This window comes from Coregonus lavaretus, assembly GCF_964263955.1.
Source record: "Coregonus lavaretus genome assembly, chromosome: 17".
Classification (NCBI taxonomy): domain Eukaryota; kingdom Metazoa; phylum Chordata; class Actinopteri; order Salmoniformes; family Salmonidae; genus Coregonus; species Coregonus lavaretus.
The window spans coordinates 42,644,717-42,716,805 of record NC_140004.1 but is presented as its reverse complement, the minus strand read 5'-3'; the positions used below and the strand labels follow the sequence as shown (position 1 = coordinate 42,716,805).

Genomic DNA, 72,089 nt, shown 5'->3' with positions numbered 1-72,089 from the left:
CCATAATAATATTGTCTTGAATTGCTTGCAGGGTTGATAATTTATTATATATATTGTCAAAGAAGTGTGGATCATCATTATTTGGTCCGTAAATGTTAATGAGCCATATCTGTTTATTGTCCAATAACATATTTAAAATAATCCATCTACCTTGTGTATCTATTTGGACAATTTGCACATTCGGATCGAAATTACTATTAATTAATATCATCACCCCTTTTGAATTTCTTTGCCCATGGGAGAAGTATATTTCACCCCTCCCCATTCCTTTTTCCACGCAACTTCATCTAGAATTGTTGAATGCCAAGGCAGCAGCTACTCTTCCTGGGGTCCAGCAGAAATGAAGGCAGTAATATACATTATAATACACATTTTAAACATTAAAATACATTTTATAACAGATTTCCCTCAGGCCACTACTCTACTACAACAAACAGGTGTATGTGTGTGTATAGTGTGTATGTTATGTGTGTTTGTATGTGTGTTTGTACCTGTGTGTGTGACTTTTCACAGTCCTCGCTGTTCCAGAAGGTGTATTTGTATCTGTTTTTTAAATCAGATTTTACTGCTTGTGTGAGCTACTTGATGTGGAATAGAGTTCCATGTAGCCATGGCTCTATGTAGTACTGTGCGCCTCCCATAGTCTGTTCTGGACTTGGGGACTGTGAAGAGACCTCTGGCGGCATGTCTTGTGGGGTATGCATGGGTGTCCGAGCTGTGTGCTAGTAGTTTAAACAGACAGCTTGGTGCATTCAACATGTCAATACTTCTTACAAAAACAAGTAGTGATGAAGTCAATCTCTCCTCTACTTTGAGCCATGAGAGATTGACATGCATATTTTAATGTTAGCTCTACCTGTACATTTAAGGGCCAGCCGTGATGCCCTGTTCGGTCCAGTTGTAATTTTCCCAAGTCCCTCTTTGTGGCACCTGACCACACGACTGGGCAGTAGTCCAGGTGCGACAAAACTAGGGCCTGTAGGACCTGCCTTGTTGATATTGTTGTTAAGAAGGCAGAGCAGCTCTTTATTATGGACAGGCCTCTCCCCATCTTAGCTACTGTTGCATCAATATGTTTTGACCATAACAGTTTACAATCCAGGGTTACTCTAAGCAGTTTAGTCTCCTCAACTTGCTCAATTTCCACATTATTCATTTCAACGGGGGCGCAACTTTGGTTTTAGAAGTGGGGGGGGGGGGGGGGTCATAAAGCTCATTTCCTGCATTTCTACACAATCCAATATGTTGTGTCTATTTAGAACAACAGAAAGTAAGCAAAAATGCCCACAGTTATCAAGCTAGTTAAGAGATCATTATTAAATATGTTGAAGTGATTGACAAGACTGAACTAGATCAATGGTAATTCATAATCAATATTGTGTTGCACCTTTAACCAATAGTCTAACAAATGAAAAACGGTAAAAAAAAAAAATACAAAATACTTTTGAATGTCGTTATTAAGACATCCTCTATATCAAATTTCAGCCAGCCCGCCCAGCCAGCCCGACCCCCACCAGTCTAGTACATAACTCAACTCTCTCCGAACACAATTTCCTTCCCACCTTCCCAAGGGAAAGTAAAAAAATAAACCAAAAACACATATACCTCAAATATACATGAACACACAGAAACAGCAAATCCTCCATATACACTGAACAAAAATATAAATGCAACATGTAAAGTGTTGGTCCCATGTTTCATGAACTGAAATAAAAGATCCCAGAAATATTCCATATGCACAAAAAGCTTATTTATCTCTAATTTTGTGCACAGATTTGTTTACATCCCTGTTAGTGTGCATTTGATCATTTGTCAAGATAATCCATCCACCTTGCAGGTGTGGCATATCAAGAAGCTGACTAAACAGAATGATCATTACACAGGTGCACATTGTGCTGGGGTCAATAAAAGGCCACTCTAAAATGTGTAGTTTTGTCACACAACAAAATGCCACAGATGTCTCAAGTTTTGAGGGAGCTTGCAATTGTCATGATGACTGCAGGAATGTCCACCAGAGCTGTCGCCAGATACAGTGGGGAGAACAAGTATTTGATACACTGCCTATTTTGCAGGTTTTCCTACTTACAAAGCATGTAGAGGTCTGTAATTTTTTATCATAGGTACACTTCAACTGTGAGAGACGGAATCTAAAACAAAAATCCAGAAAATCACATTGTATGATTTTTAAGTAATTCATTTGCATTTTATTGCATGACATAAGTATTTGATACATCAGAAAAGCAGAACTTAATATTTGGTACAGAAACGTTTGTTTGCAATTACAGAGATCATACGTTTCCTGTAGGTCTTGACCAGGTTTGCACACACTGCAGCAGGGATTTTGGCCCACTCCTCCATACAGACCTTCTCCAGATCCTTCAGGTTTCGGGGCTGTCGCTGGGCAATACGGACTTTCAGCTCCCTCCAAAGATTTTCTATTGGGTTCAGGTCTGGAGACTGGCTAGGCCACTCCAGGACCTTGAGATGCTTCTTACGGAGCCACTCCTTAGTTGCCCTGGCTGTGTGTTTCGGGTCGTTGTAATGCTGGAAGACCCAGCCACGACCCATCTTCAATGCTCTTACTGAGGGAAGGAGGTTGTTGGCCAAGATCTCGCGATACATGGCCCCATCCATCCTCCCCTCAATACGGTGCAGTTGTCCTGTCCCCTTTGCAGAAAAGCATCCCCAAAGAATGATGTTTCCACCTCCATGCTTCACGGTTGGGATGGTGTTCTTGGAGTTGTACTCATCCTTCTTCTTCCTCCAAACACGGCGAGTGGAGTTTAGACCAAAAAGCTATATTTTTGTCTCATCAGACCACATGACCTTCTCCCATTCCTCCTATGGATCATCCAGATGGTCATTGGCAAACTTCAGACGGGCCTGGACATGCGCTGGCTTGAGCAGGGGGACCTTGCATGTGCTGCAGGATTTTAATCCATGACGGCGTAGTGTGTTACTAATGGTTTTCTTTGAGACTGTGGTCCCAGCTCTTTTCAGGTCATTGACCAGGTCCTGCCGTGTAGTTCTGGGCTGATCCCTCACCTTCCTCATGATCATTGATGCCCCACGAGGTAAGATCTTGCATGGAGCCCCAGACCGAGGGTGATTGACCGTCATCTTGAACTTCTTCCATTTTCTAATAATTGCGCCAACAGTTGTTGCCTTCTCATCAAGCTGCTTGCCTATTGTCCTGTAGCCCATCCCAGCCTTGTGCAGGTCTACAATTTTATCCCTGATGTCCTTACACAGCTCTCTGGTCTTGGCCATTGTGGATAGGTTGGAGTCTGTTTGATTGAATGTGTGGACAGGTGTCTTTTATACAGGTAACAAGTTCAAACAGGTGCAGTTAATACAGGTAATGAGTGGAGAACAGGAGGGCTTCTTAAAGAAAAATGAACAGGTCTGTGAGAGCCGGAATTCTTACTGGTTGGTAGGTGATCAAATACTTATGTCATGCAATAAAATGCAAATTAATTACTTAAAAATCATACAATGTGACTTTCTAGATTTTTAGATTCCGTCTCTCACAGTTGAAGTGTACCTATGATAAAAATTACAGACCTCTACATGCTTTGTAAGTAGGAAAACTTGCAAAATCGGCAGTGTATCAAATACTTGTTCTCCCCACTGTAATTCAATTTTTGTCTAACAATGTCGTTTTAGAGAATTTGGCAGTATGTCCAACCGGTTTCACAATCGCAGACCACGTGTGACCTCGCCAGCCCAGGACCTCCACATCCAGCTTCTTCACCTGCGGGATCGTCTGAGGGGGTAGGGGGTGCTGAGGAGTATTTCTGTCTGTGGATAAAAACTCATTCTGATTGGCTGGGCCTTGGTCCCCATGGCTGTTCCCCTGCCCAGTCATGTGAAATCCATTGATTAGGGCCTAATTTATTTATTTCAATTGACTTATTTCCTTTTATGAACTGTAACCCAAATTGTTGCATGATCGTTGCATGTTGTGTTTATATTTTTGTTCAGTATAATTCACATCATAGGCCTAATAGTACTGTATAACTATTTTTACTTGCACACAATATAGCTGGATCAGCTCGTCCTGTCCCTATGGCTCTACCGCCTTGCAGTGCCCCAACCCAACACACCCCACTCAGCTTTAGGATCTTAGTGAAACATTCATTATTGGTTTCCGGTGTGTTAGGCCAAGGCCAGAGAGACAACCCACAGGACGGCAGACCCCCAGGGCCAGGACTGAGCAGCCCAGCAGACCCCCAGGGCCAGGACTGAGCTGCCCAGCAGCTAGGGATTGCCTAAATAGGTATCTCCCCTGACGTGGGCATGTTTTCAATACATACTCCTTTCGTCGTACAGTATTCCACATAAGGCATCCAGACCTTATGAAAGTTGCCCAGTTTACCCTTAATCTTGTAATAAATCAAATCTAGTGATACAAGGCCAAGGCTTTCGACTCTGTCAACCACCGCATTCTTATTGGCAGACTAAATAGCCTTGGTTTCTCAAATGACTGCCTCTCCTGGTTCACCAACTACTTCTCAGATAGAGTTCAATGTGTCAAATCGGAGGGCCTGTTGTCTGGACCTATGGCAGTCTCTATGGGGGTGCCACAGGGTTCAATTCTTGGGCCGACTCTTTTCTCTGTGTATATCAATGACGTTGCTCTTGCTGCTGGTGACTCTCAGATCCACCTCTACGCAGACGACACCATTTTGTATACATCTGGCCCTTCATTGGACACTGTGTTAACAAACCTCCAAACGAGCTTCAATTCCATACAACACTCCTTCAGTAGCCTCCAACTGCTCTTAAACACTAGTAAAACTAAATGCATGCTCTTCAACCGAACGCTGCTTGCACCCGCCCACCCGACTAGAATCACTACACTCGACGGGTCTGACCTAGAGTATGTGGACAACTACAAATTATCTAGGTGTCTGGTTAGACTGTAAACTCTCCTTCCAGACTCACATTAAGAATCTCCAATCCAAAGTTAAATCTAGAATCGGTTTCCTATTTCGCAACAAAGCCTCCTTCACTCATGCTGCCCCATATAATACCCACCACTGTGACCTGTACGCTCTTGTTGGCTGGTCCTCACTACATATTCGTCGCCAAACCCACTGGCTCCAGGCCATCTATAAATCACTGCTAGGCAAATCCCCGCCTTATCTTAGCTCATTGGTCACCATAGCAACACCCACCCGTAGTCTGCGCTCCAGCGGGTATATCTCACTGGTCATCCCCAAAGCCAACACCTCCTTTGGCCGCAATTCCTTCCAGTTCTCTGCTGCCAATGACTGGAACAAATTGCAAAAATCTTTGAAGCTGGAGACACTTATCTCCCTCACTAACTTTAAGCATCAGTTGTCAGAGCACCTTACCGATCACTGCACCTGTACACAGCCCATCTGAAATTAGCCCGCCCAACTACCTCATCCCTATATTGTTATTTATTTTGCTCATTTGTACCCCAGTATCTCTATTTGCACATCATCTCTTGCACATCTATCATTCCAGTGTCAATACTAATTGTAATTATTTTGCACTATAGCCTATTTTATTGCCTTACCTCCATAACTTGCTAAATTTACACACACTGTATATATATGTATTTCTGTTGTATTTTTTTTTTTGACTTTGTTTCGTTTTTACCCCATATGTAACTCTGTTGTTGTTTTTATCGCACTGCTTTGCTTTATCTTGGCCAGGTCGCAGTTGTAAATGAGAACTTGTTCTCAACTGGTTTACCTGGTTAAATAAAGGTTAAATAAAAAAATAAAAAATACATAACTTGACATTTCTGCCATCCATTGTGACATTGTGGTAGGATAACGAACCTGCTTGGTTACAGTTTCTTCTGATAATAGACTCCAGTATAAACATTTCCAAGCAAACAAAAACAGGGATAAGAGAAAATCTGTAGACGTGCTGAGATAAAATAACATACTCTTTGCCAGAATTCAGCCAGCCTTCACAAGACCATAACATATGCAAATATGTCCCCTTTTGTGTTTTACACCTCCAGCAGAGGAATGACACTTCTTAGTGCATGTAATTCAGTTTCACTGGCATATAGTACGTTTTATGGATGGTCTAAAACTGCAGTAATTAATGTCTGAGATTATATGAACATGACTGGGTATTCAAACATACAGGTATCTGTATTGTTGTGGAATTTTTAGTACTGAGAGAGACTTAGACAACTATTCAAGCAATCATCTTTATTTAACATCGATTAATTATTGCAATAATGAAACCAGTCAACCCACCACTCTTGATTGTTGGGCCGAGTAGCCTAACCTTTACAGAAATGCAGAGTTCTTTATATAGCTGACACTAAGAATGCTTAGTCATGGCTGGTTCCACCCCTCCCATGCAGATTGGGGGCACCATAAGCCACTTTGGGTTAATCTCCTGGCCATCTGCCTCTTAGTTTCCCAGATGCCAGGAATACTGAGGCCTTTGTTCCGCTCCTCCAGGCTCTCTTTATCTGGATAAACATACACAACATCTGCTTCTCATCAGCTTCGGCACACCTGGTCCTGATCATCACCCCTTCATAAGCTCTGACCTGACATCCATTCCCTGCCGGATCGTTAGCCATGAACAGTATGAACAGTTCCTCCAAACACGGCGAGTGGAGTTTAGACCAAAAAGCTATATTTTTGTCTCATCAGACCACATGACCTTCTCCCATTCCTCCTATGGATCATCCAGATGGTCATTGGCAAACTTCAGACGGGCCTGGACATGCGCTGGCTTGAGCAGGGGGACCTTGCATGTGCTGCAGGATTTTAATCCATGACGGCGTAGTGTGTTACTAATGGTTTTCTTTGAGACTGTGGTCCCAGCTCTTTTCAGGTCATTGACCAGGTCCTGCCGTGTAGTTCTGGGCTGATCCCTCACCTTCCTCATGATCATTGATGCCCCACGAGGTAAGATCTTGCATGGAGCCCCAGACCGAGGGTGATTGACCGTCATCTTGAACTTCTTCCATTTTCTAATAATTGCGCCAACAGTTGTTGCCTTCTCATCAAGCTGCTTGCCTATTGTCCTGTAGCCCATCCCAGCCTTGTGCAGGTCTACAATTTTATCCCTGATGTCCTTACACAGCTCTCTGGTCTTGGCCATTGTGGATAGGTTGGAGTCTGTTTGATTGAATGTGTGGACAGGTGTCTTTTATACAGGTAACAAGTTCAAACAGGTGCAGTTAATACAGGTAATGAGTGGAGAACAGGAGGGCTTCTTAAAGAAAAATGAACAGGTCTGTGAGAGCCGGAATTCTTACTGGTTGGTAGGTGATCAAATACTTATGTCATGCAATAAAATGCAAATTAATTACTTAAAAATCATACAATGTGACTTTCTAGATTTTTAGATTCCGTCTCTCACAGTTGAAGTGTACCTATGATAAAAATTACAGACCTCTACATGCTTTGTAAGTAGGAAAACTTGCAAAATCGGCAGTGTATCAAATACTTGTTCTCCCCACTGTAATTCAATTTTTGTCTAACAATGTCGTTTTAGAGAATTTGGCAGTATGTCCAACCGGTTTCACAATCGCAGACCACGTGTGACCTCGCCAGCCCAGGACCTCCACATCCAGCTTCTTCACCTGCGGGATCGTCTGAGGGGGTAGGGGGTGCTGAGGAGTATTTCTGTCTGTGGATAAAAACTCATTCTGATTGGCTGGGCCTTGGTCCCCATGGCTGTTCCCCTGCCCAGTCATGTGAAATCCATTGATTAGGGCCTAATTTATTTATTTCAATTGACTTATTTCCTTTTATGAACTGTAACCCAAATTGTTGCATGATCGTTGCATGTTGTGTTTATATTTTTGTTCAGTATAATTCACATCATAGGCCTAATAGTACTGTATAACTATTTTTACTTGCACACAATATAGCTGGATCAGCTCGTCCTGTCCCTATGGCTCTACCGCCTTGCAGTGCCCCAACCCAACACACCCCACTCAGCTTTAGGATCTTAGTGAAACATTCATTATTGGTTTCCGGTGTGTTAGGCCAAGGCCAGAGAGACAACCCACAGGACGGCAGACCCCCAGGGCCAGGACTGAGCAGCCCAGCAGACCCCCAGGGCCAGGACTGAGCTGCCCAGCAGCTAGGGATTGCCTAAATAGGTATCTCCCCTGACGTGGGCATGTTTTCAATACATACTCCTTTCGTCGTACAGTATTCCACATAAGGCATCCAGACCTTATGAAAGTTGCCCAGTTTACCCTTAATCTTGTAATAAATCAAATCTAGTGATACAAGGCCAAGGCTTTCGACTCTGTCAACCACCGCATTCTTATTGGCAGACTAAATAGCCTTGGTTTCTCAAATGACTGCCTCTCCTGGTTCACCAACTACTTCTCAGATAGAGTTCAATGTGTCAAATCGGAGGGCCTGTTGTCTGGACCTATGGCAGTCTCTATGGGGGTGCCACAGGGTTCAATTCTTGGGCCGACTCTTTTCTCTGTGTATATCAATGACGTTGCTCTTGCTGCTGGTGACTCTCAGATCCACCTCTACGCAGACGACACCATTTTGTATACATCTGGCCCTTCATTGGACACTGTGTTAACAAACCTCCAAACGAGCTTCAATTCCATACAACACTCCTTCAGTAGCCTCCAACTGCTCTTAAACACTAGTAAAACTAAATGCATGCTCTTCAACCGAACGCTGCTTGCACCCGCCCACCCGACTAGAATCACTACACTCGACGGGTCTGACCTAGAGTATGTGGACAACTACAAATTATCTAGGTGTCTGGTTAGACTGTAAACTCTCCTTCCAGACTCACATTAAGAATCTCCAATCCAAAGTTAAATCTAGAATCGGTTTCCTATTTCGCAACAAAGCCTCCTTCACTCATGCTGCCCCATATAATACCCACCACTGTGACCTGTACGCTCTTGTTGGCTGGTCCTCACTACATATTCGTCGCCAAACCCACTGGCTCCAGGCCATCTATAAATCACTGCTAGGCAAATCCCCGCCTTATCTTAGCTCATTGGTCACCATAGCAACACCCACCCGTAGTCTGCGCTCCAGCGGGTATATCTCACTGGTCATCCCCAAAGCCAACACCTCCTTTGGCCGCAATTCCTTCCAGTTCTCTGCTGCCAATGACTGGAACAAATTGCAAAAATCTTTGAAGCTGGAGACACTTATCTCCCTCACTAACTTTAAGCATCAGTTGTCAGAGCACCTTACCGATCACTGCACCTGTACACAGCCCATCTGAAATTAGCCCGCCCAACTACCTCATCCCTATATTGTTATTTATTTTGCTCATTTGTACCCCAGTATCTCTATTTGCACATCATCTCTTGCACATCTATCATTCCAGTGTCAATACTAATTGTAATTATTTTGCACTATAGCCTATTTTATTGCCTTACCTCCATAACTTGCTAAATTTACACACACTGTATATATATGTATTTCTGTTGTATTTTTTTTTTTGACTTTGTTTCGTTTTTACCCCATATGTAACTCTGTTGTTGTTTTTATCGCACTGCTTTGCTTTATCTTGGCCAGGTCGCAGTTGTAAATGAGAACTTGTTCTCAACTGGTTTACCTGGTTAAATAAAGGTTAAATAAAAAAATAAAAAATACATAACTTGACATTTCTGCCATCCATTGTGACATTGTGGTAGGATAACGAACCTGCTTGGTTACAGTTTCTTCTGATAATAGACTCCAGTATAAACATTTCCAAGCAAACAAAAACAGGGATAAGAGAAAATCTGTAGACGTGCTGAGATAAAATAACATACTCTTTGCCAGAATTCAGCCAGCCTTCACAAGACCATAACATATGCAAATATGTCCCCTTTTGTGTTTTACACCTCCAGCAGAGGAATGACACTTCTTAGTGCATGTAATTCAGTTTCACTGGCATATAGTACGTTTTATGGATGGTCTAAAACTGCAGTAATTAATGTCTGAGATTATATGAACATGACTGGGTATTCAAACATACAGGTATCTGTATTGTTGTGGAATTTTTAGTACTGAGAGAGACTTAGACAACTATTCAAGCAATCATCTTTATTTAACATCGATTAATTATTGCAATAATGAAACCAGTCAACCCACCACTCTTGATTGTTGGGCCGAGTAGCCTAACCTTTACAGAAATGCAGAGTTCTTTATATAGCTGACACTAAGAATGCTTAGTCATGGCTGGTTCCACCCCTCCCATGCAGATTGGGGGCACCATAAGCCACTTTGGGTTAATCTCCTGGCCATCTGCCTCTTAGTTTCCCAGATGCCAGGAATACTGAGGCCTTTGTTCCGCTCCTCCAGGCTCTCTTTATCTGGATAAACATACACAACATCTTGTCTATGGAATGCAGGCTGTAAATCAATTGCCACCTCAAGCTATCTCTAGTGACCATACTCCCAGATTAGCTGCATGAAGTTAGAGTGGAGACCATGAAATACACCATTAGTAGAACAGAAATGTCTTAGTAGTTTGTTAAGTAAGTAATTGTTAAATATCCAACAAATCAGGTAAATACATACTTTTTCTGTCACAGTATCCATTCATCATCATCAATAGTGTCTCCCAGCTCTTCCTCACATTTTTGTTTTACATGTTTTGTGTCATCGGGAAAATAGTTTCAATCTTTGAAGCATCTGGCTTGTCCAGTGTTTGCTGCACAGAGAGAATAAAGTGTTGTATCTGCAATAATTCCCCTCAGCGTCATCACAGACTGGTATTCCCTGGCTGCATGACCCTGCTGAGACCCCTGTCACCATCTGATCCTGCTAAGATGAGGCATAACAAAGAATTACCTTGGTGTACATTTATACATTATATTATCCAAGAATAATCAATGGTTCAATAATTGAAATGACCATTATTCCAAGATCCCAGAATGTAGATTTAAACTTAAAACTGCTATCCTGTAGCTACTGTAGGTCTACCCATCAACTAAAGATGGAACTTTGTATCATTCAATGATATTGTTAATATAGTGCACAAGTCACCTGAGCTCCGTAGACTGGTTTTCCCTGGCTGTCTGACCCTGCTGGGACACCTGTGAAGGAGAGGAGTGGAGGGAGAGAGTGAAGATGAGGGAGAGGACAGTGGAAGGAGAGGAACCTGAGGAGGGAGAGGAGGAAGCAGAGGGAGAGGATGAAGCAGAGGAAGAGGGAGGGGAAGAGGGAGAGCACACCCGAGAGGGGAGCCTAGTCCCACCATTCACCCTTGTACCACACAGCCTGGGCCTAAAGTTACAGTGGCAGGGGTTTGGTATTGTTTTTATAAGTGGTAAGAACTTATATATGTTCAAGAGCTTGTAATGGATTACAACAAGACAATTGGCAGGGTTGACCATCTACCCCAACTGAGGAGCTATGACAATGTTGGACACACAGGCAAATAATGTCACGGTTCTCTAAGACCGAACCCAGAAGCAGACCAGGACAAGGTGAGTTGAACGAATGTGAGTGTTTATTTACAGATTCAAAAGATGCAGAATAATCCAGGAGACGGAGCGGGTGGCGGAGATGAGTAGGTGGTGGTGAAGTGGCAGATTAACTGATGGCACGGCAGGGGTTGGGTGAAGGTTCCGGGAGAATGACTGTAGACAGAAAAAAATGGAGGTAAGTACAAGGCAGGTCAACAAGGTGCAAAAAACAACAAAACTAACGCTAGTACTCAGAGGCTGGTACGCTGGCAAAACATACTGTTCATGGCTAACGATCCGGCAGGGAATGGATGTCAGGTCAGAGCTTATGAAGGGGTGATGATCAGGACCAGGTGTGCCGAAGCTGATGAGAAGCAGATGTTGTGTATGTTTATCCAGATAAAGAGAGCCTGGAGGAGCGGAACAAAGGCCTCAGTATTCCTGGCATCTGGGAAACTAAGAGGCAGATGGCCAGGAGATTAACCCAAAGTGGCTTATGGTGCCCCCAATCTGCATGGGAGGGGTGGAACCAGCCATGACTAAGCATTCTTAGTGTCAGCTATATAAAGAACTCTGCATTTCTGTAAAGGTTAGGCTACTCGGCCCAACAATCAAGAGTGGTGGGTTGACTGGTTTCATTATTGCAATAATTAATCGATGTTAAATAAAGATGATTGCTTGAATAGTTGTCTAAGTCTCTCTCAGTACTAAAAATTCCACAAACCAATGCTGGCATTAAGATTGCTCTGAATGAGTTGTACAAGGCCATTAATCAACAGGAAAACGCTCATCCAGATGCAGCGCTCCTAGTGGCCGGGGACTTTAATGCAGGGAAACTTAAATCCGTTCTACCTAATTTCTACCAGCATGTTAAATGTGCAACCAGAGGGAAAAAAACTCTAGACCACCTTTACTCCACACACAGAGACGCATACAAAGCTCTCCCTCGCCCTCCATTTGGCAAATCTGACCATAACTCTATCCTCCTGATTCCTGCTTATAAGCAAAAACTGAAGCAGGAAGCACCAGTGATTCGGTTAATAAAAAAGTGGTCAGATGACGCAGATGCTAAGCTACAGGACTGTTTTGCTAGCACAGACTGGAACATGTTCCGGGATTCTTCAGACAGCATTGAGGAGTACACCACATCAGTCACTGGCTTCATCAATAAGTGCATCGATGATGTCGTCCCCACAGTGACCGTACGTACATACCCCAACCAGAAGCCATGGATTACAGGAAACATCCGCACTGAGCTAAATGGTAGAGCTGCCGCTTTCAAGGAACGGGACTCTAACCCGGACGCTTATAAGAAATCCCGCTATGACCTCCGACGAACCATCAAACAGGCAAAGAGTCAATACAGGTCTCAGATTGAATCATACTACACTGGCTCTGACGCTCGTCGGATGTGGCAGGGCTTGAAAACTATTACAGACTACAAAGGGAAGCACAGCCGCGAGCTGCCCAGTGACACAAGCCTACCAGACGAGCTAAACCACTTCTATGCTCGCTTCGAGGCAAGCAACACTGAAGCATGCATGAGAGCACCAGCTGTTCCGGATGACTATGTGATCACGCTCTCCGTAGCCGATGTGAGTAAGACTTTTAAGCAGTTCAACATTCACAAGGCCGCAGGGCCAGACGGATTACCAGGACGTGTACTCCGAGCATGTGCTGACCAACTGGCAAGTGTCTTCACTGACATTTTCAACATGTCCCTGACTGAGTCTGTAATACCAACATGTTTCAAGCAGACCACCATAGTCCCCGTGCCCAAGAACTCTAAGATAACCTGCCTAAATGACTACCGACCCGTAGCACTGACGTCTGTAGCCATGAAGTGCTTTGAAAGACTGGTCATGGCTCACATCAACAGCATAATCCCAGAAACCCTAGACCCACTCCAATTTGCATACCGCCCCAACAGATCCACAGATGATGCAATCTCTATTTCACTCCACACTGCCCTTTCCCACCTGGACAAGAGGAACACCTACGTGAGAATGCTATTCATTGACTACAGCTCAGCATTCAACACCATAGTGCCCTCTAAGCTCATCACTAAGCTAAGGATCCTGGGACTAAACACCTCCCTCTGCAACTGGATCCTGGACTTCCTGACGGGCCGCCCCCAGGTGGTAAGGGTAGGTAACAACACATCTGCCACACTGATCCTCAACACGGGGGTCCCTCAGGGGTGCGTGCTCAGTCCCCTCCTGTACTCTCTGTTCACCCATGACTGCATGGCCAGGCACGACTCCAACACCATCATTAAGTTTGCCGACGACACAACAGTGGTAGGCCTGATCACCGACAATGATGAGACAGCCTATAGGGAGGAGGTCAGAGATCTGGCCGTGTGGTGCCAGGACAACAACCTCTCCCTCAACGTGACCAAGACAAAGGAGATGATTGTGGACTACAGGAAAAAAAAGAGGACTGAGCACGCCCCCATTCTCATCGACGGGGCTGTAATGGAACAGGTTGAGAGCTTCAAGTTCCTTGGTGTCCACATCACCAACGAACTATCATGGTCCAAACACACCAAGACAGTCGTGAAGAGGGCACGACAAAGCCTATTCCCCCTCAGGAGACTAAAAAGATTTGGCATGGGTCCTCAGATCCTCAAAAAATTCTACAGCTGCACCATCGAGAGCATCCTGACTGGTTGCATCACCGCCTGGTATGGCAACTGCTTGGCCTCTGACCGCAAGGCACTACAGAGGGTAGTGCGTACGGCCCAGTACATCACTGGGGCAAAGCTCCCTGCCATCCAGGACCTCTATACCAGGCGGTGTCAGAGGAAGGCCCTCAAAATTGTCAAAGACTCCAGCCACCCTAGTCATAGACTGTTCTCTCTGCTACCGCACGGCAAGCGGTACCGGAGTGCCAAGTCTAGGTCCAAAAGACTTCTCAACAGCTTCTACCCCCAAGCCATAAGACTCCTGAACAGCTAATCATGGCTACCCGGACTATTTGCACTGCCCCCCCACCCCATCCTTTTTACGCTGCTGCTACTCTGTTAAGTATTTATGCATAGTCACTTTATCTCTACCCACATGTACATATTACCTCAACTACCTCAACTAGCCGGTGCCCCCGCACATTGACTCTGCAACGGTACCCCCCTGTATATATAGCCTCCCTACTGTCACTTTATTTTACTGTATATATAGCCTCCCTACTGTCACTTTATTTTACTTCTGCTCTTTTTTTCTCAACACTTTTTTTGTTGTTGTTTTATTCTGACTTTTTTTTGTTTAAAATAAATGCACTGTTGGTTAAGGGCTGTAAGTAAGCATTTCACTGTAATGTCTGCACCTGTTGTATTCGGCGCATGTGACCAATAAAATTTGATTTGATTTGATTTGATAATCGAGAGATCACCCGCCTAGCAACATCGCCCGGCAACCGGACAGGGTGCGTTCAGGCACCTTCGGGAAACAGGAGATTCAGAGCAGAAAAACGGCAACAAAGGCAGGAACAGACTCAGGACGCAGGGTTCATGACAAATAATTGAGAAAGTATGTGTTTTTTGGGGGATGCTCAACATTGCCATCATAAATGTGTACATTGTGTGGGGGACCCTGCAAAAGGCCCCTTCCCAGAAACCGCAGGCGCTGGTCCCTGAAGGCATTCAAAATGCAGCTTTTGCATTCACTTTGTAATAGGGCTACAGTGGAAGGAAGAGGGGAGCCAAGAGTGTGGCACCAGGGCCTGTGGACCAAGTTGTAACTTATTTGAAAGCAGGTGAAGTTTGAAGGGCACAAGAGAGGGTGTGTGGTGTGCATCCGGAGTGGACGCAGGGCAAAGAGTGGGAGATGTGTAGAAACCTCCTTTGGGTGCTCTACGTGTTCTGTGCCACTTTGAAGGATGGGGCCGTGCTTCCAGAAGTTCCATGACATGTTGTAGGCTGAATGCAAACACTAAAGTGACAGTGTGAAATATGTCCTAGACATCTTTGATTGTCTCTGAACAGCGTTGTGTTTTGTCTCTTCTCTCTTTATCTGTCTCTAATACTTGTTGCATTCACTGAATTGTTGTCAAAGTAAGCTACTATTTCTACATTTTTTTGCCCTGGTCTGTACTAAATCTTATTGAGAGAGGTTACCTAGATTTTGAATAGTTGTTAGCCTTTTTACATTGTTACTGAAGTATGAATCGTTGTCAATCAAATAGCCTACTTTCTGTGGGTTTTTACATACTTTCTGAATATTGTCCTCTGGTCACATTTTGGATCATTGTTTTATTTATATGTAAATAATATTTATGAGTATAATATATTATACTTGGTACATTTTGAGTAATTTATTCAAATTCACTTCAATTTAAATAGCTAAGGTTTTTGTTGTTGTGTTGAGTGTTAATCGTTTTTTGATAAGGGGTGTCATTACACAATGAAAGACAAAATGAGTGTTGTTCCTATTGACATGAATGTGGTGTCATATTAAAGAAGAGGTTGTGCTCTTTAAAACGAAGTTAACTTGTAATTGTCAGTTGTTCTTAGTTTTTGACCTATGATTGTTTGTTTGAAATGTGTGAGAAAACTTGCTTTATCTTGAAAATCCTCAGTATTCTACAGCAGCATTCTAGAATTCTATTGGGGTCTACAGGGTTAACTTATTTCAAGTATGAATAGGGCCCCATGAGCAAAGCATGGAGCCAAGGCTAGTCCTTCCAGAATCAATGTCCAAGTTGAAGAGGTGAGGATAAAAAAGTAAAGACTTAGTGTAAGTTCTCACAAACTAACATACAGTGCTTTTTAAAAAGTATTCACACCCTTTGACTTTTTCCACATTTTGTTGTGTTACAGCCTGAATTGAAATTGGATTAAATGGAGATGTTGTGTCACTTGTGTACACACAATACCCCATAATGTCAAAGTGGCATTAGATTTTTAGATTTTTTTCAAACAAATTAATTAAAAATGGAAAGCTGAAATGCCTTGAGTCAGTAAGTATTCAACCCCTTTGTTATGGAAAGCCTAAATAAGTTCAGGAGTCACATAATACGTTGCATGGACTCACTCTGTGTGCAATAATAGTGTTTAACATGAATTTTATGACTACCTCATCTCTGTACCCCACACTTACAATTATCTGTAAGGTCCCTCAGTCGAGCAGTGAATTTCAAACCACAAAGACCAGGGAGATTTTCCAATGCCTCACAAAGAAGGGCACCTATTGGAAGATGGGGGAAAAAAGCAGACATTGAATATCCCTTTGAGCATGGTGAAGTTATTAATTACACTTTGGATGGTGTATCAATAAACCCAGTCACTGCATAGATAAAGGTTTCCTTCCTAACTCAGTTGCTGGAGAGGAAGGAAATCGCTCAGGGATTGTAAGGTGCCTTGTAAAGATCCGACGGCGAGCGAGTAAACTGCCTCTTCCATCAATCCTATTAGCCAATGTTAAATCATTTGAAAATAAATTAGATGACCTACGATTACGGTTATCCTACCAACGGGACATAAAAAACTGTAATATCTTATGTTTCACAGAGTCGTGGCTGAACAACGACATGGACAACATACAGCTGATGGGATATACGCTACATCGGCAGGATAGAACGGCTGACTCCGGTAAGACAAGGGGTGGCGGTCTGTGTATATTTGTAAACAACAGCTGGTGCACAAAATCATATACTAAGGAAGTCTCGAGGTTTTGCTCGCCTGAGGTAGAGTATCTTATGATAAGCTGTAGACCACACTATTTACCAAGAGAGTTTTCATCTATATTTTTCATAGCTGTCTATTTACCACCACAAACCAATGCTGGCATTAAGATTGCACTCAACGAGCTGTATAAGGCCATAAGTAAACAGGAAAACGCTCATCCAGAGGCAGGGCTCCTGGTGGCCGGGGACTTTAATGCAGGGAAACTTAAATCCGTTCTACCTCATTTCTACCAGCATGTTAAATGTGCAACCAGAGGAAAAAAAACTCTAGGTCACCTTTAATCCACACACAGAGACGCATACAAAGCTCTCCCTCGCCCTCCATTTGGCAAATCTGACCATAACTCTATCCTCCTGATTCCTGCTTATAAGCAAAAACTAAAGCAGGAAGCACCAGTGACTCGATTAATAAAAAAGTGGTCAGATGACGCAGATGCTAAGCTAACGGACTGTTTTGCTAGCACAGACTGGAACATGTTCCGGGATTCTTCAGATAGCATTGAGGAGTACACCACATCAGTCACTGGCTTCATCAATAAGTGCATCGATGACGTCGTCCCCACAGTGACCGTACGTACATACCCCAACCAGAAGCCATGGATTACAGGCAACATCCGCACTGAGCTAAAGGGTAGAGCTGCTGCTTTCAAGGAGCGGGACTCAAACCCGGACGCTTATAAGAAATCCAGCTATGGCCTCCGACGAACCATCAAACAGGCAAAGAGTCAATACAGGACTAAGATTGAATCGTACTACACCGGCTCTGACGCACGTCGGATGTGGCAGGGCTTGAAAACTATTAAAGACTACAAAGGGAAGCACAGCCGCGAGCTGCCCAGTGACACAAGCCTACCAGATGAGCTAAACCACTTCTATGCTCGCTTCGAGGCAAGCAACACTGAAGCATGCATGAGAGCACCAGCTGTTCTGGATGACTATGTGATCATGCTCTCAGTAGCCGATGTGAGTAAGACTTTTAAGCAGGTCAACATTCACAAGGCCGCAGGGCCAGACGGATTACCAGGAAGTGTACTCTGAGCATGTGCTGACCAACTGGCAAGTGTCTTCACTGACATTTTCAACATGTCCCTGACTGAGTCTGTAATACCAACATGTTTCAAGCAGACCACCATAGTCCCCGTGCCCAAGGACACTAAGATAACATGCCTAAATGACTACCGACCCGTAGCAGTGACGTCTGTAGCCATGAAGTGCTTTGAAAGGCTGGTCATGGCTCACATCAACACCATTAACCCAGAAACCCTAGACCCACTCCAATTTACATACCGTCCCAACAGATCCACAGATGATGCAATCTCTATTGCACTCCACACTGCCCTTTCCCACCTGGACAAGAGGAACACCTACGTGAGAATGCTATTCATTGACAACAGCTCAGCGTTCAACACCATAGTGCCCTCAAAGCTCATCACTAAGCTAAGGATCCTGGGACTTCCTGACTCTGCAACTGGATCCTGGACTTCCTGACGGGCCGCCCCCCGGGTGGTAAGGGTAGGTAACAACACATCTGCCACGCTGATCCTCAACACGGGGCCCCCTCAGGGGTGCGTGCTCAGTCCCCTCCTGTACTCCCTGTTCACGCATGGCCAGGCATGACTCCAACACCATCATTAAGTTTGTAGACGACACAACAGTGGTAGGCCTGATCACCGACAACGATGAGACAACCTTTAGGGAGGAGGTCAAAGACCTGGCCGTGTGGTGCCAGGAGAACAACCTCTCCCTCAACGTGACCAAGACAAAGGAGATGATTGTGGACTACAAGAAAAAAAAGAGTACTGAGCACGCCCCCATTCTCATCGACGGGGCTGTAGTGGAACAGGTTGAGAGCTTCAAGTTCCTTGGTGTCCACATCACCAACAAACTATCATGGTCCAAACACACCAAGACAGTCGTGAGGAGGGCATGACAAAGCCTATTCCCCCTCAGGAGACTGAAAATATTTGGCATGGGTCCTCAGATCCTCAAAAAGTTATACAGCTGCACCATCGAGAGCATCCTGACTGGTTGCATCACCGCCTGGTATGGCAACTGCTCGGCCTCCGATCGCAAGGCACTACATAGGGTAGTGCGTACCGCCCAGTACATCACTGGGGCCAAACTTCCTGCCATCCAGGACCTCTATACCAGGCGGTGTCAGAGGAAGGCCCTAAAAATGTTCAAAGACTCCAGCCACCCTAGTCATAGACTGTTCTCTCTGCTACCGCACGGCAAGTGGTACCGGAGCTCCAAGTCTAGGTCCAAAAGGCTTCTCAACAGCTTCTACCCCCAAGCCATAAGACTCCTGAACAGCTAATCATGGCTACCCAGACTATTTGCACTGCCCGCCCACCCCCACCCCATCTTTTTACGCTGCTGCTACTCTGTTAATTATTTATGCATAGTCACTTTAACTCTACCCACATGTACATATTACCTCAACTACCTCAACTACCTCAACTAGCCGGTGCCCCCGCACATTGACTCTGCACCGGTACCCCCCTGTATATAGCCTCCCTACTGTTATTTTATTTTACTTCTGCTCTTTTTTCTTGTTGTTTTATTTTACGTTTTTATTAAAAAATAAATGCATTGTTGGTTAAGGGCTGTAAGTAAGCATTTCACGGTAATGTCTACACCTGTTGTATTCGGCGCATGTGGCAAATAAAATTTGATTTGATTTGATGAGGACAATGGTGACTTTAAAGCAGTTACAGAGTTTAAAGCCTGTGATATGATGTTTTCATAGTGTTGTGTGGAACAGGTTAGAGTTAGTAGATAAGAGGCTTGGTGCCACAGAGTGAACATTCCAGTATGTCAAAGGAGATTATTGATATTGATGGTAGCATGATTGATGGACAGGATATACTGACTTGGGGTAAAGGGTAATATCATCAAAGAAAGGAGTGCCAATTGATGGTTAACAGATGTGGGTGAAGAAAGGTGTAACAGAGTGTATATAAGCTGAGAGAATGTCTTTGTTCTGGAGTTCGGAATAGCAAGAGGCAGAGCCCTGTCCTTCTGTTATAATGAACCGGGGTACCTATTAAATATTAAATTAACTCCCCAGCTAAGTGTTAATTATCTCCTTGCATCATGAATTACTTGATACCCTAGAAACTCATCATAACAGGCTGTGATAGGAGAAAATTGAGGATGGATCCATAACCTTGTTGTTACTCCACATACTAACCTAAATAACAGAGTGAAAAAAAGGAAGCCCGTACAGAATAAAATACAAAACATGCATCCGGTTTGCAATAAAGCACTAAAATAAAACTGCAAAACATGTGGCAAAGAAATTAACTTTATGTGCTGAATACAAAGCGTTATGTTTGTGGCAAATCCAACACAACACATCAAGTACAACTCTTCATATTTTCAAGCATGGTGGTGACTGCATCATGTTATGTGATTGTCATCGGCAAGGACTAGGGAGTTTTTTAGGATAAAAAGAAACGGAATGGAGCTAAGCACAGGCAAAATCCTAGAGGAAATCCTGGTTCAGTCTGATTTCCAACAAACACTGGGAGACAAATTCACCTTTCAGCAGGAAATAACCTAAAACACAAGGCCAAATATACAATGGAGTTGCTTACCAAGACAACAGTGAATGTTCCTGAGTGGCCTAGTTACAGTTTTGACTTAAATCGGCGTGAAAATCTATAGCAAGACTTGAAAATGGCTGTCTAGCAATGATCAACAACCAACATGACAGAGCTTGAAGAATTTAAAAAAATAATAATGTGCAAATATTGTACAACCCAGGTGTGCAAAGCTATTAGAGACTTACCCAGAAACCCTCAGAGCTGTAATCGTTGACGAAGGTGATTCTAACATGTATTGACTCAGGGGTGTGAATACTTATGTCAATGAGATATTTATGTATTTCATTTTCAATAAATTTGCTAACATTTCTAAAAACATGTTTTCACTTTGTCATTTTGGGGTATTGTGTGTAGATAGGTGTGAGAAATTAATCAATTTAATCAATTTTGAATTCAAGCTGTAACACAACAAAATGTGGAATAAGTCAAGGGTTATGAATTCTTTCTTAAGGCACTGTATGTACTGTACATTCCAAGGTTAAATATAGAGTTGATACATTTAGGACACACTGAATACACCATTTTCCAAATTCAGTTTTAGCCATGAATGTCATCCCAGAATACTGATGAATCATATGGGTGTGTTGCTACCATTTGTGTGTTGCTACTGTTTGACTCTAACGCAAGACAGGGCAAAACAAGACTCCAGGGGTTCTCTTTAAATACTGTAGGTCTAATTTGATTTCCTCATCCTGTCCGCCATGCCAAACTTGGACTTCAGTATGTGGTCCGTAACGTTTTACCAGGGCTGGCAACTGTTGAAGATACTGTAGCTTGGAGTGAGATTTCCTATCGTGAATGTCAATGGCTCCATCCCTACCGGGGGTACCCCCAACCCCGTCCAAAAATATTTTTTCAAGCTAATTTCCTGCAATTCTACACTGAACAAAAGTATAAACTCAACATGCAACATTTAAAAAGATTTTACTGAGTTACAGTTCATATAAGGAAATCAGTGAATTGAAATAAATTCATTAGGCCCTAATCTATGGATTTCACATGACTGGGAATACAGATATACACTGTACATCTGTTGGTCACAGATACCTTTTAAAAAAGGTAGGGGCGTGGATAGGGCCTCATCTGGAAGTGGCTGGTAGGGCCTCATCTGGAAGTGGCTGGATAGGGCCTCATCTGGAAGTGGCTGGATAGGGCCTCATCTGGAAGTGGCTGGATAGGGCCTCATCTGGAAGTGGCTGGAGAGGGCCTCATCTGGAAGTGGCTGGATAGGGCTGGATTTGGAGTGGCACTGTAGGGGGTAAGATTCAGATGGAGAGAGAGAGAGAGATCGAGGGATAGCGAGAGAGAGAGAAAGAGAGGGAGAGAGGGAGAGGAGAGGAGGGGTGTGACAGTCCATCTGATTCCTGAGCCAAGGGAGGTTTTATACGAACCAGAACACGGCTGAGACCAGAGCAAGGCTGAGGCTGAGACCAGAGCACGGCTGAGGCTGAGACCAGAGCAAGGCTGAGGCTGAGTCCAGAGCAATGCTGAGTCCAGAGCACAGCTGAGGCTGAGACCATGGCAAGGCAGAGACCAGAGCGAGGCTGAGGCTGAAATCAGAGAAAGGCTGAGACCAGAGCAAGGCTGAGCCTGAGACCAAAGCACAGGTGCAAATCTAGTGCCAGGAATCATTACATGTCATTACTTTTAACACAGGCTTCACAGCACAGATCGGATATAGACGGGTTAGCGAAGTGTTTGCTTGTGTGTGTGAGTGAGTGAGTGAGTGAGTGAGTGAGTGAGTGAGTGAGTGAGTGAGTGAGTGAGTGAGTGAGTGAGTGAGTGAGTGAGTGAGTGAGTGAGTGAGTGAGTGAGTGAGTGAGTGAGTGAGTGAGTGAGTGAGTGAGAGGGACATGGACAAGAGAAGCAGGTGGAATGGGGGTGGACTTACGAGGAATGAGAGGGGAATAATAAACCGTGTTCCCATCCCATTGTTGGCTTTTCCCCATACTGATTTAGTTGAAAGAGGTCTGTGGCTCCATGGCGGTGTGCGGACAGCACCCTAATAGCCGTCACATTTAATCTTTATAGATGGACGTAAAACAGCCCAGTGTCAAATTAATCCCAGAAAAGGAGAGCAAAGCTGCACTAAAGGTCAGGAGCTCTCGCGTCTCTCCTGAGAGACTTCAGTGACAGAGACCGTGTTCAACGCATTTCAAATACTGACACTGACTGTCACACAGAATGCCGGAGCATATTGTTACAGCACAGTGCTCACAGTTTGCAGGTGAAGAGGTGTCACTTTATTGATAACGTAAATGTCAATTAAAGCTAATTTTGAACATACTGTAGCCACAGTGTGTAAGTTATGGGTGTCCAGTGTAGTATACAGTAGTATAGTAACCTATAGGCCCACAGCCTTCTCCTACAAGGCTGATAATGGCCATGATGTCAGGGTGAGTTGTCCGACTCATGTTTATAGTAATTGAATCTCCCTGACTGTTGTCAGGTCTACATTAACTGAGGTGTGAGGTAAAGCATCAAGGAGCTGTGGAGTTGGAAGACATATGTTTATGTGAAGAACTCCTGCATATGAACGTACTGTATCGATAGGCTAGCACAGTGTTCAACGTAATTGAATGTATTTCAATGTCCGCATACACTTTTAATTGCTCAGGTTCAGCTTCAGCATCATTGTATGTGAATCATACATATTTGTTATATGCAATAGAGCAAAGTCCAGTGACTATTGAACACTGATTTAGCGACAGACAGATCTTTTAGTCGGCTAAAAGAGACCTCTGCTCTCGAGGGAAATTGACAGTCAGTCTCTGATCCTCTCCTGACCTCAAAACCCAAACAACAAGCCTCTCAAACCCTCTTCAGCTCCTCAGCAGTTTTACACACAGTAATTTTCCAAGGGGATTTTCAGCTTTCATCTTTCTCTGGGGCTTCTGAGTGTGTGGCTAAACGCAGGCAGACCTGGGTTCAAATACTATTAGAAATCTTTCAAATGCTTTGAACATTTGTTTCAGTCTGCTTAGAGTACAAGTTGGGCGGGGTTTTTGTAACTTTTGTATTGGTTCAGGCTAGCTCAAACAAGCACAGAAATTATTGAAATTATTTAAAATAGTGTTTGAACCCAGGTCTGAAGCGCAGGCAGGCTAGTGGCTTGCTAATAGCACAGAAAAGCATGTTTTCTCTAGCCCAGCTCAGTGTTGTTCTGTGCTGCAGGTTTTCTCCCCTCTGATGTTGACGATTCAGTGTTCAGTTTGGTTTATTTCTACAGGATCTGTTGATAATTGTCCTTGTAGATTATGAATTGCATTAATGGCTCTGTCTGAATGTAACTTCTTAATGTGCCAGGCCAGCAATTTACCAGGTTTTTCACCTTGATCATAGAAGGACTGTTTCAGCCTTGTTAAGGTGTGTGCAGCCTTTGAGATGGGAAGTTCTTCATACTGAGCTTTAAGAGCAAATCATTCCTTGTTTACTTCTACTCTGTTATCCAAAAAAGCTTCCCTCTCCAATTCTCGGATTTTTCTGTCCATCTCTCTCATTTTCAGATTTTATTGATTTGATTTGAAACTGGTAAAACGTATTATTTGCCCCCTAATATATGCTTTTAAACCTCCCATCCGGTACTCGCTGACGTTTGGTCATTGTTCAATGTAAAATAAACATCTATATGCACTCCAACGTAATGTAAGAAGTCTGGGGCCTGTAACCATCTGGGATGCAAATGCCATCTAGAGGATCCTTTTACTAGTTTTGTATCCCTATAGAATAATGACACAGGAGAATGGTCACTCAGAACAATACTATCATATCCACTTCCTGCTACATTGGGAAGCAATGAGCAAGAAACTAAAAAGTAGTCTATACGAGAATATGATTTAAATGTCGACAAGTAACATGAATACTCCCCTTTACTCCGGTTCTGAGTCCTCCAAGGTTCACATAGATTTAAGTCCTTAATGAAATGCTGTAATTTCTTTCTACTCTGTGAGTGGGAAGTGTCTAAACCAGAGGAGCGATCTAGATGAGGATCAAGAGTGCAATTAAAATCCCCTGCCATTAGGACTTTACCAGGAAGGGAGGCTATCAATAGAAATACATTCTCAAAGAATTTGGGATTATCATCATTAGGACCATAAACATTAACCAAATGTATACGCTCATTGAAAAGAGTTCCCTGTATCAAAATGTATCTGCCAGTTATAATATTATCCACTTGAAACGGAAGAGATTAGTGAATTAAAACCATAACACCACGTGAATGAGAGGAGAAACAGGATGCTATTACTTGCCCTTGCCATCTCCTGCATACTTTAAGTAGCTCATCCTTCAACAAGTGAGTTTCTTGTAGGAACACATAGATGAATGAAGTTGTTTAAGCCTAGTAATAACCTGTTTTGAGCTTGGATAGTTTACAAACTCCACGGACATTCCACTAAGTAAATTTCAGTTTTACATTTGAAGTCATTTAACCAAAGATGTAAACATGGAATAAGCTATAGCATAAAGGCATATCTAAATATGTTTAGTAAACACAAGGACCGCATGAATATTTTGTAGTGATGAAAATATGTAAAGATTTGTTGGAACAAACAAACATAAATCTATCCTAACAGTAAAACACTGAACCCCATTCCCTTGTCTCCCTAACCGAGACACCCAACCCTTCCTCTCCCACCTCCCCCTAATCGTAAAGTGTAGCCTGGTTGACAACTGATCCATTAAAGGGAGCAGTCTAATTTTAGCGACGCTAAACAAAACAAAGTGTCTCCTGCCTTCTCTCGGCCATTACTCCTCACGAACAAAACAAAAGGCATATCTTGCAAGATGTTATGTGAAATATCACAACAAAAGGCATATATAGCAAGATATGTGAAATATCACGTAGTATTCATTTGAAAAGTAGCAAAGAATAGCTCCACCTAAAACAGTAACGCTAATTAGTGAAGCCTGACTAACGTTAATGTTACAGTATGGACAGTCCAAAATAGTTGTAGATGATCCACAATACAGGGTCTGCTGCTAGTAGCTACCAAGTAACAAAATGGCCCATACATATAGCGTTAACGTAGTATACCATGGTAAGTTTATAAACCAAAACAAATATCAAAGATCAGAAAGGAACAGGCTACTGTGGGAGAAAAATTACGTATTTACCTGATTTGTTCAATATGAGTAGTTAACAATTAATATGCTTAACAATAGTAGAGACATGTCAACTACCAATGCTGTGCTTTTCATAAGGATGGTTCCCTCTAGCTCCATGCAGCTGGTCTGGGCATGTAGTCAAGGACATGGGATAGAGATCAACTTGAGGAACAGATAGACCTGTATTGTTTCAATTTCTATTTGCTTCTGAGTAACCTGGTCACATGGTCAAGACAAAGAGCCTCAGAGTGACCACAGTTTTTCAGTTCATTCTGTCTTTTACTATCTTCCAAGGGCGCGGCTGTGTGGAGAAATTAGTAGTAACGGAGCTAACGTTATCACTTGTTTGTGCGCTATGACCCGATACACATAGCCACAAGAAGAAAACAAGGTAGCTCCTGATCTGCCGGGGAAGGGTAGAACCAGCCATGACTAAGCTTTTTAAGGTCCACTATATAAGACGTCAGCATTTCCTGTTCGTTGGGCTCTCAACTAATCACCTATGGGTGGGTCGTTGACCAGCTCCATTATTGCAATAATTAATCGATATCAAATAAAGATTGATTGTTTGAAGTCTCTCTCAATTGATTAGAATTTCCATGACACTACGTGAGAAAAATAGATACCATTGAATATGTGCTACGTTACCCAAAGGCCCTTTGCACATGATGTTGATGTCAGGCTTGCACGTGAGTGTCAATCATTTTAGTCCAAGGATATGATCGAAACTTAAGTCTTCATATAAAGTAGTCCCGATGCTTCTCGGTGGTGCAGGATGAATGAATAAGGTCCCGCTGTGTTAAGGCTGGTTCACTGGCTAAGTAAGTGAGGCAACGTTAGCCATTTCCAGTTCGTTGACATGGAGCTAAACATCTTCACCGGCATTTTACAGTGGTTTACGTAATCCAATGGAAGAGAATGATCAACATAACAAAAATGAACGTAAACATGACGTCCAACGTTCAATGGACAGCTATCTCGCCTGTCATATAGAAGAAACTGAGCTAACTGGTGAGCACATACCGACTACAAGTAATATAAGGACATTTTGAGTGGGCTAGCTCGCCATGTTATTCACTTACCTGTTATGCTAGCTACAGTAGCAGCTAATAAATTAGCTAATGTTAGTTAGCTTGCCAACAGTCACATAATCCAAGGTGGTTTAATTCTCCATAGTCCAGTGGTGGTAAACTTCACAGTGGCAACATGACTAGGAAGAAGATTCACGTTGTATGCCACGGATGAACGCCTCGGCTTGAGAGGGAGATTCAAACTCGTGTGACCTTCCATTGTAAGTCAGACATAGTTTAGCTGGGAAGGCTATTCCATAGGCAATTTTGAGGGACCTGAGCTGACGTTTGACCTTGTCGTAGCCTTTTCTTTTTCGGTGCAGGTCCGTGGATTGGTCAGAGAAGAAGATGATCTCTTGGTCCCCGTACATCACCTTGCCCTTAGCCTTGGCTTTCCGCATCACTCTGTCTTTGTCTTGAAAGTTGAGAAACTTCATGAGAAGGACTCGAGGAGAGGGGTGGTTTCTCGGGCCTGTAGGAGCCGGAAGCCGATGGGCTCTTTCAATGCGCAGGGGGTCCGGAAAGTTGTCCAGCCCCAATGTCTCGGGAAGCCATCTCTTGAGAATTGCAACTGCGTCACCATTTTCCACTTTTTGGGGTAGAGTTACCAGCCTCGAAATTAGATCTCCTGTGGTGGTTCTCGAGCAAGCTTAGTTTTGAAGTAAAGTCGGCCACCTGTTTTTCCAACTTTTAGGTTGTTGTTTTGACAGTGATGACAGTATCTTCCACCGTGCTAATGCGTTCCTCTACTTCGTCCAAGCGCATGGAGTAGGCTTGAAGGTCATGTTTAACCTCACTAATCCCTGTTAGGACACCTTCGAGTTTGGTGGAAAAGTCCGCCCTCATGGCAGAGATTGCTTCCAAAACCCCTTGGTTCTGGTTCTGGTTGTCAACATCGTTGGTTGTCATGTTGGACTCGTGGTGTGAGGAGCTTGCAGGGCTAACTGGGTTAATAGAGCTGGCTGAATTAGCAGGGCTAACTGGCCTAGCCTGGACCACGTTGTCGATGCGAGATGTTCTTCTATGTTTATGTCGATTCATAATGGATGTAGATACGCCTGAAATTGTCCAAGAAAATTGCTGTTCGTGTTACGAGGATTTAAAATAAGAGATTCAAAGAAGTTTAGCCGAAATTGGCAGGAGAGCACTAAAAACATGTCCGTTCAGTTCAATGCCATAACCATGCCCCCAAACTATAAAACTAGCTAGCCAACTATGGGTAACTGTAGCTAGCTACCTGACAGGAATGCTAGCTATCTATGTTAGCTTGCTAAGTACATTAATAGCTTTAGGTTGGTTGTTTTTAAGATCAACTTCAAGATTTCCACCAAGGACGTTGCCTCAAATCATTACTCTCCCTCACTTTGGCAAGGGACATTTAAGCAGTGATGAGTGTGAGAGGGGGGTGACCTGGGGAGCTCTGAGGTACCAGAACGCATGAGAGAGAAAAAAACACCTTTCTATTAAAGCATTGCATGCATATCATTGCATTTGCATTAGTGGCATAGAGCAGTAGAGTACAGGCAATTACAGAAGTTGCACACATGGGGAACATTTTTTGTAGCCTAGGGTCCGAGAATAATGTGGCCTTTTATAAATGCATTTCATGCAATTCTACATCATTTTACATGACTGGAGACTTTGGCAGAATCTTTTTTAATACTGCTCAAATGATCGTAATGACAGGCTACTTTGACACTGACAAACTGAGATCAATAAACACTACCTTGTCTTGAATCCATCAATAGCCTAGGCCTAGGTGTGTGGAGATATATTGTAGGCTGCAATATGAGGAGGAAATTATAGTCCTAAAAATGCTTTCCAGTTTTTCTGAATCACCCAATGATGTGCATCACTCGTTGGTGATGGCAGAGGCCCTCGTGCCAAAAGCCTATCTAATCTCTCTTGTTTTACTTTGTAAAACAATATTTGGAAGTTGATCAAATATTTTGGTACCCTATAGTATTCTCTTTTCATCAGGAGCCATATGCTTTACAACCTGTGTTTTCCTGCGATTATATTTGAACTATATTGCGAAAGGTCTGTTATGTCTGTCTGAATGCTGTTTGTTGACGGATGGATTTGCAGCGCGTTCCCGACTGTTGACTATGCCTTGTTACTATATCCACAGCTAGGCTATAAAAAATGTTAAACAAATTGAAGCTATTGATCCTCTGTGGCTAAATGATAGGCCTTCTCGTGGTGTAGTAGGCTATTCTGAATGATTTCACTAAGCACTGCGTTTAAGGTACACTCTGATGTGACGATGTAAAACGTAATTCAAGGGCTGAGTGTTTAGGGCCGAGGGCTATCTACTTTGAGTTTGGACTGCAACTATTATTCACGTTTCGACTGTAACTATTATTCACGTTTCGACTGTTCCGAGCACACATTACTCACCAATTTGGCCGCCGTTTGCGTGGGATTGCTAAAGCTTTTCACATGCGCTCAAACCTTTTTATTTGGGGGCAGAGTGGAGAAAGCCAACAGCATTGCAGCTCCAGACCAGACTTCTACAATTCAGCTTCCACGAGAAGAGGCAACGGAGAAAGTACAGTATGTAAATTCCACTTTCTCTCATTCTCTCTGGTGTGATAAAAATAAACGCCAAAGTGCTTCAGGACATGTTTTCTAAGCAAGTGTATTTTATTTGGTTTTAAATATTTGTTTTCATTCTGCTGAAAGTGATATTTCGCATTTTCATACATCTATATAGGTATTTTGTATCAAAAACGGTATTCAATGGATTGGATGCATTGCCATTTGTAAATGAAGAAATGTGTTACTAAATCAAGTATGTTTATGAAGATTATAAAATGTGAAGGTACAATCTGCAATTTCCCTTCTGTTTATGGTTATTTCAATTAATGATATAGCTAGACTCCCCTACATATTTATTTGAACAGTGAAGCTAAAACATTTAATTTGGCTGTATACTCAAATGCTGGAGTGTAGAGCCAAAATCAAAGTTGTATATTCACTGTCCAAATAAGTAGGTAGGGAAGTGTAGTTTACACATTGCTGAAGAATACAACCTGGTTACATTTCTTCAACCCAATTTGTGGAGTAATATCCGAAGTGCTGCCTGTCAGTATGATCCAACAGGACTATAGGTCGTTATCAATAAAACTTCACAATAAGGTGCAGAGCGTTCGATTTGCTTGCTGTGGGGCTCCGCTAAAACAATTGACAACTGCGTGTCGTTTTCAAGGGATTGTTAAATAAATGTTAACTATTTGGTTGTAATATCATCACCTCTTGAAGAGCATAGTCAGAAGTACGCATGTTTGATTATTCCATGCGAAACAACTGCGCATATTTAGCTCTATCATAAGACTTATACAGCAAGTAACTGGATGCATTTCATGATCAGTAAACATCAATTGAACAGGATCCGGCAGATCTCCGTTTTGGCAAATCTGTCACAGCATGCTGACAAAACAGACCTTTCGTAATTTTTAAAATGCAATCGCATGAAAACACAGGTTGGAAACAAAATGTCTCCTGCTGAAAAGAAGAGACTAATCTTTTACAAAGTAAAACAAGAGCGAATAATAGGCTTTTGGCACGAACGCATCCGCCATCACCAGCATTGGGTGAGTCAGTAAAACTGGATAGCATTTTTAGGACTATAATTTCCTCCTCATATTGTAGCCTACAATATGTGTCTCCACACACCTAGGCCTATGCTATTGATGGATTCAAGGTCGTTTTTATTGATCTCAGATTCTCAGTTTGTCATATCAAAGTAGCCTGTCATTTCGATCATTTGTGCGGTATTAAAACATATTCTGCCAAAGTCTCCAGTCATGTAAAATGATGTAGAATTGCGTTTATAAAAGGCCACATTTTTCCAGGACCCTAGGCTACTAAAATGTTCCCCCATGTGTGCATCGTCTGTGAATGCGTCTACACTGACAGTAAGGAAAGTAGCTATTGGCTGTCCTACACGTCGCTAAATGGTGGTGGGGCCCACGGCAGTACCCGCTGCTCGTTGAGAAGAGTAAGAACGACACGTGCTTTCACGTCAGAGTCTCCAATAACACCAGAAAAAGTCGCTAGATTTGTCGCTTTTTTGAAAATGTGTCGCTAGAGGGGTCTGAACTCACTAAATATAGCGACAAAGTCGATAAGTTGGCAACAATGGCTACGCAAATGCGATGATATGCATGCAATCTTCTTCTTCAGTGGGATTTATCGGCGGTTGGCATCCAACGTTATGGTGCATTACCGCCACCTACTGTACTGGAGTGTGGGCCAGAGTACCAGTAGCAGTACCAGATCAGTGTGGAGCTATATACAGGGAGTACCAGTACCAGATCAATGTGCAGCTATATACAGGGAGTACCAGTACCAGATCAATGTGGAGCTATATACAGGGAGTACCAGTACCAGATCAATGTGCAGGGGGACGAGGTATTTGAGTTAGATATGTACATGAAGACAGGGTAGTGACTAGGCATCTGGATTGATAATAATAAGAATAAAGAACTGAGCAGCATATGATGAGTGTAAAAGTGCACTGCATTTTTAACCCAAATACTTCTAGTAAGTTGCACTCAAAGTCAATGAAAAGTAATTATTACTTTAAATGTTTATGTGGTACTGACTCAAAACTAAATGAGAAGTCACACCAACTGTTTTTTAAAGATATGATAACAAATTAACTTTATTTCCCAGCATGCTCTACTGCAGGTAGATTTTTTGGAAATCGTTTTAATATCTGTGTTTTTGCATTGAGTGATTGATTGATTAAACGTTATGCAACACAAAGATAAATAAATACAATTCTAAACTAATCCAATCATTGAATTTTTGCACCCGTTATTGAAATGGTTGTTCCAGTTTCAATGGCTTAGGTAGTTTCCTCCCACTGTTCTCAAACCTGGCAGTCATTATGAATGCAGGTTGTGGGTGAATACACATTTCAACTGTTGGATAGCCTAATGCTAGCTAGGAATTACACATCACTTTACAAGCCAGCATTGGGTTGCAACTTCTGGTACATCCCCCCCCCGGGTTTTTAGAAATTTTAGCAAATGTATTACAAATAAAAAAATATTCAGACCCTTTACTCAGTACTTTGTTGAAGCACCTTTGGCAGCGATAACAGCCTAGAGTATTCTTGGGTATGACGCTACAAGCTTGGCACACCTGTATTTGGGGAGTTTATCCCATTCTTCTCTGCAGATCCTCTCAAGCTCTGTCAGGTTGGATGGGGAGCGTTGCTGCAAAGCTATTTTCAGGTCTCTCCAGAGATGTTTGATTGGGTTCAAGTCCAGGCTCTGGCTGGACCACTCAAGGACTTTCAGAGACTTGTCCTGAAGCCACTCCTGCGTTGTTTTGGCTGTGTGCTTAGGGTCATTGTCCTGTTGGAAGGTGAACCTTCACCCCAGTCTGAGGTCCTGAGCGCTCTGGAGCAGGTTTTCATCAAGGATCTCTCTGTACTTTGCTCTGTTTATCTTTCCCTTGATCCTGACTAGTCTTCCAGTCCCTGCCACTGAAAAACATCCCCACAGCATGATGCTGCCACCACCATTCATTTTACATTTACATTTTAGTCATTTAGCAGACGCTCTTATCCAGAGCGACTTACAGTTAGTGAATACATATTTTTTTATACTGGCCCCCCGTGGGAATCGAACCCACAACCCTGGCGTTGCAAACGCCATGCTCTATCAACTGAGCTACATCCCTGTAAATGGCCCATGCTTCACCGTAGGGATGGTGCCAGGTTTCCTCCAGACGTGACACTTGGCATTCAGGCCAAAGAGTTCAATCTTGGTTTCATCAGACCAGAGAATCTTGTTTCTCATGGTCAGAGTCCTTAAGGTGCCTTTAGGCAAACTCTATGCGGGCTGACATGTGCCTTTTACTGAGGAGTGGCTTCGTCTGGCCACTCTACCATAAAGGCCTGATTGATGGAGTGCTGCAGAGACAGACGGTTGTCCTTCTGAAAGGTTCTCCCATCTCCACAGAGGAACTCTGGAGCTCAGTCAGAGTAACCATCGCGTTCTTGGTCACCTCCCTGACCAAGGCCCTTCTCCCCCGATTGCTCAGTTTGGCCAGGCGGCCAGCTCAGGGAAGAGTCTTGGTGGTTCCAAACTTCTTCCATTTAAAAATTATAGAAGCCACTGTGTTCTTGGGGACAATGCTGCAGAAATGTTTTGGTACCCTTCCCCAGATCTGTGCCTCGACACAATCCTGTCTCGGAGCTCCACGGACAATTCCTTCAACCTCATGGCTTGGTTTTTGCTCTGACATGCACTGTCAACTGTGGGACCTTATATAGACAGGTGTGTGCCTTTCCAAATCATGCCCAATCAATTGGATTTACCACAGGTGGACTAATAATGTTGTAGAAACATCTCAAGGATGATCAATGGAAACAGGATGCACCTAAGCTCAAGTTCGAGTCTCATAGCAAATGGTCTGAATACTTATAAAGGTATTTATGTTTTAAATTTGTAATACATTTGCAAAAAATTCTAAAAACCTGTTTTCGCTTTGTCATTATGGGGTATTGTGTGTAGATTGATGAGGAACATTTTTAATTGAATCCATTTTAGAAAAAGGCTGTAACGTAACATAATGTGGAAAAAGTGAAGGTGTCTGAATACTTTCCGAATGCACTTTATGTAATGGTTAAATTATAATGATAATATTCGCCTAGGAATTCACTTGGTGAAGGCCACAGGATTGAAAATGAACGAATTCAACAAGCATGTCTCTGTCACTAACAAATACAGTGGGGAAAAAAGTATTTAGTCAGCCACCAATTGTGCAAGTTCTCCCACTTAAAAAGATGAGAGAGGCCTGTAATTTTCATCATAGGTACACGTCAACTATGACAGACAAAATGAGGAAAAAAATTCCTAAAAATCACATTGTAGGATGTTTAATGAATTTATTTGCAAATTATGGTGGAACATAAGTATTTGGTCACCGTTCTTGAGATCATTTTGACCCCACGGTGTGAGATCTTGCGTTCGAGATCGAGGGAGATTATCAGTGGTCTTGTATGTCTTCCATTTCCTAATAATTGCTCCCACAGTTGATTTCTTCAAACCAAGCTGCTTACCTATTGCAGATTCAGTCTTCCCAGCCTGGTGCAGGTCTACAATTTTGTTTCTGGTGTCCTTTGACAGCTCTTTGGTCTTGGCCATAGTGGAGTTTGGAGTGTGACTGTTTGAGGTTGTGGACAGGTGTCTTTTATACTGATAACAAGTTCAAACAGGTGCCATTAATACAGGTAACGAGTGGAGGACAGAGGAGCCTCTTAAAGAAGAAGTTACAGGTCTGTGAGAGCCAGAAATCTTGCTTGTTTGTAGGTGACCAAATACTTATTTTCCACCATAATTTGCAAATAAATTAATTAAAAATCCTACAATGTGATTTTCTGGATTTTTTTTCCTCAATTTGTCTGTCATAGTTGACGTGTACCTATGATGAAAATTACAGGCCTCTCTCATCTTTTTAAGTGGGAGAACTTGCACAATTGGTGGCTGACTAAATACTTTTTCCCCCCACTGTACAGTGATGGGTGGTAACTCTACAATTCAATCGAAAAGGCAAGGCACACTGGGAAATTATTGGAGGCGTGGTTTAGTGGGGGCGTTAAATTACCTTACAAAAGAAAAACGGCATTTGTATTACTCATATGAAGGTAGTACTGCTCACTTTAGCTATTTAAGTTTCATAAAAAAATTTTTTGGGGTAATTGCTTTCCTCAAAATGTTTGAGTAGCTGTAACTTATCCGGTTTTACAGTGTGTGTGTGATATGTGTGTGCGTAGGTAGTGTTTGAATGTGTGAAGGATTTGTGTGGGAGTGACAGTGTAGTGTGTGTGAGTGAGTGAGTGTGTATATGGTGTGTATATAAAGTTCAGTGAGTGTGCGTAGGGTCAGTGCAAGATACAGTCAGTGCAGATAGTTTGGGTACCATTAATTGACTATTTAGCAGACTGGCTGTTTAGCAGTCTTATAGCTTGGGGGTAGAAGCTGTCTCAGAGCCTGTTGGTCCGAGAGCTGATGCTCCGGTACCGTTTCCCGGACGGTAGCAGAGTGAACAGTCTATGGCTTGGGTGGCTGGAGTCTTTGGCAATTATTCGGGCCTTCCTCTGACACAGCCTGATATAGAGGTCCTGGATGGCAGGGAGCTTGGCCCCAATGATGTACTGGGCTGTCGGCACCACCCTTTGTAGCGCTTTGTGGTCAACAGCAGTGCAATTGCCATACCAAGTGGTGATGCAGCCAGTCAAGATGCTCTCAATGGTGCAGCTGTAGAACGTTTTGAGGATCTGAGGGCCCATGCCAAATCTTTTCAGCCTCCTGAGGGAGAAGAGGCGTTGTCGTGCCCTCTTCACGACTGTGCAGGTGTATGTGGACCATGTTAAGTCCTTAGTGATATGGACGCCAAGGAATTTAAAGCTCTTCACCCGCTCCACAACAGCCCTGTCGATGTGGATGGGGGCGTGCGCTCCCCTCTTTCTCCTATAGTCCATGATCAGCTCCTTGGTCTTACTGACCAATGTCGGAGATGTTGTTGTCCTGGCACCACAATGCTAAGTCTCTGAAGTGGCTAGTTAGCTAACAAGCTAACGTTTAGGAGATAAACTAGATGGCTATATCCAAATAGTGTTTGATTTGCTTGTCGTTGTCATAACTTGCTTTCATTGACTGAGGGTCAAAGATTCCTGCTAGGCAAAGGATTGAACACCCCCTTTCCTGGGGGCCAGTTTTATGACCGGTCATAAATTCCTTGCAGAGACTTTCCCTTCCTTGCCATGAAGTATTGGGAGAAAGGACCCCTTTGTTAACAAAGGAAGTCTTCCCGCCAAAACTCCAACATCCAAAAGTGGATAATGAAACAACTCCTACTTAAAAGTATGTGGGAAATGTTTGGTGGGACTTAAAGAACAATCATGTCAAATTCATTACTATGTTGTGATGTCATTAAAGACGGTGGAACAACATTGTGATGGGTGATTTGAAGGAGTCAGGCGCAGGAGGGTAAATCACAGAATAACAGGATTTATTCCGGAATACAGAGTTACGCAGTAATGCGTCAAAACAGTCCAGTGTGCAAAACAGGTGCACTGGAACCAACAAGGCACACAGGGAAAATTACCCGGCAATACAAAATACAAGGCGCTCAACCGAGCTTCACTCTCCTCACAATAAACAATCACACACAAAGACAAGGGGGCAGAGGGAACACTTATACAGGTACTGATGAGGGGATATGAACTAGGTGTGTGTAATAAACAAGACAAAACAAATGGAATGATGAGATGAGGAGCGGCAGTGGCTAGAAGGCCGGTGACGACAAACGCCGAAGCCTGCCCGAACCAGGAGAGGAGGCAGCTTCGGAGGAAGTCGTGACAAACATAACTGTATCTCTGGGGGGGGGGTACACTTCCCAGTTATGAGGTTTGCATCTATTTGTTGTATAAAACGAATGATTAAGTATAATAATACTTTTGTGAAGATGACAATGTGATTATAGCATTCTAGATGAGATGATTGTTTTCCATATTGATTTGTTCTCAGTCAGTGGCCACGCCCAGATGAGCACAAACATGATGGAACGCCCCTTTTACCCCGAGGGCATAAAAAGCCTTGGAAAAACAAATCAACCTTTAGACCAGCAGACGTGAAGCGTGAGCCAAACGTTGCAAATAGTTGAATTTCTACCAGATCAGTAAGCCCCACGGCTTAAAATGGTTGACACTCTACAAGACCAAGAAGCGAGAAAATGAAGCTACACGTTACAAAACGGTTAGACTAGAAAGACCAGAAAACGTGAGACGTTAGTCCACACGTTTGAAATGGAGAAACTCTGAAACTCTCAACCTCTACACGAGGTGAAGAAGAAGACAATGCACTAGACCTTATCATCTCAGTCTGCAGCTGGCATGTATAGTCGTCTAGAGAACTTCCACTAAAGATACGAGAGGAGAGGACAATCCCTCTCAGACAACCGCTGGTACATCTGAAGTATCCATTCTAACCATCACTACGACCAGAAACTCTACCAAGAACATTGAGATCTCTGGTGGGCAAACCAGAGTCCTACATCATCAACTCAACTATCGAGGACAGCAACACGTAAACACATGTTGCATTTCTAATCCGAATTAGCATTATTAGGGTGCATAAGTATTATGATTACCGTGAGCGTAGTTTCCAAAGTAACTACGATAGTTTGAATCTCTGTCTCTCCCTTCCACTCTGACCCTGCTTCTACCCAAGCATTCATGCTAATGTTAGACCAGTCCACTAGGGACCTGTTTTCATTGTATTACGTTAGTAATCAATAACCTATGTGTGTGTGTTTGTATTGTGTTATTATTTAGTTAGTTAGTAAATAAATAATTAAGCCAATTTGTGTATTGCTGATTCATCAATAAGGTTAGGGTTTTTGCAGGTTCAAGGATTATGCAACGTTCAGAATGAGACTGATAATAATTAATTATTTAATAAGTGACTGTTATAGATATATATAACATATACATCTTCTAAGAGTTTAATTCGGGAGATCGTAACTCGTTAAACAACTTCTTCCGTGGTGCCCCAAATTCCTAATGAGTTAATTGTTACATGATTAATTTAATCTAGTGACAATTAAACATAGTTAGGTGATTCGATAAATAACAGTCATACATTAAAGTAAGTCACGTCACGACATCATCTATAGTGGTGATGACTAGGGCTGTGGCGGTCACAACATTTCGTCAGCCTGTGATTGTCAAGCAAATAACTGCCGGTCACTGTAATTGACCGCTAAATGTTAATTAACATATCCTGTCTTCCACGCATAGCCTACAAGCCACTGATGCAGACCTTTGGAACATCTACATTTGAAAAAGTCTAATAAATCCATGTAATTTAGACAGGTCTAAAGAAACATGATATGAAGGAAAGAACAGAATAGCATACTCAGAGTTGTCCTTATATTTTTGGGCTCCCGAGTGGCGCAGCGGTCAAAGTCACTGCATCTCGGTGCTTGAGGCGTCACTACAGACCCTGGTTTGATTCCAGGCTGTATCACAACCGGCCGTGATTGGGAGTCCTGTAAAGCGGCGCACAATTGGTCTGGGGCAGGCCGTCATTGTAAATAAGAATTTGTTCTTAACTGACTTGCCTAGTCAAATAAAGGTTAAAAATATTTTAACAAATTGTTAGGTCCTGATCTGACTAGTTCATTTAGCAGACAAGATTTGCTAAGAATTCTGTGGCATTATTTTATAGTATGAAGAATACAATTGAACAAACGATTTGAGGGATTGCGCACATGGAGATATTCTGTGTTGAGCGGTTAACAAAGAAACAGGTACTCCTATATGCTTAATTTAGAGTTATTTATGTAACTTTAGTTGTGATACAAACATTGGGTGTCACGACTTCCTCCGAAGCTGCCTCCTCTCCTGGTTCGGGCAGGCTTCGGTGTTCGTCGTCACCGGCCTTCTAGCCACTGCCACTCCTCATCTCATCATTCCATTTGTTTTGTCTTGTTTATTACACACACCTGGTTCATATCCCCTCATCAGTACCTGCATAAGTGTTCCCTCTACCCCCGTGTCTTTGTGTGTGATTGTTTATTGTGAGGAGAGTGAAGCTCGGTTGAGCGCCTTGTATTTTGTATTGCCGGGTAATTTTCCCTGTGTGCCTTGTTAGTTCCAGTGTGCCTGTTTTGTTTTTCCCTGTGATTTACCCTCCTGCGCCTGACTCCTTCAAATCACCCATCACATTGGGCTATATGTTTCGATTTTTAATACATTCTAAGGCTGCATGATGCGACCCTAATGATGATTTGAAAAAAGTAGCATGAAAGGCATTAGTTCTGCTTAGTTTTTTTGTACAGGCTGTACATACTTCATCAGTCTCTCAATCACAATTTGACAAGCAGTTGATAATGCCTCGCATTTCCCCTAAACAAATGCATGCCTTTTGTGGCCAGTGGCCAGTAGCCAGTGGCCGTTGTGCTCAATATAACATAATTCCCTTCTCCCTGCGTGCTCCGAAGCACCTCTCACTCACATGGCTCTCCGTCAAGTGATCGGGTCTTTCTTACAGGCTACAAGTGATCAACAGACACATCGGGGACGCAACTGCGCGCGTCCTTATCCAATTTCGAGGTGCATATTGAAGATATCCACATGTACTTTTCGTCAGCCAACAAGATGAGTAGGCCTAACGAACAGAAAAAGCACTAGCCTATGTCAGTCTACTATCCCCCATAGTACAAAAGTTGACCTATTCTGTGCGAGAAATAAATATTCAAAACATAGTCTGGGACAAATGAATACAACCACTAGCATCAAAAAACATTTTTTACTCAATGAGGCTGGCGCAACAGATCACAACGTTTAGCTAAACATTTTGATAAACAATTATGCTATCTTTTCACATTATAAGTGCAGCAATGCGCACACGGCAGTAGGCTATAAGCGCAAATGTTCCATTAGCGGGAAAACACCATTATCAAAAGTTACCGCAAATGCGATTATGCATGTAATGCTTTTATTATAAAGGTGCATTTCTATGGTGAAAATTATCTTCCCCAAACTTGAAACTCATGCGTTGCTTATGTATGCCAGTTAGGCTCAACACCCGTTGTAAAGCGGATTCCTGTGCTTCATTTTAAGAAGTTATTTGGCCACTTTAGTTGTGATACGCTGGGCGTCATTCACAAGTGATAATATATCATTCACAAGTGATGTGCTAATATTGTCACCCATCAGACTATTCTTGATTTCATCTTTACATATACTAAATAATACAGTATATATGTGAAATTTGTTTTGATTTAGAATGGACCATTATCATGCACCTGTCTCGAAACAGGGGCAGGGGAAAAATTACAATTAATCTATGCACATAAATAGCGGATGGAGGATGCTTTTTCCTGGTTCATCTTCATACTAGCCAGGTAGGCTATACTCCTGTTGTAAAGAGAAGCAATGTGCTTAATATTAGGAAAGTTGAGAAACAAATATAGTAGGCCTAGTCTATAGAAAGCTGATGGGATCCTCTTTTTAATAGAGGCCATCACTCTGTTTTCTCACACAATTGCATAGCCTATAGAACTGTTGCGCAACATGAGCTCATGGGCTCTCATGAAGTGTTTGATTAGATTTTCGATTACATTTGCATTGATGTCAGAGTGATTAGAGGGACAATAGAGTGCTGAGTACCAGGTAGTTAGCAAGTTTGGTAGGCTACTAATGACCAGCAGCAGCATCAGAGCTTGGAGAAGCCTAATTACCGTGACTAAACGGTCACGTGGAATTTGACTGCCTTCATGACTCGTGACTGCCGGTGTGGCGGTAATACGGTCACTGGTCACCATAACAGCCCTAGTCATGACAATAGCCTGACTGACAACTTTAACAGGTCGAGGACTTGCCGATGTCAAGTTCTTGCCAAAAGCCTAATCTCTGATGAAGCAAGCTAAATGACATGTTGTTTGCTTAGCTAGCTAGCTAATGGATAGGCTACCCTCACGTATCTGAAACTACATGATCGATTGATGTTTACTCATCATGAAAAGCATGCAGTTACTTTCTGTACAACTCTGATAGAGCTAAATGTGGAATAATCAGAAATGTGTAGTTCTGACTATGCTATTCAAGAGGTGATGATATTAAAACCCTAATAGTTATAACATTTATCATTGCCCCACAGCAGCCATATCGAAAATGCTCTGCACCGAATTGTGTGTATTTTATTGATAACGACCTATTCCAAGGAACATTCCAAAGCTCAGATGCCCAAATATAAATCATATATTGTTATTACCAACGCAGCTTGATTTTCATCTGGCACTATCTGGACTCTTGTGCAGCCTAGGTTATGGTATGTCCAAATGTCCATTATAGTTATCCAAAGGTTTTTGAGGTGTGAGGTGTCACCATTAGGCTTGTGTTATATCCCCCTAGCTTACTCAAATGAAAAACTTTGATTAGCTAGCTGCTAACTTCATAAGCCCACATTGGAGACACATTATGTTATGCCTGATGCACACGCACACACACGCACACATAGATATGATCCAATAAATGTTTGTTGTTCTACAGATCTAACATGCCAAGACTAAACATGATCAAACAGTACATGGAGGTGAAACCAGGGAAGTTGGCCTCAGTTGGAAAACACCTCCAGTCAAACCATCCAGTCATCTATGTCAAGTCGTCACAACAGGGAGAGAAAGGTAGGTGGATGGATTTAAGTGGTGCTTTTTGCTTCATTGTGTGACATTTGTGATTTCTGCAGAAGACCCATAAATCCTACACTCTTAGAAAAATAGGTGCTATCTAGAACCTAAAAGGATTCTTCAGCTGTCCCCAACGGAGAACCCTTTGAGGGACCATTTTTGGTTCCAGGTAGAACCTTTTTGGGTTCCATGTAAAACCCATTCTACCCATTCCTTGAACCAAAAAGGGTTTTCCTATTATGGGGGACGCCGAATAACTCTTTTGGAACCATTTTTTCTAAGAGTGTACTGTATCTCTTCCCTCTAAAAGGCACATTCTAAGTGAAGTCATTACTTAGTTAATTCATTATTTATATGGCAATGAGACAAAATACAAAAACGTCTGGAAAAAGTTGCAGATCTTGGCTTTATTACATCGTATGAAGTAAACATAATATTGCTATTTTCCTTTTCAGTGAACGTCTACTTTAATCAAGGGGATGCAAATTCTGTTACCATGGCTTTCGGTTTCCTGCATAAGGGGAATACGTTTTACCCTGTTGTCGAGGGGAATAAAATAAAGGTAAATATACACTACTGGTCAAAAGTTTTAGAACACCTACTCATTCAAGGTTTTTCTTTATTTTTTATATTTTCTACATTGTAGAATAATAGTGAAGACATCAAAACTATGAAATAACACATATGGAATCATGTAGAAACCAAACAAGTGTTAAACAAATCAAAATATATTTTATTTTTGAGATTCTTCAAATAGCCACCCTTTACCTTGATGACAGCTTTGAAAAAAATTACTTGTTTCAAAAAATTCGAAACAATAAAGTGGTGCGTGCATATGTATTCACCTCCTTTGCTATGAAGCCCCTAAATAAGATCTGGTGCAACCAATTACCTTCAGAAGTCACATAATTAGTTAAATAAAGTCCACCTGTGTGCAATCTAAGTGTCACATGATCTCAGTATATATACACCTGTTCTGAAAGGCCCCAGAGTCTACAACACCACTAAGCAAGGGGCACTACCAAGCAAGCGGCACCATGAAGACCAAGGAGCTCTCCAAACAGGTCAGGGACAAGTTGTGGAGAAGTACAGATCAGGGTTGGGTTAAAATGTTTTATCAGAAACTTTGAACATCCCACGGCGCACCATTAAATCCAATATTAAAAATGGAAAGAATGTTTTTTTTTGTCTTATTTGTTGTTTGTTTCACACACAAAAATATTTTGCATCTTCAAAGTGGTAGGCATGTTGTGTAAATCAAATGATAGAAACCCCCCAAAAAATATATTTTAATTCCAGGTTGTAAGGCAACAAAATAGGAAAAATGCCAAGGGGGGTGAATACTTTCGCAAGCCACTGTATTTCTGGAAGATTGTTTCTGTCTCTTGGAATTAAGTACAGAAACACTGTCATGCACTGTCTATTTAATGCTGAGTGCCAAGCAGTGAGGCATCACGTCCTAAGTCTTTGGTATGACTCGACCTGGGATTGAACCCCAAACGTTCCAATCTCAGGGCGGACACTTTAACCACAGTCTTTAACAAATCCTCTCTCTACATCCACAGCTACGTGAGATAACAGACATGGAGGCAGCCATATTAGACAAGAGATGCCTGTTCCAGTGGAACAGCAAGGTAGGGGAGTGGGGCATCCTGAAATCTGTGGCGGAACCTCAAAAGTACCTCTGTATCGTCAAAAGAAAGGTCACCGTCGGCACACGGAACCAGGCGGCTACATTTAGGCTGAAATAAAAGGTGTATCAGTTCATTAGAGGTCTGCAACGAAAGACCTAAAAAGCATGACGTTTTAGAGAATTATCCCTTTAAGTAAGATGAGGGTCATGAGGGTAATACCTTAATCTTATCCCCACCCTGCCTGTATGGTCAGTAGCATTCCAGCAGGAGACCAGAGCCATGTGAAATAATCCCTTCTTTCATTGGCAGGGAGCCCAGTGTGGTATTGCATGCCCTTGAACTGTCCTCTCTCTCTCTCTCTCTCTCTCTCTCTCTCTATTCATCATTCAGTGAGGTTAGACAGGGTGCCTACAGTGGGAGGGGGTGAGAGTGGGGGAGACATATGACTGTGTATGTATATGTGGGACATGGAGAGTGTGAGGGAGTAGCTAGATAGGACTGTGGCATAGGGACCCCCCACCCCAACTCTAATGACATAACCTTAAAATCTGTACATTTCGATTTTTACATCAGCAAATAACCTTCAATTCATTACATTTGTCTCATCAAAATTTTAAGAACCAATAAATACATTTACAAAAAAAGATGTTCCTCTCAAATTTGTTGGTATAGTGTCCCATACTATAATCTGTACTGCCATATGGCTACTACAGTTACAGACAAACATACATCAAATAATATATATATATATATATATATATATATATATATATATATATATATATATATATATATATATATATATATAAAATAGTGCAGAAATCCAATATAGACAATTGTACAAAGTAAGAAGAGCACAAATATAGAGATGGCCCCATCACTACTGAAGGCATCGTATTACAGAACTATAGAGATGGCCCCATCACTACTGAAGGCATTGTATTACAGAACTATAGAGATGGCCCCATCACTACTGAAGGCATTGTATTACAGAACTATAGAGATGGCCCCATCACTACTGAAGGCATTGTATTACAGAACTATAGAGATGGCCCCATCACTACTGAAGGCATTGTATTACAGAACTATAGAGATGGCCCCATCACTACTGAAGGCATTGTATTACAGAACTATAGAGATAGCCCCATCACTACTGAAGGCATTGTATTACAGAACTATAGAGATGGCCCCATCACTACTGAAGGCATTGTATTACAGAACTATAGAGATGGCCCCATCACTACTGAAGGCATCGTATTACAGAACTATAGAGATGGCCCCATCACTACTGAAGGCATCGTATTACAGAACTATAGTGTCATGAGCCTCTCACTCCACCGGGTTACCACCTTAATTTTCTTCCACTCTGCTCACCACTCTCTCTACTCAGCCTAACTAGCTCCACCTGTCCCTGCTCTGCTCTGCTCTAATTACTCTGCCAGCTGCGCTGCATTACCCACTACCTCTCCCAGTATTTAAGGCCCTGTCTTTCAGCTCTCCGGTGTCAGATCGTCTGCAAAGCTCACACCCGGAACCTGTTTGCTCGCGCTTCTGGCTCACCCTGGTTTTGTGACCCCGGACCTGCCTGATTTTTGGATACTCTTCTGCCCCAGGAGATCCAGACCTGCTTCTGCCATAACGACTCCTGACTACTCTTCTATCCCGGTAACTCTGACCAGCCTTCTGCCTTGCTACTACGTATTTTGGATTTCCCTTGAACTGTACTGCTGCCTTGTTTCATTCCGCCCTGTTGTGTCTGTGTCTCCCCCCCCCCAGGACTTCTGGACCTCCCACCACCGGCTTCATAGGACGCATCGCTGCCACTGGGGGGGGCACAGACCCAGCACATTGGACGGGATCCCTGTTACCCCTGGAGCCTTCATTCACTCCCTACTTCCCTTTTCCCTTAAGTTTTAATAAACTTTCTGGTGTGACGCAATTGTGGTCCTCTGGTCGTCTGTCTGAACCGTGACAGTACGATCTGACCATTATGGACTCAGCGCACACTTTCCCCGACATGGAAACCGATGAGCATGAGCAGCAGTTCCAGCAGCAGCAACAACAACTCGCCATGATCATTCAACTCCTCACCAACCTTACCCCAGCCAGTCTGCCCACCAGCCCTGCCCCCGAGTTACCTGCCCCGGTCATTGCAGCCGCTGCTCCGGAACCCAAGATTGGAAACCCCGAGCGGTTCAACGGCGATTCAACCCAGGTCCGGCCATTCCTGACTAGCTGCCGACTTCAGTTCTCCTTGCAGCCAAGGACCTTCGCCACGGAGGGGGCTAAAGTTGGGTATGCCATCACTCACCTGACGGGCCGAGCTCGACTCTGGGGAACAGCAGAGTTCGAACGTCAAAACCCCGCATGTGCAACCTTCGACCTGTTTGCTGAGGAGATGCTGAGGGTGTTTGACCTGGATTCACCAACCGCAGAGGCGTCTCGTGAACTGTTCAGTATTCGACAAGGCAGACGTACAGTCGCAGACCATTCCATCGACTTCCGAACCCTGGCTAGACGAAGTTCTTGGAACACACCATCGTTGGTGGACGCGTTCTTCCATAGTTTGGCTGACTATATCAAGGACGAGTTGGTCTCCCATGAACTGCCTTCCACTCTTGATGAAGCCATCGCACTGACTGTCAGGATCGACAGAAGGATACAGACCCGTCGTCGTGAGAGGGGGCGCCAAGGTCCACCTACTACCGGCATTCGGAGAGATCCGACTGGGCTCCTGTCATCTACTGCCACTCACCCAGGTCAGCTTGATCAGTCTGAGCCTATGGAGATTGGGCGAGCCTCTCTCACTCCTGCAGAGCGCCAGCGCCGCTTCACCTCAAACCTCTGCCTCTATTGTGGAGGTGATGGACATCGTGTGGTAACCTGCCCTTTAAAGGGCCGAAGCTCACCGGGCATAGGGGGAGTCCGGTTGAGTTCAATGACCATCCAGTCCTCCGACCGCAAACCCCTGCTGCAAGTTCACCTCCGCCTCTCTGACTCAACTCACACCCTGGCTGCTCTGGTGGATTCTGGCGCCGAAGCCAACATAATGGACATCAAGCTGGCACGCCAACTGGGACTGGAGAACCTCCGTTTGACACCTCCTATTCCTGCCCGGGCACTGGACGGACACTTACTCGGATCGGTCACTCATGTCACGGCCCCGGTCTCGATGGGTCTGTCCGGAAACCATCAAGAAACTATCCAGTTTCACCTGCTCCCCTCTCCAGGCCAACCCCTCATCCTGGGTTACCCATGGCTCCGCCGGCACAACCCTCAGCTCGACTGGGTGACCGGGGTGATCAGGGAGTGGGGAGAGGACTGCCACCGAACCTGCCTGCTTGCTGCCGCACTACCCCCTCGGCCAGTACCTACTAACTCCGCTCCTGACCTCTCCAATGTCCCAGAATGCTACCATGGTCTCAGAGAGGTGTTTAACAAAGCAAGAGCCACATCTCTGCCCCCTCACCGACCGTACGACTGTGCCATCGACCTCCTCCCTGGAACAGCCCCTCCAAAGGGTCGTCTTTATTCGTTGTCTGCTCCTGAAAGAAAGTCCATGGAGGACTACATCAATGGCTCTCTGTCCGCAGGATTAATCCGTTCATCTTCATCTCCTGCTGGTGCTGGCTTCTTCTTTGTGGGGAAGAAGGACGGATCTCTTCGCCCCTGCATCGACTACAGGGGACTCAACGACATCACAGTGAAAAACCGTTACCCTCTGCCTCTGCTCACCTCTGCTTTTGAGTTGCTCCAGGGAGCCACTGTTTTTACCAAGTTGGATCTCAGAAACGCTTACCACCTAGTGCGGATCCGGGAGGGAGATGAATGGAAAACCGCATTCAATACACCAACAGGCCACTACGAGTATCTGGTTATGCCTTTTGGCCTCACCAATGCTCCTGCTGTGTTCCAGGCTCTAGTGAATGATGTACTGCGGGACATGTTAAACAAGTTTGTCTTCGTTTACCTGGATGACATCTTAATCTACTCCAGAAACCTGTCTGAACACACCCGCCATGTCCAGCAAGTCCTTCATCGTCTTCTGGAGAATTCCCTCTACGCCAAGGCAGAGAAATGTGAGTTTCACGTCAAGACAGTGGCCTTCCTGGGGTACATAGTGGCAGAGGGAAGTATCCAAATGGATCCTGCCAAAGTATCAGCAGTCACTTCATGGCCAGTTCCGGAGAACAGAAAGAAGCTGCAACAGTTTCTGGGGTTTGCTAACTTCTATAGAAAGTTTATCCGGAACTACAGTACCGTTGCTGCCCCTCTCACTGCTCTAACCAGCACCAAGCAACCCTTCACCTGGACCCCAGCAGCCGACAAAGCCTTCAGTACCCTCAAGGTGAGGTTCACCTCCGCTCCCATCCTCCAGATGCCTGATGTGGACCGGCAATTCATTGTGGAGGTGGACGCCTCGGATGTGGGAGTTGGTGCTGTGATTTCTCAGTGGGCTGCGGAGGATAGGAAGCTCCATCCCTGTGCCTTTTTCTCACGTCGGTTGTCCCCCTCTGAGTGCAATTACGACATAGGGAACCGTGAGCTGCTGGCTGTGAAGCTTGCCTTGGAGGAGTGGCGTCACTGGCTGGAGGGGTCCACCATTCCATTTCTCGTTTGGACCGATCATAAGAACTTGGAGTACATCCGCACGGCCAAACGGTTGAACTCCAGGCAGTCCCGCTGGGCCCTGTTCTTCACCAGGTTTAATTTCACTCTGTCATACCGGCCTGGATCACGCAACACCAAGCCAGACGCCCTCTCCCGTCAATTCCAGAAGGATGACACCCCCTCCAAGGACCCTGTGTCGATTCTGCCAAGTCCCTGCATCGTTGCAGCTCTGACCTGGGCTGTTGAGGAACAGGTGCTGGAGGCTCTCCGTAACCAGCCAGGTCCCAGCACTTGCCCAGCTGACCGCCTTTTTGTCCCCGAAGACCTGAGGTCCCAGGTCGTTCAGTGGGGACATGACTCCCGCCTAGCTTGTCACCCTGGCTCCACCCGCACTTACAACCTGCTCGCCCAGAGGTTCTGGTGGCCCTCTCTGAGAAAGGATGTACGGGAATTTGTCCAAGCCTGCCCCATCTGCAACCAACACAAGTCGTCCTGCCAGCCCCCAGCCGGATTGCTGCAGCCCCTGCCTGTGCCCAGACGTCCCTGGTCTCACATCGCCCTTGACTTTGTCACGGGGCTGCCCCCTTCAAGTGGCATGACTGTCATTCTCACCATAGTTGACCGTTTCAGCAAGATGGCACACTTCATTCCCCTCCCCAAGCTCCCAACCGCCAAGGAGACCGCCCAGGTGGTCCTGGAACACGTCTTCCGGATCCACGGACTGCCAAAGGATGTAGTTTCTGACCGTGGTCCACAATTCTCCTCCGCTTTTTGGAAGGAGTTCTGTCACCTGCTGGGAGCCACAGTCAGTCTGACTTCCGGATTCCATCCCCAATCCAATGGGCAGTCAGAGCGGGCTAATCAGGAGCTCGAGAAGGCACTGCGATGCATGACTTCACGCAACCCCCACTCCTGGTCGCAGCAATTGACATGGGTGGAGTACGCACACAATTCTCTGACCTGCTCTGCCATCGGTATGTCCCCTTTCCAATGTGTTTATGGATACCAGCCTCCTCTATTTGCCAGCCAGGAAGAGGAGGTTACTTGCCCATCTGCACTTGCTTTTGCCCGTCGATGTCGCCGCACCTGGTCACAAGCCCGAGCCACACTCCTCAGATCCGTTGCCAGCTACACTACCGGGGCCAACCGTCGGAGAATTCCTGCTCCCACCTACCATGTTGGTCAAAGGGTGTGGTTGTCATCGAAGAACCTGCCACTCAGGGTGGAGTCGCAGAAGCTGGCACCTCGGTTCATTGGCCCATTCCCTATCATAAGAGTGATTAGCCCAACTGCTGTCCGGCTCCAACTGCCTAATTCCCTGAGGGTGCACCCCACTTTCCATGTGTCTAAGATTAAGCCCATCCATGAGAGTCCGCTGGTCCCTGCTGCGCCTTGTCCTCCTCCTCCACGGCTCGTCGATGGTGGTCTGGTTTACACCGTCCGCCGCCTGCTTCGGTCCAGACGGAGGGGTAGGGGTCTCCAGTACCTCATTGACTGGGAGGGCTATGGACCTGAGGAAAGGACCTGGGTGCCAGCTAGTCGGATTGTGGATAGGACTCTCATCACCGCTTTCCACCAACGGCATCCTGATCAACCTGCAATCCGTAGGGGCCGCCCCAGAGGGGTCCCTAACCGTCCTGCCCGCTCGGCTTCCTGTCCTGTGCCTGATCCTGTCTCGGGACCTGTCCCATCTCCCGACCACGGCCCTCCGGCTTCCTCCGAGGATGAGGACGTTCACTCGGACCGTTCGGAGGAGTTCTAGCCCTCCTCCGGCTCCCCTCCTCCCGCCCGGCGTGGTGTTGCTCTTGGGACTTCTGGGGCCGTCCCTTGGGGGGGGGGTTCTGTCATGAGCCTCTCACTCCACCGGGTTACCACCTTAATTTTCTTCCACTCTGCTCACCACTCTCTCTACTCAGCCTAACTAGCTCCACCTGTCCCTGCTCTGCTCTGCTCTAATTACTCTGCCAGCTGCGCTGCATTACCCACTACCTCTCCCAGTATTTAAGGCCCTGTCTTTCAGCTCTCCGGTGTCAGATCGTCTGCAAAGCTCACACCCGGAACCTGTTTGCTCGCGCTTCTGGCTCACCCTGGTTTTGTGACCCCGGACCTGCCTGATTTTTGGATACTCTTCTGCCCCAGGAGATCCAGACCTGCTTCTGCCATAACGACTCCTGACTACTCTTCTATCCCGGTAACTCTGACCAGCCTTCTGCCTTGCTACTACGTATTTTGGATTTCCCTTGAACTGTACTGCTGCCTTGTTTCATTCCGCCCTGTTGTGTCTGTGTCTCCCCCCCCCCAGGACTTCTGGACCTCCCACCACCGGCTTCATAGGACGCATCGCTGCCACTGGGGGGGGCACAGACCCAGCACATTGGACGGGATCCCTGTTACCCCTGGAGCCTTCATTCACTCCCTACTTCCCTTTTCCCTTAAGTTTTAATAAACTTTCTGGTGTGACGCAATTGTGGTCCTCTGGTCGTCTGTCTGAACCGTGACATATAGAGATGGCCCCATCACTACTGAAGGCATTGTATTACAGAACTATAGAGATAGCCCCATCACTACTGAAGGCATTGTATTACAGAACTATAGAGATGGCCCCATCACTACTGAAGGCATCGTATTACAGAACTATAGAGATGGCCCCATCACTACTGAAGGCATCGTATTACAGAACTATAGAGATGGCCCCATCACTACTGAAGGCATCGTATTACAGAACTATAGAGATGGCCCCATCACTACTGAAGGCATCGTATTACAGAACTATAGAGATGGCCCCATCACTACTGAATGCATCGTATTACAGAACTATAGAGATGGCCCCATCACTACTGAAGGCATTGTATTACAAAACTATAGAGATAGCCTCATCCAGTGGCGATTTTAGCATGTCAATCTTGATGGGGCCAACAAAAAAAATGTTTTTTTGATGCATGCCAGCAAAATCACAACACAACACTAAACGATACATTCATTGCACTATAACGGTGACAAATGGTGCCCACAAACTGTTAGGGTCTACATTACATTAAAAAAATTACATTACATAAAGCTGTCCCAACAGCAGAGCTTTCTTTTCAGCACCATGGAGTGAATCCTTACCACCGCTACACCTGGCTATCAGCGGAGCATTTTCTGGCAGCAAAAAAGTTAATTCACCCTCATTTCCTGCCTTTTTTTAAAACATAGCTGATATGGCTGACTTGCTTAAACAAATGTGGTTTCTACTGACAATTGAGATGTACAAACTATGGCATAAGGGAACGACGAGTGGATAAGAGGCAATCCGTCATTTTGATTAAGACATTAATGAGCGAGCTAGGATGGACGTAGTCCATATATTTGTTCAGCACTTTTGAAATGTACAGAGACAGAATTCAGAACATGGGCCGTTCTTATAGTATTCTCCCTGTACACAGTCAGAACCGTAGGATAAATAAAGGGGGCATATAAGCAGACAATGAAAGCTCTTACAATATTCGATGATTACATCTCTCTAAAACAGGTTATAGGCTACATGTGCACCACCAAGTCAGAACAGTAGGCTAAATTAAGAGGGGAAAATAGACCAAACTATTAGGGTGAGGCACATGGGCTACTAACAGCTTAATACACAACATACACTTAGTATTACTTTCTTAGCTACAGTATACATATCTCCCTGGCATATTACATCATTTATGCAGCAGCATACAATACATTTTTGAACTCACCTTGTTGTGCTGTGCTCACTTGAACAGGAAGGTGGCACAGCGGTGCTTCGTGGGCAAATTTTTTGATCAAACTTTGCCATCAAAGTCTGGAATTCTCTGGATTTATGGTGCTTTCAAGACAACTGGGAACTCTGAAAAAAACAAGGTTGAATCATGATAACGTCAGGTGATCTTCAGGTTGTAGCTCTAGAAATAGGCCCGAATTCCCGACTTACAATTCCGATTTGGATGACCGTTCAAAACGTATTTTCCCAGTCGGAGCTCATTTTTCTCGAGTTCCCAGTTGTCTTGAACTCACTGAAGTCAGATCTCCCAGTTCCGAGTTAAGTTGTTTTGAGCGCGGCAGAAATCATGCTGGATTGACAGCATGGCCAATGTTGAATGTTTGTCATTTTAAGATTTGGAAAAGAGACTCTTAAACCCAGACTTGGGACCACACAGCCACTCCACTGAATAGCAGGCTAGTGATCGCATCCAAACCTCATTGTTGAATTTGAGATTTCCAACTTGTTGTGTAATGTTTATGTCCAATGGCCGATGAGCACCGATACGTATTATCTATCATTTCCATTCATTATTTCTCTTCAGATACACAAAAATGTATGCACGCATGACTGTAAGTCGCTTTGGATAAAAGCGTCTGCTAAATGGCATATTATTTATTATTATTATAGATGACAAGGATAAAAAGGATTTGCTAGTCGATTGTCGACTTGGCTCATGATGATGACTGCTAGCTAAGATTTTGAGTGTATGATGTTGACATGATCAGTCCAATCAAAGCTACTGTAGATATAACGTGATTTGACTCCATTTTATCTGTGGCCAATGACCTTGAGCCTTCTTGGATGGGCACTTCTAATGTAACTATGGCAGCACCCAAGGGGCTTGAATTTTCTAAGTCTACCCTTAGACTTGGTGGTGACGTAGTGTCCCAATGAATGACAGAACACTGAGCCAATCATGGCGCTACTAGAGGACATTACCAACCCCTACGCTCTGTATTTTCCGCTGGCTGCCCCACCACCACAGAAACCACTGAGCAAGGCCGAAACACCTGCATTTTGGAGCTGCCTTACTCAAGAAAGCAAAGAAGAGACCATGTTTGTATGCGGCTTTATTAACTCAATGATATATGTATTTTTTTACATTGTTTGCAAACTGATATGTGACACGTATTAATGCCAAAATAAAATGCAAAACACCTGCCCTGAATGACAGGTCGCCACTGATGGTGTCTCTCTCTGGGGCCTGGTTCACAAACAGCCACTAGATCCTACCCCTTAGCCTAGAGCCTAGCCACTGCCAGGAACAGGTATAAGCAGTGTTGAATATTCCACCTATCAGAAGGCAAGATGGGGCTACAGCGATGCTATTTACACTTATCCAATTATTTTAGATCTAATTAAAAGTACATAGTGTTGTTTCTGGACAAGGATGAATGATCATATTGTGGTAACATTGTCAATCTTATCTACTACACTGAAACACATTTATACAATGTGAGTGCACCCTGTAAGAAGGTTGAATGGGTTATTCCTCCCGAGTCCCTAGTTTCATCACTTGAATTCTGTTCTGTGAGATTCCTTCAAATTGGCATTGCACACCTGTTGCTGAATAAGACCTCCCAACTCCCTAACCTCATTTGTCATACTACTTATATCAAAGAAACAACATAGTCCTAGCCCACAACAAGTCCATGATTGTGGAATCTGATTTGTTAGATGGAGAAAATAAAACAATATCCGTCCTCCTCAGCAAAGAACTTTTTTATTTACCGTTGAAAGGAACTTGGTAGAATATTACAGCAGAACTCACAAGGGAAACAGCTGCCATTTCATGGAACACAATACAGGAATAAAGTTGTAGTTCAAAGTCATGTGTATATATAATATTTGTATATCAGTAGAAAAAAAACTATTGCTCCCAGATGTTGTTTGTATGACGAATTCTCTCCTGCTATGCTGTAGGGTAAAGTAAAGCTAATAGGAGAAGGCTCACAGAGGGAAATGTGATGGTTGTTGTTGTTGACAATTATGTAATTTCCTGAATAAGGTTATGAATGCCATTACTTTTTGTATGTATGTTGACCAGAATTAAACTTTTGATCATTGTCCCAAACTTTTTTTTTTTTTTTTTTATAAACACCAACATACAGCAATCAATATAATGGAAAATAAAAGAACACAAGGCAGTCCTATACAGGAGGAGGCATGCAACATGTTAAAATACTTAGAGGACCAACCACTGAATTAACAAGCCTGGATGGTGTTTAGTCACATGTTAATGTCAGCTGAAAGAGTACCAACTTGAAAGAGAAAATTGAAAACTGATGGATTGAGAGAAGGGGCTTGATGGATATTCTTTCTGTCCAATGGACTGGAAGTGAGGACAGATTGAGAGACAGACTACTTGAATGGGACTGGATTCGAAGTGCATTGTGTACAATTAAAAAATAAATCTGTTTGTTAATGTCATCACTATTGTGTTCTATGCTCTTCATTTTTCATTCAGGGAATAAATGAATGTTAGAAGTCTGCCTGGATGATTGCATCCAAGCTTTAGTGTTTTAAATAGCTTACACCAGTTTAGTTTAGGCAGCAATACTCAATACATTTTACATATAGATATCATCTAATAGACATATTTCTATATATTTCTTTTGAAAAATAATTATATCTATAATTGATATTTTTAAGTATAATATCCCCTACAGTACATTTAAGACAGCACCAATATTACAAGAAACAGATGTTTCTTTTAGTTGTTAATGATCCAAGTTCAAGAATTAAGGACCCAAATGACTTATAATCCTACACTAGTCATCAAGGCAAATCCCTTTATGACTTGATCGATTCCAGTATCAATGGAAGACCTGGTTTAAGACAGAAATTAAACCTAGTCCTGGACTGAAAATATATTTCGATGGAGATTCTGCATTGAGCATAGTTTAGTCCCGGACTAGGTTTAATCTGTGTCCGGGAAACCAGCCCTAAAAAAATGACCAGAGCCAGTCATCCTAGCTTAAGCCATCTTCCTTCGGAGTCACCAAGATCTAACAGGTTGCTGGATTTGACATTCAAGACTCCCTCCCATCCTTGTGGTTGACAATACAGGGCAGGCACAGGTCTCGTCCTAGTAAAATGTCCATAGATAGATCATATTCATTCCTACAGGCACACAGGCCAAAAGACAGAACCATAGACTGTATGGAAAGATCATAGAACCAGTATAACAACCATCTAATATGGGAGATGTGCAGCATTATAGCCTTAAGGAGGGTGAGGGAATCCCCTGCTTTTCAATTCATGACACACTGCATGCAGCCACTCATGTGGTCACAATGATTCCCCAACCAACCAATGGGGCTGTTTACTTCTTTCTGTTACTAGGGCACTGATGCTGATTTGGTGTTTGTCTTGCTTAGCCTGGTCCCAGGAGTTGGCAAGACCGAACAAACAGATCTGGGACCAGGCTATGTTTTTCTCACTGTTCTGTCTATGCCCAATTCTGTGTCCTACTTAGAACAATGATTCAAATTCTTCCAAAACAATACAGTTGTTCTCTGACTGTACAAGCCACTTAAAATACAGAACACACAGCAATGTATTAGATAAGCTGAGTTTCAAATCTCTTTGCTCAGCAACACCACATTGTAACTTTTTTCTTATTATATACAGCACATAGTTCCGGTCCAAGTGAGTTGTTTAAAGTTAAAAATAGATATTCTACCGGTAAAAGAGACCAGTGGCCTAATGTCATGTTCTGAAACATTGTGAGACTGGATTTGCTGGGCTAGCTACATGAGTGGGGTTACTTATTACATGGACAATCTTATTTTTTATTTTATTTTATTTTTTATCAATGGAAAATCTCATATGAGCCAACTAGTTAATGCAGTCTTTAAATGTTTAGCTAGCACAAATTACCTGGTGCCACCAGGGCAGTTTAAAACCCTGATGATAAATGAGTTCACTGAGGTGTGTAATTGTTTTGATTGATTGACTTTAACTATTTATTTATGATGCCTGTGATGTTTTAATGTAATGTATTTGTTATTGTATCTTGTTATTCTATCTTGTAGTTTTATCTTTTATTTTATGTCCTCAGGGCACCATTGAAAATGAGACTCTGGTCTCAATAGGCTCCTCTGATTAAATAAAAGTTAATAAAAAAACATAGATCTAACCTTTATAACGCATTTCTCTTATATAGACAGTTTTGCTCAGTCAAATATACTTTATGTACTCCACTATTTTTTTTTATAATTTAGGTTCGATTCATACGTCATGCACAAAATAGATCTTCTTCTATCCAAGCTTGGCATCACGTTGTCAGACAGCTTGATCAGATTACACAGCCGGCTTGATCAATCAATCGTCGTCCACCTCGTCTCCCTCCGACTCTTCTCCTCCTGGTCTCCTTTCAAACATTTTATCCTTCGGTCTCTCCTGTATCTCTTTCATCTCATCCGCATAACGGGAGAACGCGCCTCCAAACTTGCCCCACGCTTTGAACGGGATAGTGATAGAGTTTCTATAGCTGGGTTTGACTTCGCTCACCCTCATGAAAACTCCGTATTTGTTGGACCCGACGTCGAAGAAGAAACGTTTGGAGTCCACCATGATGGAGGTGCCCTCCGGAAGCTCGCTGTAGCCCCCTGCTCTTCCGCCACCGGCAAGTTCCTCGTCATCTCCTCCGTAGTCGTCTATATGTTTGGCTAGGGCGTCACGGAACTCTATTAACCCTTGGGCCGGGAGGGCGATGGTTTGTCCGGACTGCATGCCACCCGGGATTCCGCCACTTCCTACTCCGAACCCGGGGCCTCGGTTGAGGGTCTGCCTGATGCGGAGGAACCTCCCCCGCTGGTTCTCTTTCAGATCGAGGTAGTATTTTCGGTTTTCTCGAACCAGGAACTCACTCTTCAAGGCCCGCCTAGGCCCACTGTCATCCCCGCCGGATGACTGAGCGATCTGCTCGGGGCTGCTAGGCCCAAGTTGGGCGTAGTGTTCTATAAAATCCCCCAGGTAGTCACGGAACTCGGCAGCGACTGACATGGAAAGGGTCAACCGACTTTTCGAGCCCCCGGCGCCGACCTCGGCGATTTTGATGAATCTGCCCTTCGCATTCTGCTTTACATCCAGGTAGAAGCGTTTGTTCTGGATATCCAGTCGCTTTGAGGCCAGCTCCTGGGTCTCCTGATCCCGCTGGTAGTGCTGAAACCCGCCGCCTACACCACCACTGCTGCCACCGCGCTCACTCCCACTGTCCCCGTCGGCCATCTTCGCAGCCAGCTTCTCTCCTTCCTAGGTTCTGACCCCCGCCCCCCCACCACCGCGTGCTTACCCAATTCGCAGATAACAGAACGTTGAATACTGCGTTCTGATAGGCTGCTCGCCTGCCAATTACAACAGCAGACAGCAAACTGTACATTTTCTACTGGTAGATTCCTCTTGCCAGTCAATAAATTGTGCCCTCCTAATTCGATGAAATCAACGATTTCCCCCGATTATTTATGGTATCAATCGGCTTACTTTTCTAATGCATTGAAAACCTAGTCGTGTTAAAAATACATGATATGAAACGAATAGATACTCAGACAAACTAGTAAAATACTGCTGAGTATGTTTAATTAATTGTGCACTAGCTAATTAGTTACCCATTGATTTTGTACACCAATTGTGAGGCAAATTAATATTTTAGGTCACCCAGTCAGTTTGCAACTGCATCGACGCATACATTATCAAAGACGGGTGCCTTGAGTATTTCTGAATATGCAATATCCAGATGTGTGCATGCACGAAGTATATTTCAGCATTTTATTAGTCAATCACGTGAATAATATTGATAATCAATACAAATACATTTTGAGTGCCAATTTCTAGCTCAGCAGTCCCGCCTACTTTGTCTCGTGCGCAAAGGACATGCCGAATTTGGGGTGGGGGATGGGTAACATGTGTACAAGCAGCGCTGTGATTGGTCAGAAAAAGGATTCAAAGTAACAACACGAATTCCCATTGGTCAATATCCGCTCGCGAGGAGTCCCGGGCATAGGTTTGCGAGCTGAAGGGGTTTATTGTTTCTCTCCGTCTTCAACCGAAATTGTTTCTGATCTCTTCAGTTCCACAACCAAATAACAAAACGCTGAAATGGTAACGTTATGTGTTTATTATTTGTAGTGATACTTTGAATAACGACTGCTTGGTATATCATTTGTTTTAATTGCATTACCGGCTACTACTGCTTCAAATGACCTAAAAATAAATGCCAAGCTAGCGTTAGCCAGCTACAGTAAGCCAACAAGTTCGCATTACTAACCGATACCTAGTTAGTGAGATATTTAGGTTACTTTTCAGCATACTTGTGAAACTTGTAGTTTTATTTGTTTGGTAATTGCTTGTATAGCTAATTCATGTTAGAAATATAGCTTAATTAGGCTATTTTCGCGTACATATCATGTGGTTGAACGGCTATTAGGCTACTAACGTTAGGGTACCTAGCTAGCTAAATTAAGCAACGTTAGCTAGCTGACAATTTGTTTTCGAGTTCGGTCGGGTTGTCCCGCGGCTACTGTTCTCTACCAAATCAAATGTAAATATTGCCATATCTGTCGAGGTTATTTACCTACTAATTCTCTCTTTTAGCATTAGTCAATTTCAGAAAGTGGCTAATTCATTGGGTATATCAATCGCTCCGCTTGACTACTTCATTACAATAGTGTGAATGTAGGTCAAGTTCGTTTTATCCACATACCTAGTTACCTGGGTTTCTCCTCCACATGGAGTTGAGCAACTGTCCTAAAGCATGCTTCAGTGCCTTTTCATCGCATCATTTTGATGCCAGCTGCTGCTTGGTAACTGGCGGGAAACCGTATGCGGTCAAGAACCGGATGATTCAGCTGGAACGCTAGCTAACAATCTTCCTAAATAGCTATGTTTTATTTTGAATGACATCCACTGGCGAGTTATCATCCCAAATTGTCGACACGTTTCTGTACAACAATTAAATCAAACTTTACTTATGGAGCACATTTCAAAGTAATTAACAAATACATTAATAAAGGTGAGAAAGAAACACTACGTTTCCTATTTGACATTCAATTAGTAAAACAATAAAATAAGTGGACCTGAGACTAGCTAATTATGTATTTATGAGAGAACACTTGTGTTTACTGTAACTACTAGCAAGTGATGGTTTGTGACCAGGGAGGGTCAGGTTAGGGGATTTCTGGAGTAGCAGGTGTTATTTAAGACATTTTGGGAAAGAGTGCTGACATGCAAATAACATGATTTCTATTATGTTACTTAAGTCACATTTTACGGCCTCCTTTTGTAATATTTTGTGTTTTGCTTCCTATATTCTAGGCTGGCGGTAAGGCAGGAAAAGACAGTGGCAAGGCCAAGGCGAAAGCAGTATCGCGCTCCCAGAGAGCTGGACTGCAGGTAAGATTGAATACCTCTACAGAGATCCTATGATGCAGTGCACCTTGCATGCAATTCCATGCCATTCATTATTTTCAGTCTTGCATGCAATTGGTTAGCTCTTTTTTTTACTTCATGTTTCAGTGTTCATGTGTACTCCAATTGCTAGAAGCCACTCATCCCCTCCCCATTGGCGCCTAACCTCACATCTGTTTTATTCCTGCCAGTTCCCAGTGGGGCGTATCCACAGGCACTTGAAGACCCGTACTACCAGCCATGGGCGTGTAGGAGCCACAGCGGCTGTATATAGTGCTGCCATCCTCGAGTATCTCACCGCTGAGGTGAGACACTATCTCACACCGTTATATCCTGTTGGGTTACTTATTCTGAATTGCTGTCATTTAAACAAAATGATGTCATTAGTCCATTTGTGAAGGGGTGGAAAGAGATGTATAAGCTTTATTTAATTTTTTTAAATAGTAGATCTCTGAATCGTTTTACGTTTGGGACTGTAAGGTTCTAGCTGCATAAAGATTATTCTGAGATAATTGGCTTTAATGTTCCAAACCCTCATTGGTTTGAATGGTGTCAGGGATTTTTTTGTTATCTTCTGTTCTTTTTAATTTAGCAACATGAATTGGTACTATATATAACACACACAAAATGTGAACAGCCCTTCAAATTTGTGGATTTGGCTATTTCAGCCACACCCATTGCTGACAGGTGTATAAAATCGAGCACACAGCCATACAATCTCCATAGACAAACATTGGCAGTAGAATGGCCTTACTGAAGAGCTATGACTTTCAACGTGGCACCGTCACAGGATGCCACCTTTCCAACAAGTCAGTTTGTCAAATTTCTGCCCTGCTAGAGCTGCCCCAGTCAACCGTAAGTGCTGTTATTGTGAAGTGGAAACATCAAGGAGCAACAACTGCTCAGCCGCGAAGTGGTAGGCCACAATAGCTCACAGAACGGGACCGCTGAGTGCTGAAGCGTGTAAAAAATCATCTGTCCTCTGTTGGAACACTCACTACCGAGTTCCTAACTGCCCCTGGAAGCAACGGCAGCACAAGAACTGTTAGTCTGGAGGTTCATGAAATGGGTTTCCATGGCTGAGCAGCCGCACACAAGCTCACCACACGCAATGCCAAGCGTCGGCTGGAGTGGTGTAACGTTTGCCACCATTGGACTTGTTCTCAGTGGAAACTCGTTCTCTGGAGTGATGAATCACACGTCACCATCTGGCAGTCCGACAGATGACTCTGGGTTTGGCAGATGCCAGAACCCACTAGCTGCCCCGATGCATATTGCCAACTAAAGTTTGGTGGAGGGATAATGGTCTGGGGCTGTGTTTCATGGTTCGGGCTAGGCCCCTTTAGTTCCAGTGAAGGGAAGTCTTAACGCTACAGCATACAATGACATTCTGTGCTTCCAACTTTGTGGCAACCGGTTGGGGAAGGCCCTTCGCTGTTTCAGCATGACAATGCCCCCGTGCACAAAGCGAGGTCCATAGAGAAATGGTTTGAGATCGGTGTTGAAGAACTTGGTTGGCCTACACAGAGCCCTGACCTCAACCCCATTGAACACCTTTCGGAGGAATTGGAACGCCGACTGCAAGCCAGGCCTAATCGCCAAACATCAGTGCCCGGCCTCACGAATGTTCTTGTGGCTGAGTGGAAGCAAGTCCCCGCAGCAATGTTCCAATAGAGCCTTCCCAGAAGAGTGGAGGCTGTTTATAGCTGCAAAAATTGGGGACCAACGCCATATTAATGCCCATAATTTTTGGAATGAGATGTTCGACGAGCCGGTGTCCACAAACTTTTGATCATGTAGTGTATCTGAAGTACTGTATAGGTAGAACGTTGAACAAAACAAGGCTATGTCAACTCAATTTGGACAAATGCAGATAGCGCATTATAGTCCCAAGCTCTCGATTTTCAGTTGATCACAGACACAAAAATGGTTTCAATGGAGTTGTATTGTTATATTGTATCCTGATTTGGTTGACTTGTTTCTAGGTACTAGAGTTGGCGGGTAACGCCTCCAAAGATCTGAAGGTGAAGCGTATCACTCCCCGCCACTTGCAGCTTGCCATCCGTGGAGATGAGGAGTTGGACTCCCTCATCAAGGCCACCATCGCTGGAGGCGGTGGGTTCAGAAAGCACATTTTATTAAATCACTTGCGCGCGCACACAACTCATACACTCCACATAGTCACCTATTTTTGGATCATGGCTATTGACGTACAGTACACGCATGAACAACACCATATCGCCATTTCCTGTACAACATACTCTCACTTGTATTCCTATCTAACCACTGTTGCTTCTGTTTCCAGGTGTGATCCCCCACATCCACAAGTCCCTGATCGGGAAGAAGGGCCAGCAGAAGACTGCATAGAGTAGACAGACGCCATCTTGTTGACCGGAACTGTGGAGGCGTGTGTTCGGACTGGACTCTGTTCGGAGATGCGTGTTCGGACTCTGACCTGACCAACAGGACTTCACATTCATCCTTTTATATTACTATTAGCTAACGATGATGAGTGATTGGTAGTTTTTTTCGTTATTGTAATATTTCCCATAATTAGAAAGAAAAGGACACATGTTATTTTAGATTTTTGGGCATGACAGGGGAAATCCTCATACTTTTGTCAGATTGTCACAGTTGACTTGTTTGATTGGCAGGGCTTCAAATGTTTTGTATTGAAAAATGGAATTGTTAAAACCCATTTTTTTTATAAAAACAAAGCTGTCGTTTGTGGTTATTTTTTCCCCCTCTACAGAATGTCATTGTTAAACTTTATATTTCAAACTTCCTCTCCTAACCATATTTGCTGTCTGAACTTTATTGGTTTATATTTGTTATGTACAGTGCCTTCAAAGTATTCATACCCGTTGACTTATTCCACATTTTGCCTGAATTCAAAATGGATGAAATATTTCTCAACCATCTACACACACAACCCCATAATGACAAAGTGGAAACATGTTTTTTTGATATTTTAGCGAGAATTGAAAATGAAATAGATATAATTTACATAAGTATTCACACCCCTGAGTCAATACTTTGTAGAATCACCTTTGGCGGTGATTACAGCTTTCTGTCGTTGGGTATGTATATCAAATTTGCACATCTTAAGGATTTTCTTCCTTGCAGATTTTTTTTTTAAGCTCTTAAATTATACTGAACAAAAATATAAACAACATGTAAAGTGTTGGTTTCATGAGCTGAAATAAAAAAAAATCCCAGAAATGTTCTGCATGTGCACAAAGCTTATTTTTCTCAAATTTTGTGAGCAAATGTGTTTACATTCCTATTAGTGAGCATTTCTCCTTTGCAATATAATCCATTCACATGACAGGTGTGGCAAATCAAGAAGCTGATTAAACAGCATGATCATTACACAGGTGCACCTTGTGCGGGGGCAATAAAAGTGTAGTCTTTTCACGCAATGCCACAGATGTTGCAAGTTTTGAGGGAATGTGCAATTGGCATGCTGACTAGGAATGTCTGCCAGAGAATTGAATGTTAATTTCTCTACCATAAACTGCCTCCAATGTCGTTTTAGAGAATTTGGCAGTACGTCCAACCGGCCTCACAACTGCAGACCACGTGTAACCACGCCAACCCAGGATATCCACATCCAGCTTCATGACCTGTGGGATCGTCTGAGGAGTATTTCTGTCTGTAATAAAGCCCTTTTGTGGAGATAAACTCATTCTGATTGGCTAAGCCTGGCTCCACAGTGGGTGGGCCTATGCCCTCCCAGGCCCACCCATGGCTGCACCCCTGCCCAGTCGTGAAATCCATAATTAGGGCCTAATTGGGGACTGATTTCATTATATGAACTGTAACTCTTAACATATTTGAAAATTGTTGCATGTTACGTTTATATTTTTGTTCATCGACGCTCCCAAAACTTAGTCTTTCCTCAGATTTTAAATGGGATTCAAGTCTGGGCTTTGGTTGGGCCACTCAAGGACTTTCACATACTGGTCTAAAGCCATTCCAGCGTTGCTTTGGCTGTATGCTTGGGGTTATTGTCCTGTTGGAACTTAGATCTTCGCCCCAGTCTAAGGTCATCTGCACTGAAGCAGGTTCTCATCAAGGATTTGCCTGTATTTGGCTCCATTCCATTGTTCCCTCTATTATTACCAGTCTTCCAGTCCCTGCCGCTGAAAAGCATCCCCATGGCATAAAGCTGCCGCCACCATGCTTCACGGTAGGTATGGTGTTAGACGGGTGATGAGCTGTGCCTGGTTTTCTCCAGACATAGCACTTTGCATTCAGGCCAAAGAGTAAAACATTTTGTCTCATCAGACCACCAAATCTTTTGCCTTATGGTCTGTCTTGCATGTGCCTTTTTGCAAATTCTAGGCGTGCTGTCATCATCCTTTTTTCTCTCAGGAGTAGCCATAAAGCCCAGATTGGTGAAGTGCTGTAGAGACTGATGTTCTTCTGGCAGGTTCTCCCACCTCAGCCAAGGAACTCTGTAGTTCTGTAAGAGTGGTCATTGGGTTCTTGGTCACCTCCCTGACCAAGGTCCTTCTTGCCCGGTTGCTCAGTTTGGTCGTGTGGTGTCGAGAAACCGATGCTAGTTATGCTGTGAAAACAAGGAAATCCGCTGACACTGTACTTTGATTATAAAGGTTTATTTATATCAAAGGATTCCAGCGTCAATTTACAGATATCTGCCGATATCTGGAGAATAACCGGACCCAATCTGTAATATGTTATTCTCCCCGTCCTCTGTTTTAACCCATAGTATATATCCCATGTAACCTGATATGGGTGTTTTCCCCTAAAGACCAATCCCAGGACTCCACCTAACAGACTTCCTCTGCCCCTATAGAACTACTCCCCAGATGCTTCCCTTAACCCTCCCGTTGTCCTAGGGTCAAAATGACCCGCCACTGTGTTGAACCAACTTTATTTAATTTTTATATTTTTGGGATCATTTGTGAGAAGGAGGCAGTGAGACTTTAAAGAAAGTATCACTGCCTCCTTCTCACAAATGATCCAAAAAATATAAAAATTAAATAAAGTTGGTTCAACACAGTGGCGGGTCATTTTGACCCTAGGACAACGGGAGGGTTAAGCTAAGTCAACATCCTCTAAGATCATTTGCAACCATTAGCTGTCATAATGTGAGGTGTAGGTGGGGTTGAAGTCAGGCGCAGGACACCGAGGCTAAGTCCAAAACGTTTACTAAAGTCCAAAATGAACAAAGTACAAACACAATGCACGGCCACAAAACAAACAAGGTGGCGACTAAGCGCAATTACGCACACACAAGCGTAAATGCCAAAATACAAAACACGACACGAAAACACAAAACGACTGGCGAAATCAACACACAACTAATCCATACAAACACAGGGAACTTATAGGACATGTAATCAACGCAAACCAGACACAGGTGAAACGGACAGACAAAAGCAATCGCACACGAAACATCCAACGGTGGCAGCTAGTACTCCGGGGACGGCGAACGCCTTTGCCTGCCCGAACCAGGAGGAGGAGCAGTCTCGGCCGAAACCGTGACAGTACCCCCCCCCTTGACGCGCGGCTCCAGCCGTGCGCCGACCCCGGCCTCGGGGACGGCCAGGAGGACGCGGACCCGGGCGCGTGGGATGCCCCTGGTGGAAATCTGTCAGGAGGGATGGATCGAGGATGTCCCTCCTGGGCACCCAGCACCGTTCCTCCGGACCGTACCCCTCCCACTCCACGAGATATTGGAGACCACTCCTCCGGCGCCTGGAGTCCAAAATGGTCCGGACCCTGTACGCCGGGGCCCCCTCGATGTCCAAAGGGGGCGGAGGGGTCTCTCCCATCTCCTCTTCTTGGAGTGGGCCAGCTACCACCGGCCTGAGAAGAGACACATGGAACGAGGGGTTAATATTTTTGTACTCAATAGGCAGTTGTAATCTGTAACACACCTCGTTCAATCTTCTCAGGACTTTGAAGGGCCCCACAAACCGCCGACCCAGCTTCCGGCAGGGCAGGCGGAGGGGCAGGTTTCGAGTCGAGAGCCAGACTCGCTCTCCCGGTGCGTACACCGGCCCCTCACTGCGGTGGCGATCGGCGCTCGCCTTGTGGTGACGGATGGCACGCTGCAGATGGACATGGGCAGCGTCCCACGTCTCCTCCGAGCGCCGAATCCACTCGTCCACCGCAGGGGCCTCGGTCTGGCTCTCGTGCCACGGTGCCAGGACCGGCTGATACCCTAAAATACACTGGAAAGGTGTTAATCCGGTGGAGGAGTGGCGGAGAGAGTTCTGGGCCATCTCTGCCCAGGGGATATACCTCGACCACTCCTCCGGCCGGTCCCGGCAATAGGACCTCAAAAACCTACCCACATCCTGGTTAACATGTTCAACCTGCCCATTGCTCTCTGGGTGGTACCCCGAGGTAAGGCTAACCGAGACCCCCAGGCGTTCCATAAAAGCCCCCCAGACTCTGGAGGTGAACTGGGGACCTCGGTCGGACACAATATCCTCGGGGACCCCATAGTGCCGGAATACGTGGGTAAAGAGGGCCTCGGCGGTCTGTAGGGCAGTAGGGAGACCCGGCAGTGGGAGGAGACGACAGGCCTTAGAAAACCGATCCACAACGACCAAAATGGTGGTATTACCCTGGGAAGGGGGTAGATCGGTCACAAAATCTACCGATAGGTGGGACCATGGTCGTTGTGGAACGGGCAGAGGATGTAACTTACCCCTGGGCAAATGTCTAGGTGCCTTACACTGGGCACACACCGAGCAGGAGGAGACATAAACCCTCACATCCCTGGCTAACGTTGGCCACCAGTATTTCACGCTAAGGCAGTGCACCGTCCGACCAATACCAGGATGTCCAGAGGAGGGTGATGTATGAGCCCAAGAAATAAGCCGATCACGAACATCGAGCGGAACGTACGTCCGCCCCACAGGACACTCGGGGGGAGTAGGGTCGGTACGCAGCGCCCGCTCGATTTCTGCATCGACCTCCCACACTACCGGAGCCACCAGACAAGATTCCGGAAGTATGGAAGTGGGCTCAATGGACCTCTCCTCTGTGTCATACTGCCGGGACAGTGCGTCTGCCTTACCGTTCTGGGACCCAGGGATGTATGTGATCTTAAAAACAAACCGGGTCAGGAACATGTTCCACCTAGCCTGACGAGGGTTCAATCTCCTAGCTGCCCGGATGTACTCCAGGTTACGGTGATCAGTCAGAATGAGAAAAGGGTGTTGAGCCCCCTCAAGCCAATGCCTCCACACCTTTAGGGCCTGGACTACAGCTAACAGCTCCCTGTCCCCAACGTCATAATTGCGCTCCGCCGAGCTGAGCTTCTTGGAGTAGAACGCACAGGGGCGGAGCTTAGGTGGCGTGCCGGACCGTTGTGACAGGACTGCCCCAATACCGGTCTCGGACGCGTCCACCTCTACTTGGAAAGGCAAAGAGGGATCCGGATGCGCCAGCACCGGGGCCGAGGCGAACAGGTTCTTCAGCTTGACAAATGCCCTGTCCGCCTCAGCTGACCACTGCAAGCGCACCGGACCCCCCTTTAGCAGAGACGTAATGGGAGCTGCAACCTGTCCAAAGCCCCGGATAAACCTCCGATAGTAATTAGCAAAACCCAAGAACCGCTGCACCTCTTTTACGGTGGTTGGAGTTTGCCAATTACGCACAGCCGATACCCGATCTACCTCTATCTCCACGCCAGACGCGGACAACCGATAACCCAAAAAAAAAACGGACTCCTGGAAGAACAAGCATTTCTCTGCCTTGACATACAAGTCATGCTCCAACAGTCGTCTCAATACTCGGCGCACCTGGGCTACATGCTCGGCTCGTGTAGAAGAATACACTAGAATGTCGTCAATGTACACCACTACACCCTGCCCATGCATGTCCCGGAAAATCTCATCAACAACGGATTGGAAGACTGAAGGAGCATTCATTAACCCGTATGGCATGACGAGATACTCGTAATGACCCGAGGTGGTGCTAAATGCTGTTTTCCATTCATCCCCCTCCCTAATGCGCACCAAATTGTACGCGCTCCTGAGATCCAACTTTGTGAAGAAACGCGCTCTGCGTAATGACTCCGTCATCGTCGCAATCAGTGGAAGTGGGTAACTGTATTTTACTGTGATCTGATTGAGACTACGGTAATCAATACACGGGCGCAATCCCCCGTCCTTCTTCTTCACAAAGAAGAAACTCGAGGAGACCGGAGAAGTAGAGGGCCGTATGTATCCCTGTGCCAAGGACTCGGCTATGTAAGTCTCCATAGCCGCAGTTTCCTCTTGAGACAGGGGATACACATGACTCCTGGGAAGAGCTGCTCCGGTCTGGAGATTTATCGCACAGTCCCCCTGTCTATGAGGAGGTAGCCGTGCTGCCCTCGCTTTGCTAAACGCTAGTGCTAAATCCTCATACTCGGGGGGAATGCGCAGTGCGGGCACTTGGTTCGGACTCTCTACCGAGGTCGCCCCTATGGAAACACCTAGACATCTCCCTACACACTGGGCAGACCACTCCATAAGAGCCCTCTGTTGCCACGCTATGGTAGGATCGTGGGTGCTTAACCAGGGAAGCCCCAACACCACTGGATACGCAGGAGAATCAATCAGATAGAACTGAATGACTTCCTCATGACCCCCCTGCGTAGTCATCGTCAGCGGTGCTGTGACATCCCTGATCAGACCTGACCCCAACGGCCGGCTGTCTAATGCATGGACAGGGAATGGAACTTCTACCGGCCGAAGGGGAATTCCTAACCTAGCACAAAATGCCCTATCAATAAAGTTCCCAGCTGCGCCTGAATCTACTAGCGCCTTATGCTGGGAATGAGGTGCCACCTGTGGGAATCTCACAGGAATGCTCATGTGACCAACAGAGAGCTCTGGGTAAGTGGGGCGCCTACTCACCTGAAATGACTCCCCAGTGCGTGACCTGTTGTCCCCTCTCTCAGAAAACCTTCCCCAGCACCTGGCCGCGGTGTGTCCTCCACGGCCACAGTTGGTGCAGGGGTTGGCCCTCCTCGGGTTCTCCCTCCTCCTCTCTCTAGCGCCAGCACCCCCGAGCTCCATAGGAATGGGCTCAGAGGTGCTGGAGGATGGAATGGACGACCCCCACTCGGGACGTCCGCGGGCGGCCAGCAGGGTGTCAAGCCTGATGGAGATGTCCACCAGCTGGTCGAAGCATAGATTGGTGTCCCTGCAGGCCAGCTCACGACGGACGTCCTCTCGCAGGCTACACCGGTACTGGTCGATGAGGGCCCTCTCATTCCATCCCGAATCCGCAGCTAACGTCCGGAACTCCAGTGCGAACTCTTGTGCGCTCCTCTTCTCCTGTCGGAGGTAGAACAGACGCTCCCCCGCCGCCTTCCCTTCAGGTGGGTGATCGAAGACTGCCCGGAAGCGGCGGGAGAACTCAGCGTAGGTGATGGTAGCTGCGTCTATTCTCCTCCATTCGGCGTTGGCCCATTCCAACGCCTTGCCGGATAGACAGGAGATGAGGGCGGAGACGCTCTCGTATCCCGAGGGCGCTGGGTGTATAGTAGCCAGGTATAGTTCTATCTGCAGGAGGAACCCCTGACACCCTGCTGCAGAACCGTCATATGCCCTCGGGAGCGAGAGCCGAATGCCACTGGGTCCCGGTGCTGAGAGAGGAGGACTGGTCGTTGGTGATGGGATAGTGGGCGATGGCGTGGGCACTTCCCTAGTCACCAAACGACTCAGCTTGTTGGACACCTCGTCAAGAGCGGCCTCAAGTTGCTGGAACAAAATGTCTTGATATCGTAATTGTTCCTCCAGCAACCTGGGTGCCGCCACTGCTCCTGCTGACTCCATGAAGGTGTGTTGTTCTGTCATAATGTGAGGTGTAGGTGGGGTTGAAGTCAGGCGCAGGACACCGAGGCTAAGTCCAAAACGTTTACTAAAGTCCAAAATGAACAAAGTACAAACACAATGCACGGCCACAAAACAAACAAGGTGGCGACTAAGCGCAATTACGCACACACAAGCGTAAATGCCAAAATACAAAACACGACACGAAAACACAAAACGACTGGCGAAATCAACACACAACTAATCCATACAAACACAGGGAACTTATAGGACATGTAATCAACGCAAACCAGACACAGGTGAAACGGACAGACAAAAGCAATCGCACACGAAACATCCAACGGTGGCAGCTAGTACTCCGGGGACGGCGAACGCCTTTGCCTGCCCGAACCAGGAGGAGGAGCAGTCTCGGCCGAAACCGTGACATTAGCAAAGTCATAAATTCCTCAGATACCACATATTTCCCCCATTCGAGACTAATTAAGTCTCGAAACCAAAAAGAATAGGTTTATGACAAATAACAATTTTTCTCTTATTGAGTATCTTTTAACAATAAACCAAAAACACATTTTCTATGGAGTGTAAATAAATTTCTATGAAATATGAACAAATCTTTATGGAGTGTGAGAGCGAAAAACCTGTCTGGCAGCTTCCTTTCCAAATATCCATCAATCAATCAAGACAGTAAAATTCTCTCACGGCCCCTCTGCCCCAGGCAACCACTTAAGTACTCCAGATCAATTCATACATCTTTATCAATGCATTTTAAACTATGATGCAATTAAATACACATGAAAGCCTCAGCAAACAAAATACAATCAAATTTGTCCACATTCAGGCTGGTCAACCCATCGGACCCTCCTGTGGATTCTCTCTATCCCTGCCTAGACCCAATATCCCTAAGCATCCACAAAATAAACAAAAACATCTGAGATCCCCACATGTACCCAATAACAGCAATTTGAATACACATGCAAATATGTCTATATATCATTGCAGACACTGGAATGTAGTCCACTACACTTCATCTCCTCAGCAGTGTCGACTTCCAATGCAACTTCGATGATGGAATCTGAACCTTTCCACACCTTCCTTGTTCCACTTCCTCCAGTCCATTCATATTGTCCCTTCATATTGTCCCTTCTAACATTCCCCCATATGCTTCTGGAAGAAAATAAAAGACCAAACAGTATCTTTTGCAAAACAACACATTCAAATTAAAACATCAATATCAACTAAAAATATAAAAAATATATAAAATGAATCACATACCATTTCCCCCCTTTGATTCATCACAAAATACTAAAATCACCATAATACTTAAAAACATGTGAAAATTCAAAATTGATATCTATCCATCAATACTCCTTTGAGTCTTGACAGAAGGTTAAACCCTCTTATCGTTTCATTTGCAAAACCCTTCAAGTTATAGGTAATATTATCTATGTTATCTTCCCAAAATGTTACACCATACCATGGAAAAATTCCCCACTTCTCTCCTAGACTTATCCTCCAATGGTAGACTTCCCAGACTATTAAACTTCTCTCTTTCAGAATCAGATTTATCTCTGTCCCTTGCTTCCCCTCTTTTAATTTTAAACCTCATATGGAAGCTTCAACTTCAACATGTAACAACATCCTTTCCATCCATAGGGTAAGAATATATTCTTTCTCACCACAAACCCCCTAAATATCTCTAAAATTCCCAATAGTCACATTACCATGCAAAAACTTCTCTTTCCATCAAAGTCATTCACTTCTTACTAAATTAAACATCAAAAGTTACATTATATTTCTCATTACTAACCTTATGTTCATGCTTACCCCAAAGTCATCATATAATCATCACCATCTGATATTCCCCTAAACATCCTCTTTCCATCATATGTTTTATTTCAACAAAAACAGCTTTTAGCCCTCACTGGTTTCACCTCCAATGCTTCATGAAGCGCTGTTAACTGATTTTCCTTCCCATCTAACAAATTCACATAGGTTAATTCACTTAACCAATAACACTTAAATCTAGGCCTAAACAAATGCTTCCACAACTACATTATTTTATCTCTTAATGATTGTTGCTGATACAACAGCCATTATAAAACATAAGATTGACACATACTTGATAGAGGTTTAGCTACCTTCTCTAAGATTGAACCCCATGTTCCTAGTGCTGAAATTCTCAACAGACATTTACCCTCAAGATTCCTCACTGATCTTACAGAATGAGTTAACTCCTTGAATCAAAGATTCCTACCTGCCCATCCATCTTTAATTTCCAAAACAGAAGAATCAAATCCATATGCCTTCCATTTAGTTTCTCTCTTCCCTAACGAACAGTATTAATCAGATATATCTACTTGTCTTCCATCAAAATCAAATAACTCATCCTGTCACACCCTGGCTCTGGGACTCTATATGTTGAGCCAGGGTGTGTTCATTCTGTTGTGTTTATTTCTATGTTGGCTAGAGTGACTCCCAATCAGAGGCAACGAGTGTCAGCTGTCGTTGGTTGTCTCTGATTGGGAGCCATATTTAAACTGTCTGTTTTCCCTTTGTGTTTGTGGGTTCTTGTTTCTAGTTTGTTTATGTTAGACCGTGAACTGTCACGTATCGTTTGTTGTTTTTGATCGTGTCTCTAATTAAAGAGTATGTTTGCCTGCAACGCTGCGCCTTGGTCCTCATCTCTGTTCGACGATCGTGACACATCCTGTACCTCCATGATAGTATTCTCCCTTATCTTCCCTCTAACATTACTCAAAATAAGTGAGCAATCACTCATAACCCTCTTCCACTTCATATCGTTGTACAAAATATACTTCCTTTCACTAGGTGAAACAGCTTCTACTTCTTGTCCTGATAACAACACTTCTTCTCCAAAATTATCTCTCCACTTAACTCTAAATTTCACTCACCACTGTTCTCTCTCTTACTAACATTGAAGCTGAGCTGACTGTCCTAGAGTTCCTTCAATTCTAGTTTTCATAACTTTTTAGTCTGACTTTTCTCCTAACTTTTCAAAAACCATTTCACTGATTTATCCACAAATTCCTTTCCCACTAATTTTAGGATATTTGATCCGGAAGTCCCCACCTGCTTATGACTTCTTTACACAAAAACTTGGAAAACGATTGAGCATCTTTTAGCTTAGTTTGACATCAATCAATCAATTTTATTTTATATAGCCCTTCTTACATCAGCTAATATCTCGAAGTGCTGTACAGAAACCCAGCCTAAAACCCCAAACAGCTAGTAATGCAGGTGTAGAAGCACGGTGGCTAGGAAAAACTCCCTAGAAAGGCGAAAACCTAGGAAGAAACCTAGAGAGGAACCAGGCTATGAGGGGTGGCCAGTCCTCTTCTGGCTGTGCCGGGTGGAGATTATAACAGAACCATGCCAAGATGTTCAAAAATGTTCATAAGTGACAAGCATGGTCAAATAATAATCAGGAATAAATCTCAGTTGGCTTTTCATAGCCGATCATTAAGAGTTGAAAACAGCAGGTCTGGGACAGGTAGGGGTTCCATAACCGCAGGCAGAACAGTTGAAACTGGAATAGCAGCAAGGCCAGGCGGACTGGGGACAGCAAGGAGTCACCACGGCCGGTAGTCCCGACGTATGGTCCTAGGGCTCAGGTCTCTCAGTTGGCTTTTCATAGCCGATCATTAAGAGTTGAAAACAGCAGGTCTGGGACAGGTAGGGGTTTCGTAGCCGCAGGCAGAACAGTTGAAACTGGAATAGCAGCAAGGCCAGGCGGACTGGGGACAGCAAG

At 44.3% G+C, this 72,089-nt stretch overlaps 2 protein-coding genes and 1 long non-coding RNA gene across 3 annotated transcripts; 2 read left to right on the top strand and 1 right to left on the bottom strand.

Annotated features, from left to right (window-relative positions):
• Positions 1 to 29,080: 29,080 nt before the first annotated feature.
• LOC311144577 lies at positions 29,081 to 43,362 on the top strand. The gene is made up of 4 exons (XR_014614509.1): positions 29,081 to 29,429; positions 40,954 to 41,087; positions 41,546 to 41,652; positions 42,656 to 43,362. It is a non-coding gene; the product is annotated as an uncharacterized lncRNA (long non-coding RNA).
• A 9,445-nt stretch (positions 43,363 to 52,807) lies between these two features.
• Positions 52,808 to 56,354, bottom strand: LOC311144570 (transcriptional regulator protein Pur-beta-like). Its single transcript, XM_084180605.1, has one exon. It carries the CDS (start codon positions 56,334 to 56,336, stop codon positions 55,428 to 55,430), a length of 909 nt encoding a protein of 302 aa, XP_084036731.1. The 5' UTR covers positions 56,337 to 56,354; the 3' UTR covers positions 52,808 to 55,427.
• Positions 56,355 to 57,097: 743 nt separating this feature from the next.
• On the top strand, positions 57,098 to 61,234 carry LOC311144573 (histone H2A.V). The gene is made up of 5 exons (XM_084180608.1): positions 57,098 to 57,206; positions 58,419 to 58,496; positions 58,703 to 58,816; positions 60,497 to 60,626; positions 60,817 to 61,234. Exons 1-5 carry the CDS (start codon positions 57,204 to 57,206, stop codon positions 60,876 to 60,878), a joined length of 387 nt encoding a protein of 128 aa, XP_084036734.1. The 5' UTR covers positions 57,098 to 57,203; the 3' UTR covers positions 60,879 to 61,234.
• The last annotated feature ends 10,855 nt before the right edge of the window (positions 61,235 to 72,089 follow it).

Bases quoted from the DNA above. Each gene is read 5' to 3' on its own strand.
- LOC311144570 (XM_084180605.1), bottom strand. From the start codon at position 56,336: ATGGCCGACGGGGACAGTGGGAGTGAGCGCGGTGGCAGCAGTGGTGGT.
- LOC311144573 (XM_084180608.1), top strand. The intron at 58,497-58,702 runs GTAAGATTGAAT...TATTCCTGCCAG, and splicing joins CCCAGAGAGCTGGACTGCAG to TTCCCAGTGGGGCGTATCCA. The intron at 58,817-60,496 runs GTGAGACACTAT...ACTTGTTTCTAG, and splicing joins TCGAGTATCTCACCGCTGAG to GTACTAGAGTTGGCGGGTAA.